The sequence below is a fragment of the Antechinus flavipes genome, chromosome 3 (genome assembly GCF_016432865.1).
Source record: "Antechinus flavipes isolate AdamAnt ecotype Samford, QLD, Australia chromosome 3, AdamAnt_v2, whole genome shotgun sequence".
Taxonomy (NCBI): Eukaryota; Metazoa; Chordata; class Mammalia; order Dasyuromorphia; family Dasyuridae; genus Antechinus; species Antechinus flavipes.
In genome coordinates, this window is record NC_067400.1 from 529,907,999 (window position 1) to 529,980,087 (window position 72,089).

The following is a 72,089-nucleotide window of genomic DNA, read 5'->3' on the forward strand; positions in this document are numbered from 1 at the left end:
TAGCTGATTAATTCATCAGTGGACATTTTCCAAGCACCTACTATGTGCCAGAGAGACTATCTCTTTGCATTTTTTAAGAATAAAAAGAAGTTAAGTAAGGATCAGAGAGACTCATAGGATTGCAGATTTTAGAGTTAAAATGGATCCGCAATAAGCCATCTAGTCCAAACCCTTCAGTTTGTAGATGATGGAACAATTCTGGAGAACCTCAATACCAAATATGATTAAGTGTCAGAAATGGGTAACCAGATTCCCAATACTCAGCTCTCTTTCCCTACATCAAATTATCTTTCTCATTAGAAAGGCTTCTAGTTTTCCCCCTCACACTACCTTTCTTACTGGATGCTTTAGATGGCATGGTAAATTTCATTGCTTCCATTTTGCTGCCTGGGAAAATGAAATTTTAAAAAGTAACTGTACTTAGGCTAGTGTTGCAAATCCTTGTGGCCTTGGAGGCAGGCTGTTGAATTCAGGAAATGTGAGTTCAAATCTTGTCTCAGATTTGGTTTGTTTATTTGTTTATTTTTTAGATGTGTGAATATGAGCAAATAATGTATTTGAAATACAGTTCCCTTTTTCATAAAATGGGAATGATACCACCAATATCACCTATATATAGATAGTTAGAGAGGGAGGGAAGTCATTAAGTCAGTCAATAAGTATTTATTAAACACTAAGTGCCAGTCACTGATACTTACTAAGCATTGGAGATACAAAGAAAGGGAAAACCTTGGCCTCTGTACTCACAGAGCTTTCATTATAATGGGGGGAAAATATACAACTAACTAAATATATGCAAGGTATATATGATGTAAATGGGAGGTAATCTCAAAGGAAAGGCAAAATACTGGAAGAAATTTAGGATGGAGGAGCTAAGAAAGTTCTCTTGTAAAAGATGTGCTTGGAGGTGAATTTTAAGGAAGTCAGGGAAGTCAGTAGACAAGGATGAGAGCATTTTACCATTTCACTGAGGTAGCATAAGACATTTCTTGTGCCACAGGGACTCTCCCTCTCCAAGGAGGAAAACCAGAAGGGTATATCCTTTATCTGGATCTCTTTCCTTTCAGAATATCTTGTGGGTCTGCTGTTGCTAAACTCCTTTGTAGTCCAGGTACAAGAAGGAGTGTCATCCTCTGATTAATTTCTTTTGAGATGCAGTAACAACTTCGTAAGTATAATCCTTTGTAAGGGCACCTCCATTCATTAAAGAGTATTAATAGAACATTCTAATGTGATAGTATATTTGAAGAAATCATAGGATTTAGTGATGGACTGGACTTGAGGGGTCACTTGATCTAGCCACTTCATTTTAGAGATAAAGAAAATGAGAACAAATATACCTAAGGTCTGATAAGCAATGAGCCTCTGGGGTGAGATTCAAATCCAGATCTTTTGAGTCACAATAATGTTCTTTCCACTAGGTATGCTCAAGCTTATGTGTACCCCATGGAAAGAGGGCAAAAAAAAATCATAGCCAGAGTGGGCATTGTAGCTCATCAACAACAGCTCCTGTTTTTAAGAGGAAGCCCAAAAGGTAAAGTGAATGTCCCAAAAGTCACAGAGATAGTTAGTGCTAGAATTGGAGTCTGACCCACAGATGATGACCTTCAAAGTTGGCCATTCTTTCCCCAACCACACATTGCCTACTGAGTGCCCATCAGTGGATTAATGCATGGAACATAAAATTTTATAAAAATGGAATCTGTACAGAATGAAGTACAAACCAGAAATGAATACTTGGCAGAGAGAGACCATTTAATTAATAGCAGGGTTACTAAGCATTTCATGCTCATAGATGCAATCAATTCCTTTCATAAGTACTCAATTGAAGGAGTTTCACATGAAAATGTTACATTTCCTCATTCAAAAATTGACTTTGAAATTTATTTTTAAGACATTGTGAAATATTTTAGCAATAAATAATGTTTCCTCTCCTAGAACCCATATTTCTGTCTCACCTATTTCTCTTAAATTCTCCATCTGCTTATCTGAATGCTCTGGTAAAATTTTAAATATAGGAGGTTGTTTGAGGTAAAATTGTGAAGCAAAATACAGTATTATTATCCCAAAGAAGATCTTCTATACTAAGAATAGCCTATTATTTTGTGTGGCATTGCTGTAAATAAAAATTAAGACAAAACAAAACAAAATCATTAAGGGGCAATTCTGATATTTTTCCTCATCCTTTACTTTAATATTAGATTTGAATTCTGAGACCTGACACCACTAGAGAGGACTATTGAAAACAGTCTGGAAAGCCAATTTTCTTTCCTTCCCTCTGAAACAAAGATTCCCAACTACTTTTTCAGAATTAGCAAAGACAATTTAATCCATGAGATCTGAGAAACCAGCACATGTCCATCTTTCTGAGATGAACTGTTACATTCCCTTGCTCTTTGAGGGTCTCCTCTGTTCTCTCCCTCCCATCTTTGACAAGAAACTGGATATATACGATCTAGCTGTTCCTTCAAGATTCTGACCTAGATAAAACTTGGAAGAAGGTGCTCATGAACTTTTAACTTATCTATAATATATTCAGAGCACATTAAGGATCTCTGATTGTCTTGGGAAAACTCTCCACTGATACAGAGTGAAACTGATATCTGAGATTTATAAACTTAGAAAATTTGCAGAAGATCCAAAGGGTTACAGTCACATTACCAAAAAATGTCCAAGATTGGGCTTGAACTTAAATCATTCTAATTCTGAGTGTTTTGCTATCCATTAAATTATGTTGCCTATCAATATTTCAAATCAAAACAACAAATAACTTTGACATGACTTTCAGTATTCCCCTGCCTTCTGTGTTTACTTAATTCAGAGAATTATAAGATCACAGATGTGAAAAACACTCCCAAAAGTGATCTAGCCCAATCCATTCCCCAAAGTATGACTTTCCTCTAAGTTTCCAAAAGAATGGCCATCTATTCTCTATAAACAAACAGGTAACTCATTACTTTCTAATTGATCCCATTCCACTTTCGGACAGTTCTGATTTTTTAAGTTATTTTTTATATTAAGCTGAATAGTTATTTGTATATATGTTATATCAGCTCCTGCCACTTCCTAGAATTATACCATGAGAAAGGGGGAAATAACGTAGTTATAGTTGTCTTTTTCACTATCCACCAGGTTGTGCACAGGTGAGTATCATTATTCCTGAGTGGCTAGTTTGTTTAAGTAGAAATGTATAAGAAGGGATTCAAGACCTAAGATGATAAGCAAGGGGAGTATTATTTCCCTTCTATGAGATTATCCTTAGGACTCTGAGGCAATTTGAACACAATTGTGTGATAGTCTTTCTTTTGAAGTCTAGACCTGCCTTTATGAGTATTTGTTAAAGCAAGTCAAACTGAATAGTAAATTTATATGTACATGTCCAGTGTAAAAAGTGAAATTGTGAAGTGGATGTCAAAGGCTACCCTAGGAACTCCATACACTATATTATGGGGATTACCATGTCACTGTTGTTACACTTAAAATTGTAAAGCTGAAAAAGATCCAAGAAGTCTTCTAACACAAAACTCTCATTTTATAGATAAAGAAATCAATTTCTAAAGAGGTTATTACTTGCCCATTGTCATAAAGTGATTTAGGAAAAGAGCCAAGACCCAATCCAATTTTTTTAACTTTAAATCCAATGTTATTTCCACTATACTAATGGTCTTTGGTTACAAATGGAACTCTCCCAACAGGCATGTCTATCCCTACAACCTGAAGACAGGAGGACTACTCACCAAAAAAAAAAAAAAAAAAAAAAAAAAAACAACCCTCTTCTTTATCCCATGGCATTTGTCCCACAGCTTCTGCAGAAGAAAACTTGTGGACTCTAAATGGATTCATTTGCAAAAATCAATCATTACTTTATTTGGATTGTCAGGTAGAGACTTTTTCATCTTTAGGTATCTTGTAACTTTATAAACATCATAAACATATTTTATCACAAACAATTCCTCCTTAATTTGCTCATTTTGTTCAAGAATGTCCATATTCCACAAGACTCATAGGTAAAGGAATGGATATATTTTCTATCAGTAACTCCTTCATTCACATGATTTCTGCCTGAAATACCAATACAGCCCAACTGTCCCATTTCCAATGATCCACATCACGACTGGGTAACATTCCACCTGCCATCTGTCATTTTTTTTTATGTCTGGCTTCTGCTGCTAAAAAGAAAACGGATTGTGTTTTCACATGTAAATTAAATTGATGCCTATAATAAAACACCTCACTGAGTTGTGTGATTTTGCAAATGCAGCCTTTTCAGCATAGTCATGTCATATGGGATGGAATCATAACAATATATCACCCAAACTTGTCTACATGATCATAATTCAGAATGAATGTAAATGAGATATGGAGTGATGTAGGAGAAAACATACTGGAATGGGAGTCAAGAGATCTGGATTCTAGTCCTGAAATACTTGTGAATTAGCTATATGCTCAATCTTGGGAAAGTCACTTCTTTAATCCTTGGTTTATTCAATGTATGAAACTAGATGGGGACTAGATAGGCAATCTCTAAGATCCCTTCCAGCTTAACCTTCCATAAAATGTTAAACTTTTGTAATATTCTGCTTTATTTACGTTAGTTAATAAGTAGAGTCACAGAGGAGGAAACATCTCTAACAACTGTTTTTTTCTAAAAATGGAACTATCAGATCCCCAAGTAGGCAGATAATGAATGACTCGGTTAGATCAGTCTATAGTGAGTATCCCATCACTAGAGACATTCAGTGCAAGAATAAATCTTCACTTCTTAGGACATTCACTTCAAAGGCATTCTTGCTTAGGCAAAGGTTGGAGTAAATGTATCCAAGTTTCATTCTAACCTTTAGCTTCAATGATTTTATTCCCAAATGATCCTGATATTTCAAAGCTATAGGCTGAAATCTAATTTCCAACTTAGTATTTCACAAATAAATATCCAGAGTGCCTATGGAATATGAAATGACTGATCAGAGATGGTATAATGTAAATCCATCCCCCCTTCTAGAATTTTAGTCAATTCTACAAACATTTGCTAACCATCAATAGAAAGACACTAAAAATGTGATTTTTCTAATCTCCCCTCTATCCTCTAAGCAAACTGTTCTCCTTAATATTCAGCCTACTGTATCTTTCCATCTTCCCTACTACTGATCTTCCTATATCTCTCTCTATTAAAAAGTATACTCCTTGAAAGCAGGGACTATCTCATTTTTCTTTTCATATCCATAATCCTTAGCATAAGGCTTTACACATAAGTAGATAATATTTGGATTACTGGCCATTTAGAGGAGGGGCTGGGAGAAAGGGAGGGAAAAAATTTAGAGCACAAGATTTTGTAAGGATGATGTTGAAATTTATCCATGTTCATATTTTGAAAATAAAAAGCTTTAATTTAAAAATAGGTAATATTTATATGCATTTTTTAATTTACAAAGTACTTTATAAATATCATTTGATCCTCACAACAAGCCTGGGAGTAAATACCATTATCACCATTTTATAGATGAGGATACTGAGGTAAACAAGATTAAATGACTTCTCCAGAGTCATACAACTAGCAGACATTGGAAATAGGATTTGCATTGAGGGCTTCCTAACTCCTAGTTTAGCACTCTATGTACCATGCCACCTAACTAACTTTAATTTAAATAATAAGTGCTTAATAGTCTTTTTTTTTCTTCCCACTAATTAATTCATACATCCAGTTTATACAAGTCATTATGCTAGGGTGATAACAAAGCCAATTGTGAAGCCTACCCTCAAAGACCTTTCAATCTATTGGGAAGCATATTCACTGTATTGAGTGTGATACATTGGGAAATACTGTGGTAAAAAGGAGACCCAGACTAAGTACCTCAGGAAAATACGACAGAGGAACTCTCAGCTGGAAGGCAGAAGGCAGACCACCTACAAGAGTAGGTTCCAGAGATGAGTATTCTGTGCCTAATTTCACAAGGCTCTCTTTCATACATGTCACTTCCAGCCAAACAGAAGAGATAATCTTGAAAGACAAAGATGAAGGGGAATTACATTCCTGGCATGAAGGACAGGTTAAGAGAATTTTGGAGAGGAGAGATGGCATACTAAGTTCAGAAAATATTCCAATTTGTCTGGAATGTTAAGTACAGGATGTTAAATTCAATAATATAAAATATATCAGGAGGATATAGGTTTGAAACATTACTGAGGGTCTTGAATACCTGCCCAAGGTGTTTATAATGTTATTCTAGAAGCAATAAGCAATCACTGAGGGTTAGAGAGTAAGAAAGTAGCATTTTTTAGTCATTTTTCAGTCATATTTGATTCTTTGTGGCCCCATTTGGGGTTTCTTGGCAGAGACACTACTGGTTTGCCTTTTATTTCTCCAGCTCATTTTACAGTTGACGAAACTGAGATAAATGGAGTTAAATGACTTGCCCTGAGTCACATAACTAGTGAGTATTTGCAGCTGGATTTGAACTTGTGAAGTTCAGTTTTCCAGACTCCAAGTCAGATACTCTAAACACAGTACCAACTGGCCAGCCAGAAAGTTAACTGTTATAATATTAAAAAAAAAAAAAAAGGATAAGTTGTTAAGTGACAATTTTGTTTCTGAGGACTGAGGGAATTCAAGTGCATCTTCCAAAGTTTCCTTTACAAAAGATTCTGTATCCAAAAAAATAATGTGGTTCAGTTATAAAAGATTTTGTATCCAAAGGAATAGTGTGATTCAATTATAAAAGTGGATCCAGTGGACATGGATTTGAACTTTGAATATACTACCGATGAGACTTAGAACAATTTATTTCCTATCTCTGGGAAAGTTACTTCCCTTAACTTGTGCGATAAGGAAATTGGACTAGAGAAGTGGTATTAAACTAAAATAGCTAAAGCCACCAAACCATACATAAGGATCCCTGAGGGGAAGGGATGGGGGGGAGGGGTATGCTTTTAACTAGAAAATTCACATTAATATTATCCATATTCTATTGTAATTTTATTTAGTTTGCAATCCATATGTTTGAGTTATCTTCAGAATCTAGGACTTTCAAAGACCTTTCTAGTTCTAAGTCTATGATGCTGTGATAACTGAGAAATAGTCATTAGTGGAGATACTCTGATTATAGGTAATGAGAAGACACACATGAGTCCAACTTTATAATGTGAATGAATTCAGAATTCATAATATATCTAAGTATTAATAGGAAGAATAGTGACCAAGATTGTAAATCCCCCCCCCCAAAAAAAATCACAGAACAAAAAGATGAACTCTCATCTATAAATTAGAAGATCTCTAATATTTCAACCAGTTCTAAATAGCAGGATCCTATAATTTTTTAAAGGTAATACAAATTGTTATTGGCAGAAATAGAACTAGAATTAAAGTAGCCCCTATTGCTGAGTTCTTTCTTCCTAAATAATCTGCAAATTTTAGGTTTTAGAAACCTAATCGAATGAGATCTTCAAAAAGCTCATGGACTCTCAAACCAATTAGTATTTCACCCACTGTAGTGGGTCAGAAGACCCAAATTCTCATCCTCACATTCTATATTACTTATTTGAGCTTGGACAAAATTCTGAGCCTCATTTCCCCCATCTGATGAATGAAAACAGCTTGCATTTCATCCTTTATAGGAAGACATTTTATAAACTTTAGAGACTGTAGACATGTATATTACTATGTAAAACTTTTTGAAGAGTTTAAATGGATAAAGACAAAAAAGGTATATAGACTTAAACTAAATAATCTTTTTATCATGATATATTGAGTTTAACATACTTTGAATCAAGATTATAGATGAAGGATTGTTGTGGCATTGTGGATAGTATGCTGAGTCTGGAATGAGGAAGACTCACCTTCCTGAGTTCAAATCTGGGCAAGTCACTTAACCTTGTTTGCCTCAATTGTTCATTTATAAAATGACCTAGAGAAGGAAATTATAACCTATTCCAGTATCTTTGCCAAGAAAACCAAAATGGGGTCACTGAGAATTAGCCATGACTAAAATGACTGTACACAACAAAAATGTAGACTTGTTAGGGTTTGGGAAATACTTCATTTTCCCCTCAAATTCTACTTGTTTGGATATTTTTAATCACTTGTTCTTATGAAAACAATTCAGATTCTTTCCCCCAGAAGTAGATGAAGTTGGGGCAGTATCATACAATCTACCCTGGTTTAGATGTCATTTTTTCTGATCTAGAAATGGGGACACTGAAACATAGATCTTTCCAATGATTTGTCTTAATTTGGAAACATAGAAATGGAAAGATTGAGGTTGGAACTGTTAGGCCAATACTTCCCAATCATCCTGGACTTGTGCGACACAAGTAAATCACTGCTTCCCATCAATATTTCTATTTCATCATGCATAGAGGTGTACCCACATACCCAGCTCATGTTCTACAAATATCGATAGCTCCCACTCCCAATTTCCTCTGCACATAATGGGTAGCAATCATCTACCTCTGTCTTTGTTCTCCACATCCCCTGTTTATTGTCACTCAGATTCCATGCTACTTGGTTACTATCCATAGTGTGGCTCTACTCTCATAGAAAATGTTTATTTCTTTTCCTAGTGGACCAGTTGTCAATATGATCTTTACTGAGCAATTGAGCAAATATTTCCATTTTTTTTTTTACTTTTAACAAAAACACTGTCAATGTTTTAAATCCATCCTATAATTATGTGCCCTAAATATCACATAAGAGTAGAAATTATCTGGGGTGTCTGAAGAACCTCTTGATTTCTCAAGTGAGCCTTCAAATATATGTAGAATATGGTGAGTTCATTTCATTTTCCTTTCTTTATTCCCTGAACCAAGGTATTCCCTCACTCATGTCATTCATGCACCTTTCTCTCTAATCAAGCTTTCATCCTCCATCTCCCCACTCTCCACCCAAATAAAAAGACCACAGAACTAGCTTATTCAAATTTCCTAAGCTTCTTCTAGAAGGAGGAGGCCTGGTACCAGTTCTTCCCAGAGGAGAGAGATCCTTACTCTGTGAAACACTCTAAGGAGCTTGGCAGAGTCAGAATACCATGATTCACACCATCTCTCTAATAAACAACTGCCTGTATGAGAAAATTTCTCTTAACCTCTCAAGGCTCCCAGGCAATTCTTTGAAAACTTAAGTTATAGGTCAATTATTGATTTGCATTGGTAGGTTTCCTCATTAAGAGTTCTTTATGCCAATGAAATCATCAATCTGGACTCAAAAAGCATGTCCTTTTAAAATTCTAATATTTAATGTTCAAGCCCTTCTAGCTGTAATAGATTCTTCAAGTTGAAAGAAATTTTAAAGGACAAATCATTCTACTTACTACATTCATAAAATAATCCCCACTACAAAATCTCCAGAAATCATTTGCTCAATTCATTTTTTTCTTGACAATTTCTGCTTACTAAGAACCCACTACTTTTTTGAACAGATTGAACCAGGATAGCCTTCTTCTAATGTCCCAATTCTAATAATCCTATGTTCTTTGACTCAGTCTTCATTTCTGTCCCTATGCAGTCCCAATTTTCTCAAGGGAGGCACAGACCTATTATCATCTCAATTTAAAAATGAAAATCATCATGTTTGTTTTCATGTATATCCCAAGGGAGACAACCTCTCAGGATATGAACAGTCTTGACTGACGACTGTTAATATATATAACACAAACTGACAAGATGACTGGAAAATCATGCAATGGAAAACTGGAAATTGTGTAATGACCTCTAGAAGATGAGAGATTTCAAGAGTTCCTTTAAAAGAAAACTCAAAAAAAAAAGATTAAAAATAAAATAGAACTTTTCTTTCCTTCTCATCAGCATTCTCTTTATAACCCCAAAACTCAGCAAAGTTCTGACAGCCTGCTTTTTTTGCATTCAATATCTCTTTCCTTGGGCCCTCCCTTCCACAAGCCACCTTACTCCCCATTCCTTTAGAAAGTTGATGATGACACATGCATCTGAGAACTGTATTTTTATAAGCATCCCAACAGTCAGCAGGAGGTGAGATCATAGCCTGGGCCTGCTCAAGGTTCCAGAGAAGTCAAACTCCAGGAGGGTTTTGATGTTAATCTTTATAGTTCACCATTCTTGGCTGACTCGGGATAAAACATCATGGGGAGAAAGGATAGACACTGCAGGCTACACAGGGAAGCTTTTCTTCTTGAGTGCTGAGCCAGAGGGAGAAGCCAATTTCAGAGATTTTCAGTCTTATCTTGGAATTAGTAATAGCCCCAAACCAAAGAATAGAAAGAGTTGATATAGGTATTGTCTTTCTCCCTTATTATTGTATACCTCTCTGCTCTGCTGAAGCCTCATCATGTCTTGAATGATGTGATCCTATAGTGCTGGGACCTTGGATTCCAAAAAGCTGGGCAGAGGCAGAGTTTTAACAGGTCTTTTAATTGTCATTTCAATTGAGTCTCACTCTGCATTACCTCATTTGGGATTTTCTTGGCAGAGATACTGGTATGGTTTGCCATTTTCTTCTTCAGCTCATTTCACAGATGAGAAAACTGAGGCAAAGAGTGTTAGATGTCTGAGTCTAGATTTGAACTCAGGTCCTCCTTAATCCAGGATCATTGATTTATCTACTGTACTACCTAACCTACTCTGAGCAGGGCTTATCCAGCTAGAAAAGCTTCAAATCTAGGCCTGGAGACAGTCTTTATACCTAGGGAATAATGGAACTATTTCAATCACCCAAAAAGTGCGAACATAGTAAGCACTATATAAATATTAGACATTATGTAATATGATAATAATCAATGACTAACATTTATATAGTGCTTACTATGTGCCAGGCACTATGCTAAGTGCTTTATAAATATTATTTCATTTGATTCTTATAGCAACTCTGAGAGATAGATATTATTATTATCTCCATTGTACAAAGGCAAACAGCACTAAAGTGATTTGTCTAGAATCACAAATTTAATTGTTGTCTAAGGATGCATTTGAACTCAGGTCTTCCTGATTCCAGGCTCAGGGCTCTATCTCCTCTGTCCTCTAGTCAACTCCCCTTCATCCCTTTTCTCTACTTATCGCTAGGAGCTTGGCAAAAAGATGATGAATTTCTTTGGCCAGAATAATTTAGGAAGACCATGGTTTAAGGGATTGTCAACCTTTCTGTGTATGTATACTATAAACCACCTTGGCAGTTTTGTGAAGCTTATCAGGACTCCTCAGAACAATGCTTCAAAATGCATCAAACAAAATACATAGATTTAAAGAAAACAATCATAGTGAAATACGTTTATCAAAATGTTTCCTTTAAATGTTCACAGAACCCAGCTTACAAACCCTTCTGTGAGGAAGGAGGGATGTTGAGCACATGGGTCGAAGTATTATTGACATTTCTATACATATCTATATCTTAGTTTTGCTCTGCATGTGTGGTTTTATCAGGGGCCTCTTGGGGTAGGAACAATAATATTCATTGCATTATATACATATGTGTGTGTGTATATATATATATATATGTATATATATATGTTTAATATCTTGCATCTAAACAGTATTGTATGGTTTTTAAAGTATTAGTAAATAGAATGTTGGACTTAGAATCAGGAAACCTGCATTTGACTCCCAAACCAAGCACTTATTAATAACAACACTAAGCAAATCACTTAAATTCTTTTAGCTCAGTTTCTTCATCTGCAAAATGGGATAATGGCACCAATGTCTGAGTGTTGACACAAGGAACAAATAAAATCATGTATGTAAATTATTTTTTTTCCTTAAAGAACCAAATAATTTCTAGCAAGTATTATCAAATACATTATTTCATTCAAGTAATATAAAATATCCTTAAGAGGTGAAACAGATACTATTATTCTAAATATATATACCATTTGATACTTTATATACATGATTTTATTTGATACGACCATCCAGTAAACTAACACAAGGCAGCTAAGTAGCATCATACTGCACAGGCATTGTGCCTGGAGTCAGGAAGACAATTAATTCCAATATTTAATGTTTATTAGACACTGAACAAGTGACTTAACCTTTATTTGCCTCAGTTTCCTCAACTGTAAAATAGAGACAATAGCACCTAATTCCAAAGGTTTTTGCAAGGATCAATTGAGGTAATATTTGCAAAGTATTGGGCACATAGCCTGGCACAAATGCTGGTTATTATTATTGAGTCTTGATAGTATTATTATTAGATCTTGATGATATTATTTTATTATTACTATTAGGTCTTGACAATATTACTAATAGTATGTTTGAGAGTTGAAAGTGTGAAGATTGAAAGTAGAAGTGGTTAAGTCCAAGGTCATCACACCTCACAAAAGACAAGAGAACAGGTCTTCTGATTTCTAATACAATTCTCTTCCAGCTCTACCAGTCTGAATACTTATAAATCATATCCCAATATGGGTCTAACAAGTTGTCTGACAATCCAAATTCTCTGAACAAAAGAGGATGATTTCAAGGCACCAGGGATTTCTTCTAACACATTTGGAAAATCAAAAACAAAGACATTTCATTCATTTTTTAAGGATGCTTTTGTTAACACTTTAAATGGTTTAAATCCAGATGGAAATCCTATCCCAGGCTCCATCTGGAGAAAGAAATAGAATCAGGTGTGTGATGCTAGAAAAATTTGGTTAAGCAGTAAGTGCTCTGCAGTAATTAATGCATAATTAATGCTTGTTGTTCTTACTCCTTATTTTTCACCAGCTATTCTTGAGTCCTGTGACACAGGCAAGACTCTTAGCCCCTGACATTCTCTCTGGCTGTGACCCATACCTGGAACATTTTTCCATCTCTTCTCTGACTACTGACATCTCTGACTTCCTTATAAGATACTTCACATTCTCTTCCATTTTTTTCATTCTTTATATTTTGTTCTGTTATTTCTTGACCTCTTACAGCTTCACTGGCTTCCCCTCGTCCAATTTTAATTTTCAAAGAATTATTTTCTTCTTTAAGACTTTGTATCTCAGACAACTTTGAGGTATCACTTCACACCTCTCAGATTGGCTATAAGATGACAGGAGAAGATAATGATAAAGTTTGGAAGGGATGTGGGAAAAGGAGAGCGGAGAGGGAAGGAGAGGAGAAGAGGGAGAAAAAGGAATCTCTGGCCATTAACTTTTCTCATCTGAAAACTTAAACACAAAATCCTATGACTCCTACATTTACCTACCTAGTTAAATGATGCAATTGGAAAAACTATCAGTCTGATGAAGATTGAGGTTTGAGTGGCAAAGACCTCTACAATTCTTTCCAACTCCACAGTGTTAATCCTTGAGTCAAAAAGACCTGAATTCAAATCCAGCCTCAGTCACTTACTAGCACTAACACTCTCAGCCTCAGTTTCCTTATATGTAAGAATGAGAATAATAATAATAATAACACTTACCTTCCAGGGTTGTTGTGAGGAACAAATGAGATAAAATGTGTAAATCTCAAAGTAGTATGTAAATAATAGCTATTATTAGTGCATCATGAACAGACTGCAAGTTTCCACAGCAGACATTCTCATCACTAACTGAATCACAAATTAACTTCATCATTAGGTATTTATTTAAGAGTTTAAAAAAATTTTAAAGCAACAAAAGTTATATCCTTTACATCAAATATTATTATATACTTTTATTATAAATGCCTATAACACGGTTATTATGGAAACTAGGGATATTCTATGAAGGTACCACCTCCTGAGCAAATCAAGCACTTGTGGAATCCAGTACTTCCCTATGGAATTTCTGATCTCCATGTTTCAGAAACCATGTTTAGAAATAATTAGCTCCATCAGATGATTCTAAATGCCTTGGTGCTTCCTGAGCTCCAGATGGAGAGCCAGCCAGTCCTTGTGGCTTCTGTGTTTGTCTCTCAGAGAAACTAATGTGATGATGGATTCATTATACAGAGAGAAATACCAGAATTATTAAGTTCTAAGGCACCTGGAATAGCACATTGCAGAGAATTCATGCCAAATTGCCAAGAGCTGATGTTTCTTTGACAGCTCAGACAGGGAACACATTTCCCTCATTTGATTCTCTGATGGGAAATTTCTCATAACTTCTGAAGATTCTGAATGGCTCCCTAGGATAATTCAGGTATCTACCTGCTCTTCTTCCTTCTTCCATCTCAAAAGAAAATGGCAAACTGGCCCAGATTAGTGTTAGGCCTAAGAATGGGATAATCATTTTGTTTTTCTATTTCTTGAGTCAATAAATTCTGAAATGGATATAGCCCCTAGGTAGCTAGCAAATCTAGAGCAGAATTCCATTCTGATGCACTCAATAGTCATAGCTCACATTTCTATAGTACCCTAAGGTTTACAAAAAGCTTTCTTCACAATAACTACAGAAAACAAAGGATTTCAGAATTGGAAAGAATCTCAGTGGCCTTAGAGTCCAACCTATATCTGAAAAAATATCACCACTATAAATAAAATATCCAAGTGGTCACTGAAACTTGTTTGAAGACAAGAGTACTAATAGCAAAAGGTCCAACAAGAGGGCCCATCACTTCCCAAAGCAAATCATTCCATTTATAGGTATTCTTCAATTATTAAGAAATTTTTCTTGACATTAACTATAAATAGTCCAAAGTTTATTATTCCCATTTCATAGATGAGCAAAACTAAGCCTCAAGATAGCTTTTTTGAAAGCAAATCTTTCCCTTTGCCTGGCTTTGTTTACCTCTTGCTTCATATATCTAATCTACCAATCAACACAAATATTTCTAGATAGAAATAGGATTGGCCAAATCAATTTAACTTTCTCAAGATTACCCCCAATAGTGAAGATATGTGTGGGGTATAATCTCCTCAAAGGCAGAAACTGTATTGCTTGCATTTTTATCCCTAGTATTTAATAATACCTGGCACATAGCATTTAATAAATGCTTTTTTTCCATCACACACACACATCCACAATACAAAACAGAATGTGGTCAGCATATAAAAAAAGTACAAAGTATTCAGTGAAATTCAAAGTGAAGTGGTTATTTTTAACTGATAAAATTTTAAAAGAACATGTAAAAGAGAGGTGCCTTTAAAATCTTTTTTTTTCTTTTTGTCAAGGCAAACAGGATTAAGTGACTGCCTAGAATCACACAGGTAGTAAGTGTCAAGTGTGTAGGGCTGAATTTGAACTCAGATCTCTTGACTCTATGGCCAGTGCCATATCTATTGTGCCACCTACTTACCCTAAACAGTCTTTTGAAGGATAAGCAGGGCTTCAAAAGGTGGAGATGGGGGCACACTGTGTATAACGTGAACAGATACCATGAAAAAATGAAGACTTTTTAGAGAGACATGAAGGGAATAGATTAAGATAAGGATAGAAGGACAAAGAGTTAGATTTTGAAGGGCCTTGAATGCAAAGTTAAAGAGTCTAGCCTTGATCCTGTAGGCAAAGAAAAGACATTATAGAATTTTGAGCTTAGGAGGGATTTAATTAGATCTGTGCTGTCTGGGCAGCACGAGAAGGACAAATTTGAAGGGAGAGAAAGAAGAGGCAGAACCTTTTCCATTTTTCTAATGATAAATATATAATGTATGTATATATACACATATACTATATACATGTTCATTTTCTCCTTCATCCTCAAGGCAATTTGGTTTTAGACCAAAAATTTCTTAGCTATTTGCAAGTATTTTATTCTGCATGTCGGCCCCTTTGTGAATCATCAAGGGAATACAGGAGGCAGAACCCCAGGTTGAATCAAACCACATTTTAATAACTGTCATTTATATAAAAAAGTATTTTATCTACTGTCATGTGCAATCCATTCTGGAAATATGATTAAGTTCTGGGTATAATATTTGTTTACTCTAGCCATGGTAGAACAACAGTCATTTTTATTTGGTAGAGATTTAATTGATTTGCCATTCTTATTTCAAACTCAAAACCTCGGCGACATCCTGACCTGCCAGAATCCAGGCTAATATATTAGATGTTTTCACATGTGTCAGATGGTCTGTCTTTGCCTGGCAGGATCTTGCCAGTAGTTTCTACCCTGCTATTTTTCAATTACTGCACTGAGAGAGAAACCAAGGATGTCTCCCAAAGCTTGTACATTAATGTCATTGCCTTTCAGCTCTAAAGATTTGGATTAAAATCTTTCTGACATGAACTTGATGGGAAAGATTTTGTTTCAAAGAAGAAAGTTCTTATTTTAAAATGATTCTTTCCTCATTTTTTAATGTCTGGAAACCTGATCAAATAATATAGCAATAATACCACTTAGCAGTTATATAGGGCTTTAAGGTTGGCAGAATGTTTCAATGTACTTTATCTCCCTTGATCTTCAAGACAACCACAATTGGGTAAATAATACATATATTATTATTGCCATTTACAAATGGGAAAATCGGGGCTCAGAAGGTTAGATAATTTTCAAATAGTCACAGAGAGTGTAATTAATTGAGATATAATAGACACATTATGATAAACATTTATTGGGCACCTACTATGTGCCAGACACTATGCTATGAGAATCAAAACCAGGTTACTCCTGAATTCACAGGCAAAATTCTTTCCCCTGGCTTGAACCTCATCTCAGTCAAAGAACCAGGATTCAAATTCTGACTGCTATTTATAACTAAACCTGCTCATACTGACTCTCAATGACTGTTAAAGTTTCAGCATTAGTATATGTCATTTCAGAAATCAGAACACTACGTGTTCTTAATTTTTTGTTATTGTTGCTTATCTAGACTTGATAAAATAATAAATTTTTAACAATGCAGACAAAATTTAAAATTGTGTGACCCATACATTTTTCCTATCCTACTGCATGTGAAACATTTACTAGCATCCCTCTATTGATGGCCTTTATAACCTTAAACAGAACATTTAACTTCTGTGGACCTCAGTTTCCTCCACTGTACAAAGAGAGAAGTGAACTGGACAATCTCTAATGGTTCTGTCAACTTTAGTACTGGCATTCTATGTTTAACATTTCCTTGTTTTCCTGTTGTTTTGTGAGTACTAATCCTGTCTTTCCAACTAAGCTGTAAGCCACTCTGTACCATGGACATTCTCTAATACTACCTAATGCCCAGCAAGCATCCACATCACTGTCAGAGCTATCTTCCCAGTACACAGATCTCATCATACAGTGCATTCCAACTCACATTGATATAGAGTTTTAAGGCATACAGTATGCAGGGATTCATTTTTACTTCCTAATCCAAGTCCAAATAACTTTGCATTAAAAGTTTTTAAGGCATTGAAGGTTCTCCAAAGCCAGGTTCCACTTGCCTTTTATCTCTGTTTACTTCCTATAAGGATGCCTGTTGGCCTCCAGCTTCTTAAATTGTGGGACATGATTCCATATCTCATATCTGAATGTGGGGGATTTTGAAATTATGATTTACCAGTAAATGTTTGATTTATATGCCTACTTTATATATATCTATATATGTATAGGTCATGTAAAAATTCATTGGGTGAAAAGGGTTCATAAGTAGAAAGGGTTTAAGAAGTCGTTAAATATTTGAAGAATGAAATAATAGAGGACATAATTTTACACTGCCTTTTGTACTATTACTCTGGCTAAGGGTAACTTGGGCCTCTGTTTCCTCATCTGTAAAACAAAAGGATTAAGTCTACAAGATTCCTTGCTGATAAAGATCTATGATTCCCTCAATTTATTCCTTATTTTCTTGCTCCTTAGCTTTGCTTTGGTTTTCCCTTTGCCCAGAATGAACTCCCTCTAATCTCTACCCAATAATCATCTTTTAAGGACCCCTTAAGAAAATTAATTGAAAGAATGAAGAAAGCATTACATTTGGAATCAAGAAGATTAAAGTTTAAATCTCATTTTTGACATTCACTGCATGACCCTAGATGAGGGAGTGAACCACTCAGTCTCAGTTTCTTCATCTGTAAAATAGGGACAAACATAACACCAATTTGGTAAAGACAAAATGAGATAACATGTGTAAAATGTTTTGCCAACTTAAAAGTAATAAATAAGTGCTAGTTATCATTATTGTTTATTATTATTATTATTTAAATGTAACATTCTTCATAAAACCTTGCCAAAGGATCCCCAAAGGAGGAAAGTTGTTTTTGTTTTGTTTGATCATTCACTGAAGTCCTCCTTCAAAGTTTCATTCTGACAGGGATGTCACCTTGAATTCTTGAAGGATGTGCAGATGCTCTAGTCAACTTCATCCAGCTATAAGAGCTTTAAGAACACGCCTAGTAATGGACAAATGACTAACAACATAACAGAAAAAGGGCTGCTAGCCATGTGTTAGGATGACCAGGATTCAGGTCTTGTCTCTGGCACATAGTGTGTGATCCTAGGCAAGTCACTTAATCTCAGTACACCCCTGTACCCTCTCTAAGACTACAGATTATAGGATAGCTGCATATTCTGTATTAGTGAAAGCTGTGCTCTCTGGTAGATAAGAGATTACTCACTGGGAGCTGCCTGCAACCTGTAAAATCAAAGATCTAAACCTAAAAATAAATAAATACATAACCTCTCCAGTTACTCATATTTCCCTATCAAAATAATAATTGTAAAGAGAGCTGCCTTCTAGGAGGGGTCTGATATATCCAAATAAAAATGGAATAATCTGAAAGAAGAGCAGAAACTAACACCAAATGATTTTTTTTGGTAACTTCAGTTCAACAAGTATTTTTATTAAGTAGCTTTTATATGTGTGATATAATGTTAAAGATTCAAAATTGTAATTTTGGACAATACCTCCTCCCAAGAATCTTATGATCCCCATTATGAAGATAGACATGTACATCTTAGATTTTAGATAAATCTATGCTGATGGTAAACAATAAATAGAATGTCATCTATTGATGCAAAGCTTGACCCCTTCCCATTTAATACACATTATTGCATTTCTTATCTGTCTTTCTGAAAACATTTTGTAAATACCAAATTTCTTCTGGTTCATTTACCATTTAGGGAGTAGCATAGCTGCACTTAAGTGTATTCAAATAGTCCCTGACAACAACAACAAAAATAGCTCCACATAATTATTATCAAACACAAATATATTTATATAGCAGAATTCAAGTAGCCTATGCCAAAAGAAAGCAATCTCCACAGGTTCCAGGGACAAAATGACATAATGATGTCCTTCTTTGGTGTATAGTCACTCTGTAGAACCCCACTCCTCTGTTCTCTTCAGCCCCAGTTCTTTTTATTTCCTTTTAATTATTTTTAATTATGGAACAAAACAAACATTTCTAAAACATAATATATTAAAAAATGCACATCAAACTGCAAATTTATTTTGTAGCACTTACTATTCCTTTTAAATATATAAATTTCTTAAAACATTTTTTTCTTCCTTCTTTCTCCCCTCCCACATTCTGAAAGTAACTGTTATTAGACACAAATAAGTATACAGACACACACACACACACACACATATACATATATATGTTACTGTTAGAGACAAATAGGTATATATATACCTATTTGTGTCTAAAAGTAATATATACACATACATACATGTATATATGTATATGTAAATTGTGCATATTTAAATGTATATATGCAAATATAAATGTGTCTGCATATAAATATATGCATATATATTAAATTATTCTATATTACATGTAGGTTCAAACCTTTATTCATTTTGGCCTGTGTTCCCAACAATCTGCACAGCCAAAATAGCCTCTCCCTTTTTATCCCTTGGTGTAAACAGCCCCCATAGAAGGTAAAAAAATAAATTAAAATACCTAAAATCCCTACTAGACACCCTCTCCTCTTATTATACAACATGTGACAGACATCAATCACTTCCAAATAAGCAGAACTTTGTTACCCACCCTAAGCATCCTCAGGCATCTTTCCCCTTTTCCAGCCATATATGTCCTCAAAAATGTCTTTTACAGTACTCTCATACACAAACCATTGTTGGTCGGATGCTTCTGCCTGCTTCTGCCCACCATGCAATTTGTATCCCCCATGTACACAAATAATACAAACTAGACTTTGATAAGGAAGTCTCAAGCTGAGAGGAATAAAAGATTCAGAGAGGGAGGGACCACATGCCAAGGAACACTGGGTATGTAAACATAATTCTTCCTAACATTGCTGGCTTCCTTGGGAGAAATTCATTGGTATTTTCATTTCCCCTTATATTTCCAGACAGCTGTCACTTTCTACACTGAGATGCATAAAGGCCTTGTCATAGCCCCAAGCAAACATCAGAGTTACACAGCCAAGTAACAAAGCTGAGCAAACAGGGCAAATTCTCTAACCTTCCCTGGCTCACGGGAAGCAGGGTTTCATCATGTGGACATCTTCCACGGCCTCTCACACCAAAGGAGGTACTGAATGAGGGCAAATGATGATTTGCATGTCACACCCTACCTCTTTACAATCTCCCCATGAACTTGCAGCAAATTGAGGCCAAAAAGGTCTCCAGGCTTTGCGGATGAGGGAGAAACACTCTGTCTAGCGATTCCCCATCTGTCCCAGCTCATCCATTTCAATAAATGCACCTGGTCGATGTTCAATTGGGAAAGTGCAGCTAGGACTTAATCCTGCAATGAATGAAACTGAGAGACACACTCTCTGATTCAGATGCCATTATCTCTAATAGTCTGAAAGGCTCCTGCGTCCAAAAGAAGGTTCTGCAGCAGAGCTCGGTGCCAATGCTCGGGAGAATCTTAGAAATGACAAGGGCAGATGGATCCTGAAATTCAAAATGCTAAAAAAAAATAATCCAATAGAGCCATGAGAAGGTCTCAGGAAATGTAATTTTGATTGACTGAGCAATCAGAGCTAGTTCTATACACAGGAACATTTGGAGACAGTTTGCAAGGTACAGTTTGAAGGAGCCAGAAAAGTCCATTTGCTCTCCGAAAGAATTTCTATCATTGGGTTGTCACAGTGCCTAGAATACCACCATCAGCATTTCATTCCATTGACCTAAGGCACTGTGTTTCTAGTTTGTGGTGTTTTTTCTTTCTATCTGATTCTTTAGGACCCCATTTGGGATTTTCTTGGCAAAGATACTAGAGTTGTTTGAATTTCCTTCTCCAGCTTATTTAACAAATGAGGAAATTGAGGCAGACAGAACTAAGTGACTTGCCCAAGGTCAGACACTAGTAAGTGTCTGAAGTCAGATTTAAACACGGAAAGATGAGTTTTCCTGACTTCAGGACACGCACTCTATCCATGTACTACCTTGCTGCCAGTGTTCCTAGTAATCCCTTGTTAAAATGGAAATGTTAGCCAAGAAGGATCATACACTTACCCTTATATCCATTAATACCTTAATGTGAATTAAATTATACAATTAATATGAGTGAAACAGTTGATCACTTAGCAGAACACTGTGAAAAAAGAATATGGGATTGACAGATGTTGAAAGAGAAAGGGAGAAGAAAAGTGTAGTATAATAAAGCAAATTTGAACAGTGGGAACCCTTGGTCAATTAAGAGAAAGAATAAGTCTGAGTATTATGGTGGAAGAAACAAGAAGGGGATCTAAGGCTATGGAGGGGCTTTGAAAACAAACTGTCTCTGTCACAGTTTTGTCTATAATGACTCTACAAATAATTGTCAGGATAGAAATAAAATGTTACATAAGCACCACTAGAATAAAAGCACCTGTTGGCGTAAATCAATTCCTCTCCATTATCTATTAGGATTAAATTATCAATAGGAAAGAAATAGAAAAGGACCTGGTAAGTCACTGACTTCTATGCAGACCCTACTGAGCTAATGCCTGTCCTCACAAGGAACTTGAAATAAGTGAGAGTACAATTGATAGAGCATTGCAGTTGTAGTCAGAGAAATCTGAGTTCAAATCCCACCTCATTTACTGACTGTATAACTCTAGGCAAGTCACTTAATCTATCTACTTCAATTTCCTCAGCTGTAAAATGGGTATAAAAATACCTCACAGGGTTGTTATGAAGATCAGATGAGATAATACATATAAATTGATTGGCACATAATAGGCACTGTATAAATGTTTGTTCCCTTCCAGAAATGGTCATAAATCAGTATTTTGAAGTCCGACAAATGATGGTGATCAAGGTTTACGAGTAATGGAGGGAGGATAACCTATGGAACCCACATATTAATAATGTGATATAAAAATAACGATCTTACTTACAAAAACTTTATACCATGGTGAATGATTAGTCTCATTCACAAGTGGTATAGACTCTGGCCAACTTAGACACTATTCAGAAGGGTTATATAAATAATAGGACTAAATTTCCCAATTTCCCTAAATTTCATTTCACCTCCTTGTTAAAAAAAAAACTTTTCATGACTGGCCACTGCCTATCAAAGAATTTCCAAGTTACTAAACCTGATATCCAAGAATCTCAACAATTATGGCACCTTTCTCCTTTCTGCCCATGTCTCATACATGTTCTAGTCAAATTGTGTTACCCACTTTCCTTTAACTACTTGTCTTTGCTCACACTCTTCTCTCTACTTAAAATGCCTTACCCCTATTACTATCTGTTCAAATCCCTTAAAAAAAAAAAAAAGTGGTACAAGTGTTATCACTTCACAAAACCTTCCACAATCATTCCAGTTGAAAACTTTATCTTTAGCTGATCTCACAAGTCTTTATACTATTCACATGTACTAATGAAATTTGTACTCTTCAACATGTAGTACAAATCAGTGCAAGTTCAGATACCTTTTTGAAGAGAAGCAGACTATCTCCTTCTCTTGCAGAGTTGTGTGAATTAGGTGCATCCTAGGAACTTGTGTTCTCCCTTGCTAGAGAAGATCCTTTTTCCTGGATGAAAACTCTCTAAATAGCAGAGGAAAACTACTAGAATGGATCACTATTTCTTGAGGCACCCAAGCCATCCATACTCAGTTTTCTTTCAACTCCATTACTGACTCTTCAATCTCTTTCATCTCCATACCAATAGCCTTCTCATCTTGATAGCTACAATCTTAGCTCAGCTTGATGAGTTACTACCTAGGACCATTGTTTCATGAAGGTCATCCATATTCACTCTCCTATCTCTCTTCTTGATTCTCTGGACTGCTCTATCTAGGTTCCCTCCCTTCTCTATCCCAATTCCCTTCTAGTTTGTGCTGTTTTCTCTCATTTGAATATAAAATCTTTAAAGTAGGGACTGTCTTTTTTATGTTTGTATTTATATTCCCAGTTCTTAACATAGTGCCTTACCCAGAGTAAGAGTTTCATAAATGCTTTATCAATCTCTACTCCTATACTACAACACATCTATGATCTCAATGATGTAATTACTACTTCTAAAGATGCAGGTTTCAACCCATTCTGCTTCTTTAATTCTGTGACACTCCCAGCCATGCTCTCCCATTCGTTTTGCCACAATGGCCTCACTTAAATGTTGGGAGACCTTACCATTAATATACCCATGACATGAGTATAAGTTAAGTCAAAGATTTATGCAGGAGCCCCTCTTGGATTCCTCTACTGATACAGAGTCTTTATCCTCACCCTTCACAGTAGAGGAGACACACATTACCCACATTTAGGTAAAGTAAAGGGGGAATGAAAGAGGTTTGAAAATATATGCTTTTTCAAAGTGCCAAAATTGCAGACAAAAAGCAGAATATCTACCTTCTCCTTTAAAAAAAAAAAAGTGACAAACTGTTTCAGCTCAGCTGTGAAAAAGGAAAGTCTAACCAAGGGAGGAATTGGAGCAGAGAAACAAATGCTAATGTCCAGTCTGAAGAAACAAATTCAGAAATCTAGCTGAGAACAGGCCTAATAAGCTCTATAACCCCTAATATGAGGATGAAGTCAAAGCCTTGGATCCCTATCTTTGTGGTATAGCTATCAACAAAATGAGAAAGGCCAGAAAGTGAGGGATGGGAGAATATGAAAAAAGCTGACACACTAAATATTTCAAAAGAGAAAATCTCAGGAAAAGCTCAAAGACACACATACACACACATACACACACACACACACACACACACACACACACACACACACACACACGACCCTAAAATGAAAAAGAAAGATGAATAATGAAGTGTGAAGTAGAAAACAAAACCCTCATTAGATATTATAAGAAAAAAAAGTCCCCAATACCTAATGAATATAGAATACTAAGACTCCTAAGAGAACTTGGGACAACAAGAAATTATTGAATAGTTTTTAAAAATGAAAGCCAGAAAAAGAAATTAAATTAAGGATAATTTTGTCAGACTATAGAGCTTTCAATCAATAAATAATCTAAAATTTCATTTAACAGATTAGGAAAAAATATGATGAATAATCTCTCTTTTAAAAATGACTAACATATTTGAAGCATAAAAATGCTAAAGAGAAGAAAAATCTAGCAGAAAAAAGCAAAAGTCAAAATTAAAAGAACTCATGAATTTTACATGTGTTCTCCAAGAGACTAATCTTGAAGACAGAATTAACTGAAACAACTTAAGAATTATGTCTTCAAGAACATGATGATTTAAGGAAAAAATTTTGGAAATAACAAGAAATTTTGCTAATAAATTCCGAAAATAGGCAATAAGACAATCAATTTAGAGAGTCCAAATTTCTTACAAGAACAAACACACATGTACCCAAACTCTCAAACTTTCAGGCATATAATGACAAACAATAAATTATGCAAGAAGCCTAAAACAATACCTTCAAACAAAAGGCAAATGAAATCAGAATAGCCCAAGTTTATTTTACAGCCATAAGAAATAACATAAGGAATAGAATAAAATATTTTGAAAAATTACAATCTAAAATTATATTCCTACATGGACTAGAGAGGAACATTGTGAGCTTTGAGGGGTCAAAGAATTTAGGGACTTCGACTGATGCCCTAGTCCTAGCAAGGAACTTTAAGCAGCTGGGAAATGAAGACAAACTCGACATCCTGAGGAAAAACAACTTCAAAATTCAAAATTCATAGAAGCTATAACATGCTTTTAAGGGGATCTAAGTCTTCCCATGAAAGGGAAGAGGGAAGAAGGTGAGACTTCTAACAACCAGAATCTCTGAAGTATTTCTTTGTCACATGTGTTTTCTAAGCTTGAGCCCATGTTTCCCTGGACATTGTATATATCCTGTTAAAAAGGTACATTTGAAACTTTTAGTTGATGTTTTTGATACCAACTCTTCTAAAATTGATTTTAAAAAAACTAAAAATAGTAAATTCCCCCAACAAAACTAAATTCTAATTAAGCCTAGCTAACTAATTGATATTATTGGTAATCAATAGAGGAAGCACACTAGTCAGAGAGGTCATATGCTATAGCATTAGAAAACTACCCTCTAAAAAAAAAGAAAAGAAAAAGAAAACTATTCTCAGACCTTTAGGCCCATGTCGAGACCTTAATGAAAGATAAAGTAACTGCCTTCTAGAGGCCTGACTTTTCAGTGCCAAGTGACCAATAGGGAAAAATAGTTCCAGTACATGAGCTACACTTTTAAAGGACAATCAACTCCCATACTGAAAAGTTATTCTAAAAGATTAATATGACAATTAGTGTCTTCTAGGTCACCTTAGAGGAGTTGGGGAGAAGATGTTCAAGTGTTTTTTTTTCCCTTTTCAGATTATATTTTTTGAAAAAATGAAAATGGTGTTGAAGAGAAGATGGTAGACCAAGTACAGAGAATATCTTTGTGCTGGAAGTGACACAGTTTTTAGGGCACTGAAAGATCAGTTCTTAATTTTATCTGAAAAGTCTCAATAGAATGGCTCTACCAAATAAAGATTATAATAATCATGCTTACAGCATGTGAAACTTTATAAAAATGTTTTCCTCTTATAAAATCTAAATGAAATATGCAATTCAAGTACTATTATCCATTTTTTCTGAGGATAAAATAAACTTAGAGATGGTAAAATGACTTGCTCAAGACAAGTGGGAAAAGCAAAGTTTGAGCTCAGTTCTGACTTGAGTTCAATGCTCTTTCTGTCATAGCACACTGGGAAATTAATTAGAAGTGAACAGGAAGCTTTTCTGATCATCTATAAGAGACCCAGATATGCCCCAGATCCACTCTCAAGGCTAAACAGACTTGCTTGTGTATGTCCACAGAAATTAATATAACATTTGGAAGTCATAATCCTTTTTTTAAGACACAGAAGTAGTTTTTCAGAAGCTAGTGTCTGGTTTAAATAATTCCTTTTCAGGTCATTCCTCCTTTGATTCTGATGGACATTATAAATGGTTTGCTGATACTTTAAGGAAAGATCTTTACTGAGGTGATTTGCCAGAACAACGTATTCTAACACAATCATACTAATCATTTCTAACAGTCATCAAATCAAATTTGCTTTGGAAAAAAAACTGAATCAATACCCTGCCTTATATTTTCTAGTTCTGCTTTGAATTTTAATTTTCCTGCTGATCATACCATAAGTGCATAAGATTTTATATGAAGATATTAAGACTCTTTACTTTAGTCATATCACAGGCAGGAAATAAAATATAATAGTAAAATAGGTGAAATCAAGTCAAGTCTGGTACATTTACATTAGACAGAAGAAGAGAAACAGAGCTGATATTACAATTCAAGAAAAGAAAGATCTTTCTTCCTTCCTATTTATACAGGATATGTTTGAAGAGAAACCTGGTTGATAGGATAGAGAATAAATAAATAACAGAAGTAGAGAGTAGATTCTGGGAAGGAACAGATATGCAGAGGAGCCAGTGTCTCAACATGTCCTTGAATTCTCTAGATAATTTGAAGAATTTCCCCTTGGATGAAATTAGACCCTCTTTTTCTCTTGGTTGAGAGGAGTTATCTCATTCCCAGTAAGAGAGGAATATTATCTAATAGGTATAATTTCTCTGAACTCTATCTACAATGTACTTGGATAAAGGGATATATTCCCTTTTTACTAGTTGTGATGGTGGGGGTTTTTTGTATCTAGTATTTAATGAGAAAAACTTGGCCTTCAGATATTAGCAGTATTCCTTCTCCTTGAAGGGACATCAACCAAATGAAATAGCTGAAACTTCAAAATTATTTCCCTTGGACTCAAAATATTGGGAGGGGGGAGGATGACAGAGAGGACAACTAGATATCATACTGCTCTGGTACCTCCAATGGAAAGCAGAATGGTGAACCTTACAGCATCTTCTCTGGCTCCTCTCCAGACAAGAAATCAAAGTCTTACTTAGATAGAAACAGGCCAGATTCTTGAGAGAAACCATTTAAGTCTCCCTACAAGGTGAATTTAGACAATCCAAATGTACATCCAAATAACCTATACACATACAGTTTACACAAATACCCCAGGGACCTCTTTTGAACAAAATGAATAATGATTTGCAGAATCTCAGACTTGAGTGCATGGTTTAGCAGACAATCCTTTTTCATTCTATCCATCCATTTTTTTCCATATAATATTTCTTCTTTAATCTGTTCCTAGCAATATAGACTACGAGACCTTAAGGAGGTCTGGGAATCTTAGCCTTGCCTTTCTATAGTATCCCATCACTTCATGAGCTTACTGGTTGGGCTTCGTTGCACAGAAGTCAAAAAATTAACTCAACAGTACCATTTTATTAACTAGATTAAAATCATGTCTCCCTGACTTTAGACCAAGCACTCCATCCACTAAACTATCAGTTGATCAGACTCAGCAGCGAGTATTCAGTTTAATCCAATATATGGTAGGCATTGTCCAGTATGTTAGTTAACACAGGAGATAGAACTGTAGACCTGAAATCAGGAAGATTTGATTTAAAATCTTGCCTGTGACACTATCTATGTCAAATCAATTAACCTCTCTTTGTCCCTGTTTCTTCATGTATTAAAGAATGGTAATAAGATCACCTATCTCCCTGCTACACCTATAAAGATCAAATGACATAATATTTGTACTTTGCAAACTTAAGGTATCATAAATACTAGCTATTACTAGTGTAATATATGAAAGACAATAATATATGAAGACAATAAATAACAAAATAGCCCTGCCTTCAAGATGTTTACATTCTTATCAGGAGTGTGTGTAAACTTGGCAAGTATTCAGGGGATTGGATAAGAGTGAGAGCAGGCTCAAGGTAGGGACACAAATTTAAATGCTATTGCAGTCATCCAGCCAATAAATTATAAGGGCCTGAACAGTGTGTTGGCCATGATAGTGAAGAGAAGGAAGTGAGAGAGAACTGATAGGACCTGGCAACCACATGAATGCAAAACATGAGGGAGATGGAAGTTTAGAGGATTACTGAGGGAGAGGGGAATATAAAACTAGGTAACCAAAAAGATGGTGATGTCCTCTATAGAAATATAGGCGTTTAAAAAAAAAAAAAAAAAGAAAGAGGTTTGCAGGGAAAATAATGATTTTTGCTTAGGACATGTGTCCTAAATTCTGATTAACTAAAGTGATGCAGAAGTATGAGAAGAGTTTAGATCTGAGAGCTAAATTCAGCCTTGGATGCCATGCAAATACAAAATTTCCAAATCCAGCCAAAACAAATTAAAATGCAATTTGGAAATACTTAGTAAAGTAAATAAAACTACAATAAAACAATGTAACGACTACACTAGCACTCAGGATACCTCAGAATCAGCTGGAGTCAGGATAAGCAAAAGTCCTTAGTCTTTATTCTTGATCTTTAGATGCAGGATTGAACAGGATGAAAGCAGAATCTCCACAACTACCTTCTTCCTCGTCTACCGCAAAAGTGACTCTGGCTCATCTTACTCCACCCCCTAGTCCCTCCTACAATCCTCTGTATATACCAATCATTGAGCCTGCACAGGATAGTGGGAAGGACTATTTTCCAAGCATATGCGCATAGAATATTGTCCAATCAATAATTAGTCCTAAGTGCTTGAACCGACCTCAGTGCAACGACTCAAGAGTTTCAGCCCTCTACAAAACAAAGAGAGTTATGTTTTAAAACTAAGTTAATAAGGGCCACCAGGTTCCTTAAGTATGCATTAGTGATCTTTTTGAGTTTGACACCACTGGTCTACATAGAAGTGACAGATAGATCCAAGGGAATTTTGATGAGTTCATCAAGAGAATGTCTAGTGAGACAATTTGTATAATATTATTATTATCACCTCTATTTTTCAGATAAAGAATTTGACCTTCAGAAAGGTTAAATGACTGGCTCAGAGTCAATTATATAAACAACAAGTAAGAATCAGAGTCATTGTATGAATCTAGACTCCCGAGTCCAATGATCCTAACATCCTTTGAAATGCTAAAGAGACTTCCAAGCCCCAATAGCTCTTTCTGAAAAAATAGTACTTTTAATAGTTTCCATTTAATCATTTGAAGACAAGTAGAGAGTGAAGATGAATTCACCCTTTCTCTGGGAGAACTCTTTATTATTTTGTTCTGCTTGCATTGCAAATTAGAAACAATTATTTGGGGTGAAATCCTGAGGAAAGAAATGTGGTTGCCAAAGAAATGTGATTTTAATCGGAAGGCCTTCAAAGCAAGTAATCTTTATCTTGCTGGAGTTATATTTCTTAAAAGAAGGAAATCACTCAGCCAGCCTCACTTGTCAGCTTTGCATTTCTCAGCCCTCAAGAGCACTGACTTTCTGAGAGGATTTTGTCAGGCTTGTTAAAATGTCTCCATGTCCTCCAGGGTGGCCCTGGGGGGATTATCTCAGGAAGGGAGGGAGCCAAGCAATTGACCCTGTCTCTAAACACCATTTATACAACACAGGCCAGGCTGGATTTGTGCATGATTGTACAGCATATCAGGAAGGACAAGTCTAAGGCAGAATACAGGAGCAAGAGTTTTTGTCTTTGGGGTTCTCCATCTGCCTTGCTCACTTCAAACACTTTTTCATGATCCTTCCTCTCTAGATCCACCAAGATCTCTTGTGTTTAACTATTGTGATGCTGCCTTCTCTCTATCAATCAATCAATCATTAAATTTTTGTTATGTGCCTATAATGTGTCAGGCACTGTCCTAAATGCTAGGAATAGAAAAAGAAGCAAAAATCTATCTGCAAGGAGACTTCTGTAATATAAGCCAGCAATTCTCTGTCATTCATAAAATTAGAAACCTGTAAAAGATCTTGGGAATCACAGGATTATCGATTTTTACTTAAAACAAGGCATGTCAGACTAACCATATTTTCTTTTTTGACACAGAAGTAAAGAAAACACTGTATATATAATTTATCTAGACTTTAGCCAAGTTTTTGATAAAATATTTCATATAATTCTTGTGGAGAAGACAGAAAGATATGAATTAAATGATAATACAATTAGTCAACCAACAAACATTCACACAGCACTTACTCTGCACCTGACCCTAGGCTGAGGTCTGGATATACAAATAGTCACTTCCCTCAACGAGTCCATAGAATAGTGAAAGATAATATATATATAAAGGAGCTGAAAGATGAGGGGACATAGGGAGGAGAGAATTATCCAGTACTAGAATTTGGAATAGAAAGAAAGGATCCACAGGATGATTTCAGAGAAGCCTGGAGAAACTTACATGAACTGATGCTAAGTGCAATGAGCAGAACCAGGAGATCACTGTACACAGCAACAACAAAATTATTCAATGATCAGTTCTAATAGACATGGTTCTTTTCAACAATGAGATGATCCAGGTCAGTTCCAATGATCTTGTGATAAAGAGAGCCATCTACACACAGAGAGAGGATGGTGGGAACTGAGTGTTGATCACAGCATAGCATTTTCACTCTTTTTGTTGTTGACATTTTGCTTTCTTTCTCATTTTTTTTCCTTTTTGAGCTAATTTTTCTTGTGCAGCAAGATAATTGTATAAATATGTCTGCATATATTAGAATTAATCTTTTTTTTTTACCATGTTTAACATATATTGTATTACTTGGCATCTAGGGGAGGGGTGGGGGAAAGGGGAGAAAAAATGGAACACAAGATTTTGCAAGGGTTAATGTTGAAAAATTATCCATGCATATGTTTTCAAAATTAAAAAGCTTTAATTTAAAAAAGAGGGGCAGCTAGATGATACAGTGGATAGAGTGCTAGCTCTGAAATCAGGAGGACTCAGTTCAAATCCAGCCTCAGATACTTAATACTTCCTAACTGTGTGACCCTGGGCAAGTCACTTAACCCCAATTGTCTCAGCAAAAAGAAAGAAAGAAAAAGAAAGAAAGGAAGGAAGGAAGGAAGGAAGGAAGGAAGGAAGGAAGGAAGGAAGGAAGGAAGGAAGGAAGGAAGGAAGAAAAGAAAAGAAATTCCTATAGATATTTCAGTAGTGAGACTTGGAGAAGGATGAATACATTTTTGACCTGGGCCTCCTTATATTGAAAGTTCTAAGATATCTTTTTTTAAAAAAACAAAAAATATCCCTATCTTCAAAGAGCTTATAATCTAAAAGAGGTGATAAGATACAACCAATTATATATGAAGAAGATATATACAGAATAAGTTGAAGATAATCAACTGAGGGATGGAACAAGCATTAAGAGGAATCAGAAGGGCTTCTTGTGGAAGATGGAATTTTGGCTGGGCCTTGAAGAAAGTCAAGGTAGTTAGGAGAGAAGAGAAAGAGGATTATGTCTCTCAGGTAAGGAACAGCAAAGAGCAAAATCAGTGTCACTAGATAGGGAATTGAGAAGTGAAATAAGTAGGCTGTATTGAAGTGCCACCCCAACATCTAAACTACCCCTTATCTAATCCTGGAAGTTCAGGTAACTTAATGTACAGCAAAACCCCTAAACTGCTATTCCACCATAGCCCATATGACATAATCCACTTGTCCTTAAGGATAACCTGAGACATCCTCTTGGCCCCTATGCAAAAACCTCTGATAGGGCTTTACCTTTTGTGCACCCCTTGTGCACAACGGATAAGAACAAATTTGGCATCCTGTACTCAATCTCCCTGAGGGCACATCCTGTAGGCCCCATGACAGAAAAATTGCAGTAAGCTTCCCCTTCTCATAGGCCTCTAGGGATTGTTTTTCAATCAGTCCCTTGTTCTGTTAACTCCCTGGAAATCTTGGGCAGCATGAGGTCTAAGGACATTCTGGTAATTCCCAGAGAAGGAGCTAAAAACAGGCTTTTTGGTTCTATATAACTATTGTTTTTGGTGATAAGGACCCTCCCTCTCTTCATTTTTACTCCTTATGAGCTGATCCTTTCTTTCATTATGACCTACTTGGTTTTGGGACATTTCCCCCTTGCAACCACATATTTCAATAAATCTCCACATCAAATCCCTGTCACGTCTATTTCGGCATAATAGTAAGAACACAAAAAAGTTAGAAAGGGTCCAGATGATAAAGTGTCTGGAATGTGAAAAGGTCTAATATTTAATCCCAAAGGTTATAAGGAGCCACTGAAACATATTCAATATGTTTTATTGGAAATGCAAAATCAGACATTGTAAAGAGATTAGGACTGATAAGCAAGTCTAGGAGTCTTCAACATAGAGATGCTAATTGAATCCATGAGAGCTGATATCATAAATGAATATTGTAGAAAGAGAAGAGGGCATAAGAAAGAGCCTTAGGGGACCCCACAATTTATGGGCATGATCCCTACTTTGAAGATGAAAGAAACTGAGGCTCAAATAAAGTGACTTGATCAATATCTCACAAGTAACAAGTGCCATAGAACCAGGATGAACAGGTGATCATTTCCAAGCCCATTTTCTTTTCTGCTTTTTGTGATTAGACCTAGAGCCCCAGAGCTACCTGGGTTCTTTGGGATTATCCAGTTCATTGCCCTCCTTTAACAGATGAGGAGTCTTAGGTCCCAATGTAGTTCAGTTACTGCCTAAGGTTATATAGCTACTTGATTGGAATCCCATTACCAATTAGTTTACTACAATTTCCCTAAGAGGCAAGTTAACACAAATTCATTCATACCTGGCAGCTGAAAGCACAAGAGAATTCCATGTTGTCCCCACTATCCCTTCCCTCCTGAGCTATATTTCCAAGGTGGCAGAAAACATGTTGCAATGACTTTTATTTAGTCCAAGTGTTCTTGAATTATTCAGAGCATTATTAAAAGAAGAGCTTCACAATTCACAGGGCAAATTAATTTTAATTTTTAAACAGGCAACATTTTATACATTTCCTGTCCCTGAAATGTATCAGTCCTTGTGCGTTTGTCACCAGCAACAGTAACTACCTCTGAGGGTGGCAGGGGACAGGAAGTGGCAAGCTCTGCCAAGGAAGCTCATCCTTGGGGAATAATGGTATAAGTCCTAAGGAATTTGGAATGTTATCATTTATTCATTAGAGTTTGTTTGGCACAATAAAAGTTAACTTGAAAAGCCGATGCAGACATAAGGAGCCCAGCACTAGGAAATTAATTGTCAGCCAATCTTGTGTTAGTGGTACATGGTCAGTAGTCTGAAAGGCAGGAATACTTAGTCAGAATTCAAGATGCAGTCTTAATATCTTTACCATCTCAGGCTACTTCTAAACCAAGAAAAGTGTTTGCAAACTAAAGCAAAAGCCTAGCTCACTGTGTGACCTTTGGCAATATATTAATTTGTCTGAGCCTCAGTTTCCTTGACTGCAAATAGGGGTTTGGACTAGTTAATCACTAAAAGTGTAGGAAGCAAGGGTTTATGAGCTAGAAAATACTGAGAAGAGAGTGGTAGAGTTTAAAAATCTGATCCAAACCTTTCATTTTACATTTGAGGAACTGAGGCTGAGAAAGGGGGAAATGAGTTGTCTAAAGTCATTTAGGTCCAAGAACCTGGTAACTAGCAACTCTGGGTAAATTCTAAATCCAAAAATCTTGATCCTTCTGCATGCTACCAATATTAGAATTCTGATGTCCATCTGAGAGATATTCAAGAATCACATGCTCTTGAAGCTGGAAAGAACATCAATGGTTACCTCTTCCTCTGTGCAAAATTCTTGACAGGGAACTTGCAAAATTAACCATGGCAAAGTTGTCAACCAAAAGTAGCAGAAAAGAGCAAATGGGGATATTTCTTTAAGGGATTTACCAACAAACCTTGTACTAAGAATAGATATGGGACAGAAACAAGTGACAGTTTTAGGCCAACTGCAGGCTCAAAATTGGGATACTCATTGTTTGGTGTGTTATTATTTTTTATAACAATAATTTTTATTTTTCAAAATACATGCAAAGCTAGTTTTTAACATTCACTCTTGCAAAACCTAGTATTCCAAATTTTTCTCTCTCCCTTCATCCCCCCTTCCCCTAGATTGAGTAATCCAATATAGGTTAAACATGCAATTCTTCTAAGGATATTTCCACATTTATCATGCTGCACAAGAAAAATCCAATCAAAATGGGGAAAAAATGAGAAAGAAAAAAAAAGTAAGCCTTGCAGCCCCAACAAAAAGAGTAAAAATACTATGTTATGATTCACATTCAGTCTCCATAGTCTCTGGATGTGGATGGCTCTCTCCATCCCAAGACTACTGGAATTGCCCTGAATCACCTCATTGTTGAAAGGAGACAAGTACATCACAATTAATCTTGGTGTTGCTGTGTACAATGATTTCTTGGTTCTACTCACTTCACCCAGCATCAGTTCATGTAAGTCTCTCCAGGTCTTTCTAAAATCATCCTACTTATCATTTCTTATAGAATAATAATATTCAACTACATTCATATACCATAACTAATTCATCCATTCTCTGACTGATGGGCATCCATTCAGTTTCCAATTCCTTGTCACTATAAAACAGGCTACTACATGTGTAGAGAGCCACAGATAGTGAGGAACTCTGGGTAAGATACAGGAGCCTTTAGTCTAGTAAAAGGAGCCCTGCTTACAGTATCTGGTTCAGCTCCCCATCCAAGGGCTCTCGGTCTTCTGAGAAGTTGGGGGATGATGACAACCCATGTTGTTATTAAAGGAGAATTATGACAAGTGGTAAAAAGATATCTACACACAATAGCAAGTTATTTATATGGTGCCACATGCACAGTATATAGTTAGCATGTGTGCAGTATGCTATAATTATGTAAGGCTGGAGAATTTGGAATAAATGGACTCCATGTTTGACCATCTACATGAGTCCCACCTCTTCACACTTCTCCTAAGATCAAAGACTCAAGCTGATATCAAGATCCTATACTGAGCTAGTCCGGACATTACACATATAAGTCCTTTTCCCTTTTTAATTATCTTTTAGGGATAAAAACCCAGTAGAAACACTCCTGGTTCAAAGAGTATCCACAGTATGATAGTCCTTTGGGCATGATTTATGGCAAGAAAGAGAATACAGAGACCCTCTTTGTCTGCCACCATATTATCACATCTGATTCTTTTCTTCTTTTTCAGTGGAGTTTAAGCAGAAAAGATCCCTGGATATGTTGCTTTCCTTCAATCACTCCTTTTTATTTAATATTCTATTAGCTATTGCCCAAGTTGATAAAATAGCTCCTTTTTCAAGTCAAACAAATATATTATAATGTAAGCTCTTCCTATATAGGCCTCTGAAAAGCATCCTTGGGACTATTCTAGTAACAGCCAGGGCAACAGGGATGACAAGGACCTTATCTGGTTCTCCCATGATTTTGCTCTCTTCTGCTAGGTCTCTCTATATATTTTAAAAGCTTTTTATTCCATATAGCTTGGAAATTGTGAGCATTTGACATTGCAATATCTACAGAAGTGTTTACTTTAAGTTTCTATGGATCCATGTCATGCCTTGGTTATCATGGGTAACAGTTCACAATATAATAATGGTCTGGTTAATAATGGTCTAGTAACAGGCAATTTATTGGTAGAATTCTACAGGATATTGTGAGGTCTAAATTCTTTATTTTATTCTGAACTTTAAGAAATAAAACAAACATTTTCAGAACATAATAGAATAGAGGGGAAAGATGATTGCACATGAAAATACAAGTCTATTATTCACAACTTATTATTCCTATTAATTATATATTAACATTATCATGTAACTCTTTTTGTTCCTTTTTTTTAATCTCCCTTCCTCTCAATTAGAAATAGCTACCATTAGAAACAAGTGTGTGTGTATTCATAAATAAAATCATTCTATACTTACTTCTATTTATCAGTTTTTTTCTGGATGCAAGTAACATCTTCCTTTATAGCTCCTTTATAGTTGATTTGGGTATTTACAATAGTCAAAATGACTTAGTTGCTCAAAATTGTTATTAAAATATTTTTGCTATTACTGCATACATCATTGTCTTGGTTCTGCTTCGTTCACTCTTCATAATTTTGTGCAAATCTATCCATGTTTAGCTAAAATCATTGAACTCATAATTTTTATAATGATATTATAATTATAATCCTATACTACAGCTTACTTAGCCATTTTTCCACTGACAGATATCCCCACAATTTCCAGTTCTTTGCCACCACAAAAAGAGATGCTATATGTGAAGTTTATATTTGTAACTCTTTTCTGTTATAATTGGTCTGGTAGTTTAGAATCATACCATCAACTCAAAAAAAAGTGTATGAAATTCCAGCCTAACTATACACATCTCCTTTTCAGAATAACTAGATTTATTTTTTGGTTTTGTTATTTACTTCATTATATTTATTTTTATAATTTGCATGAAGCAAAGATTTTCAATGATCTCGGAGTCTTCAAAGTTTTGCTCTTCAGATATCAAGAGACCAATTCTATCTCTTATTTTATGTAATTTAGACTTAGAACAGAAGATAATTTTTATGATTTTCTTTCACTGGTCAGGAGTATATTGTTTTACTTGCTGCTAAGAGTAGAGATGGCAAAAAGCAATATAGAGCCTTTCCTATAATGATAAGCTCTATTTGCAGTTTTGTTATGATCCTACAATATATGTGTGTTTATGTGTTTGTGTATGTGTGTGTGTGTGTGTGTGTGTGTCTTTAGTACATTTCATACACATTCATGGTTTGCTTGATTTTGTGATGGAAAGTATATCCAGCAACTGGAGCTTCGAATTTCTGATTTGTTTTGGTATGTCTCATCACCACTAATGCTCAACATTAACTATCAAGCTCAACAACATAATAGTTTCTAACAGGGCCAACTTACAAAGCAAACCTATACAATCCTGTATATCTTAAGATTCATGGAAACCATTTCATCTATACTGACTGGAATGCTCAATAACGTCTTTAGAACCCATTTTTCTAGTGGTTTAGGATTCTAAGTCAAATCAACAAGAATTTGTTAAGTATCTATGATGGCCAATCACTGTGCTAATTATCTTAATTGTATGGTTTAGGACAAGTCAGACCACTTGTTTTATACATATTTGTTTTCATGCTGTCTCTCCAATTGGATTGCAAGCTCCTGGAGGACAGGGACTATCTTTTGCCTCTTTTTGTATTCCAAGTACTTAGCACAATTCTTGGCACATAATAAGTGCTTAATAAACACTGATTGATTTATCTCATCTAAGAAAAGTTGGACTCAACTAAGAGAAGTGGATTAAATGACTTAAAGAGTTGGGTTTCTTTCAGGTACAAACTAATTTCCTGTCTTCCTCTTTAACTCCCAGCCTACTAGAAAGAAAAATTAAGAACAAAAGTGATGAAAACTCAATAATAATAACTATTTCCTAATTCGTAAGTTATCAAATGATGTAAATAAGCAATTTTCTAAAGAAGAAATCCAATATGAACAGACTTTTCAAATGAAGAAATTAAAATCATTTCTAGTCATATAAAAAATGTTCTAAATCACTATTGATCTCAAAAATGCAAATTAAGACAACTCTGAGGTTTCTCTCAGATGACAGGAAAAGATAATGATGAATGTTGGAGGGAATATGGGAAAACTGGAACATACACATTTTTGATGGAGTTGTGAACTCATGCAACCATTCTGGAGAGCAACCTGGAACTATGCTCAAAGGGCTATCAAACTGTGCATATTCTTTGATCCAGCAATGTGTTTACTGGGCTTATATCCCAAAGAGATCATAAAAAAGGGAAAAGACCCCATATGTACAAAAATGTTTGTAGCAGCCCTTTTTGCAGTGATAAGGAATTGAAAAATGAATGGATGCCCATCAGTTGGAGAGTAGTTATGGGTATATGAATATAATGGAATATTATTGAGATTTTCTTGTGATCTGATAATTGTGGAAATATGTATAGAAGAATTGCACATGCTTTGCATATATTGGATTGCTTAATGGGAAAGAGGGTGGGAAGAAGGGAAAGAGAAAAAACATTTGGAACACAAGGTTTTGGAGGGATGAATGTTGAAAATTATCTATGTTTATGTTTTGAAAATAAAAATCTTTAGAAAAATTTTACTGAAAAAAAGAAATCCAAGCTGCTAACAACCATACAAAAGAAAATGCAGCAATATTTAAAGAATCACTAATACTTAGAGAAATGCAAGTTAAAACAATTCTTAGTTTCTACCTCACACTTCCTCAATTGGCAAAGTTTGCAAAAAGAGGAAAATGAAAGATGCTCAAAAGTATTGCAAGAAAATGAGCATATTAACTGGTGGGGTGGGCTGTAAATTGGTCAAGGAAATTCTGGAAAATCATTTGGAACTATTTATTATTGGAATTATTTATTAAATTGATCCTTTGACCCAACCATTGTTAGATTTATATTTTTAAAAGACTAAAGAAAAAGGAGAAAATATCCATTTGTGTAAAAATGTTTATTGAAGCTCTTTTTGCAGTGACAAAGAACTGGAATCTAAGGGGATACCCATCAATTGGATAAAGGCTAAATAAATTATGGTATATGAAACAATGTAATACTATAGTGCTATAATAAAAGAAACCTCCAAAAAAGTGTATGAGCTATGCAGAGTAAAGTGAGAACCAGAAAACAATTTATACAACAATAACAATTATAAAAACAACAACTTTGAAAAACTAAAAATGGTTATCAACACAATGCTCAACTATAATTTCAAAGCCAACAATGAAGTAAGTTACTCTCAAGGTTCAGATAGCGATATCTATTTCTTGGACATGGCCAATGTGTCATTTTTTTTATTTTTATTTAATAATTACTTTATATTGACAGAATCCATGCCAGGGTAATTTTTTTACAACATTATCCCTTGCACTTGTTTCTGTTCCGATTTTTCCCCTCCCTCCCTCCACCCCCTCCCCTAGATGGCAAGCAGTTTTATATATGTTAGATATGTTGCAGTACATTTTTTTATTTAAATTTTTTTTAACTTTTATTATATATATTTGCTTACAAGAGGTTTTTTTTCTTTTTTTTCCCGTGTGGAGTTGGAAGAAATAAGGGAAAGAAAATAGATTTTTATTAATTAAGAAATTAACTAAAACTTATAAAGGCCTTAAAGTTTCTAAAGCATCTTCACATCTATTAATTCATTTGATCTTAATGACTTTATGAGCAAGAATTTTAATAAGATAAAACAGGATCAATTCAATGGTGTGATCAGGATCAAATGATTAATAAGTAATAAGTAATGGAATCAGAACTTAAAACTAGATTTTTCTGATCCCCCAAGTCTAGTGATCAAGGGAAAAAAGGCAAAAAAATAAGCAGTTCTTCTTTATAGCCCTCCAGAAACAGATCCAGATTCCGTGTGGGTCTTTGTGGTTGCTACACTGTCCTTCCCCTCCCTCATCCCTATATGGGAAGGCTTTCTTATTTCATGCACCATTTATAACTGACTGCAATGATACCTCAAAGTCATCACCAAGCAGCCCAAGTGTAATGACAAAGACAAATACTTATTGTTATTTTGGAAAGGGCCAGGCTGTTACATCCAGCACGAGGTCCGCTGGGCCCTGCCACTCATTCTATTTTCCCTCTGTGACATTGACGGCAATGTTATTTATGTCTGGGTGAGCAGACAAGAGAAGAAAACTGGAAGGAAAAAAATGTTACCGCTACAGAGTTCCGTGGGGCCTAGAAATGGGTCCATTAAGTACCTGGGCTCACAGAGCACTCCTTGCTCAGGATTTCATTTCTATCATGCTATCGGCTGACAGCAAAGTCATTTACTTTCCTCCTACCACCCAGATTTTTCCTTTTTATCTTCTCTCCTTATGGCGAAGTCATTTTCTTGCTCCTCTGTCATCCTCAAATAGTGTTTGGTGTTGAATGGGTAATGTGTATGGCCAAGATAAAAGCCTTGCAACTAACTTCACAGTGGCAAGAAATGGGCAAGGAGTCAGAAGAACTGAGTTCTAGTTCAGACTTTGCAACCAGCTAATTGTGTGACCTTGGGTCAACAACTTTTAACAACTTATACTTATGTTACACTTTATCTGCATTGTTGCATTTCAATTTTACACCAGTCCTGTAAGCAGAAAGGACAGGGATTATCCACTTTGTAGCACAGAAGAGGAAACTAAAGGTGGGAAAAGTGACTTGAATAGCTAGTAGGTGATAGACGCGGGACAGAAGCATATAACTTCAGATTTTAATTCTTGGATTATTTAAAATCTATTCTGATTTGTGGAAGCAGGTGAGGGGAGAGAGAGGGGGTTCGGCCAGGGGCTGGTGGGGGAGAGGGGGAAAGAGAGGGATGTGGAGGGAGGAGGGGGTATCCACGCAGCGGTGCTTCTAGGAGTTACACCCATGTGGTCCAAGGACTTGTCCGGACTCACAATATTATGGGGACAGAAGGTAGAATTCGAAAGAGGGTTATTATATCCCCTCTCCCCCGCCCCTAAATTGGTAAGCTCTTATATGTCCTTGGGGTAAAGAGCACAGGATTGGGACTGAGGAAGACCTGCGATGAAATCTATCCACAAAGCCAGCATGTGGCTGACCCTGTAGATAAGTCACTGACCTGAGATAATAACTGCAAAGCGCTTAGCAGACTCCCTGACACATGGTAAGCATCATGTAAGTGTTAGTTGTCCATAACCCAAGTGTCTGCCTCAGTTTCCCCATCTGTAAAATGGAGATGAAAATAACAGCATTTGCCTTTCAGGGTTAAGAGGATGAAGTGAAGTAATAATTGTAAAAGACTCAACACAGTGCTTGGAGCTGTTATTCACTATCAACCTTCCAGCCTCAGTTTTCTCATCTGTAAAATGGAAATAATAGCTCTCAGGAGTATTGTGAAAATTAAATGAGATCACCTCTGTAAAACGCTTTGGACACCTTAAAAGTGCTATGTAATATATTGGATTACTTGCTGTCTAGGGAAGAGGACGGGGACAAGTCAGGGGAGGAAATTGGACCGTAAGGTTTTGCAAGGGTGAATATTGAAAATTATCTATGCATGTGTTTTAAAAATAAAAACTTTTATATTATAAAAAGAAATCTATTCTGATTCTCTATAAAATGAAAAGGCTGGACTAATGGTCACTAAGGGGCTATCTAGCACTAACATTTTATTATAGATACATAAAGGGTGATGAAGGTTAAGTTTGAAGTGATTAGGGCACATCCCCAACTTTTTTAGTTCCTAGTAAAAGCAAAGCATTATGGTAGGTTTGTGGATTAGAAAGAAGAAAAGTGATGGTCCTTGCCTGCAAAGAACTTGCATTCTATTTTTTTTCTTTTTTTTCTTTTTTTTGGCAAAAGGTAGGGTTTTTTTTCTTTTTTTCTTTTTTTTTTTTTATTATAGCTTTTTATTGGCAAAACATATGCACGGGTAATTTTTCAACACTGACCCTTGCTACAACTTCTGTTTCAACTTTTCCCCTCCTTCCTTCCCTTCTATTTCAAAGGATATAATGAATACGGAAGTAAATATTTGGACCAAGTATTCTTAGGAAATTGAAGGAAGAGTGAAGGGAGGAAAACTGCTTTCAATTTAGGTAGAATCAGGGACTTCTTTACTGCTCATTCCCTGAGAAGGTAAAATGACTAAAGGAAGCAGCTAGTGGGAAAATGGAGTCAGGAACACCTGAGTTCAAATGTGATCTTGGCCACTTATTATGTGTGACCCTAAGTCACTTAAATGCTGTTTGCCTAAGTTTCCTCAATTACAAAATGGGAGTACCAATATCATAAGATTGTTTTATTAAAGGAGATAGTATTTATGAAGAATGTTTAGTCCTGTGCCTATCACATAGTAGATACCATAAAATGCTTATTCCCTTCTCTTTGCTTTCTCCCCACCTCCTCTCATGTCCCTAAGTGTTTGGACACTGTTTTTCCGCCAGTTATGATGTATATAAACATTAGGCCTTCTGGATTGGGAGTTACGGCTGTCAGTTTCTCCTTAGTTCCTGACACTAAGGCTAGACAGGCTCTGGCATTCTGTATTCTGTCATAACTCACTACATTTAACCATGTAAAGAATCAGAAATATGTATGAAAGGGAAATTTCTATCTACTGACAAAAAGCTTCAAATGCTATTACAGAGATGCTGGCCCACAAGCTAGGAAAACAATATCCAGGGATAGTACAGAGTCATAGAAAAAACTTCGGACCAGGAATCCAGAGATTCTAGTTTAGTCTAATTTCACTCTGTGACCTTGATCAAGTGACAATTTCTGTGAGTTTCTTCTTCAGTAAAATGGAAGAATTGGATTAAATGATTTGCAAAATTTCTTCTAGTCTTGATCATCTATATATTATTCTATAAATTCTCTAAATATCCCAGGTCATACTCTCCTTCACAAGAGGCTGGCTCTTGATTTAATTCGCACTTCATCATGTTTATTATTTATAATGACAAGAAGATATTTTGGTTTGATTTATCTCTTTTAAAAAATTATATCCAAATGAAGCATAGAAAACAAAATCCAGCCACAGATACAGAATTACAACATTTACAAAAATTCTACATGCAATCCATGCTATGGATAATTCAGGTACTCAATTAACAATTATTAAGCATTTAGCATGTGCTAAGCACTATTGGTGATATTTAGCTTGAAGGAAAGAGGTACTGGAGGTGGAATACTATATGGAAATCATTTTTGTCCTGATTCATGATTTCGTCAGGGTAAGGAATTCCTGATGTGAAGCTCCCATACACCAATGAAGATCAGCAACTATGGGTCCCTAGAAAGCCCAGAGTTAGAGTAAGCATTTATCAGAAGCAAAATTTGAACCCAAGGCTTCCTACCTCCAAGGATGATCTTCCATCCCTACATCATGCTGTCTTTCATCATAGACATGATGACTTCTTGTTTGTTGTTCAGTCATTTTCAGTTATGTTCAATTCTTCATGACCCCATTTGGGGTTTTCTTGGCAAAGATACTAGAGTGGTTTGCCATTCCTGAGGAAACTGAGGCAAACAGGATTAAGTGACCTGCCTAGGATCACACTGCCAGTAAGTGTCTGAGGGCAAATTTGAATTCAGAAAAATGAGATTTCCTGACTCCAGGCCCAGCATTCTTATCACTGCACTGTACTACCCAGTTGCCCATATGATGGCTACCTTCAAATATTTGAAGGATATGTGGAAGAGAACTTAGACATATTCTTCCTGTGCAGAAACTAGTCCTACCCATCCTTATATATCAAAAATTCACAGCAGGGACTGTTAGATCATAAGAGAACAGAAAAATCCTCTCCTAGTAGATTCTGGAATCAGATTTTATTGCTATTTCCCCCATAAGGTGACTATGCTAGCCCACAGTGTCTTCTCCTTTCCCTAAATATACTGTGTCTCTTCCCTTGTGCTTCTACAAGAAACCTTGCCCAGTGCTCCCTAATGAGTATGCCTTTCTGAGATAATCCGCAATTTATCCAATATCTTATGTTGTTTGGATATAGCTGTTTGCCTGTTGTCTCCCCTATTACACTGTGAGAGAAAGAACTATCCTTTGTCTTTTTTTTATTCCTAGCACTTAGCAGAGTGCCTGATACAAAGTACATTTAATAAATGCTTGTTGATATATGCATTGTTACCCCCACTACTCTTTTGGCATCTAACCATATGTGATCTTGTGTCTTCTGTTTTATCACTATTTTTTCACTTCAACAATATCTCAGGAACCTATCTCATAGTTTGCAACCCATCAATGAATGGTTTGACAGGCTTTATGTTGACATCAAAACATTAGTAACTCTGTTTTGCACCTGACCATTCCATCAGCTTCAAATGTACCCAACTGTATTATCATCTTACCATATTCCTCCATTTTTCCCCATAAGCATAGAATGAGCAAGGGTCAGCTAGCTATCACCAGGCCTGGAGTCAGGAAGTTTCATCTTGAGTTCAATTTTGTCCTCAGATGCTGAGCAAGTCAATTAGCTCTGTTTGTCACTATTTCTTCATCTATATATTGAGCTACAGAAGGAAATGGAAAACCACTCAAGCATCTATGTCAAATAAAACCCAAATGTAGTCATGAAGAGTACAACATGACTGAACAATTGAACAAGAGACCTGGGATCAGAGGAATGGAGAGTAGGTTAATTCAGAGACAAGTTGTCCAATGACAATTAGAAATTCATGGTCATAACTCCATGGGCTGAGTACTTGCCACTTATCCTGAATGTCTAAGTTTACACAGAAATAACTATTAAAGCAACATATCTGAGTTATGAAAGATTTACTTTTCTTACAGGCTAAAGACTAGTAAGTTCAAATATATTGATTATTTTAAAGGTCTCATGTTTTTATTATCTGTATTTGTTATATAATGTCTAGTGCACCAACTTTTCCTGCATCATCTAGAAAATAGAAGAACCATCAATAAAATATGTGTTTATAAATAGTAAAATTAAGTTTTACGCTATTTGACTTTTCAAAGCAATTTGAACAATCCAATTTTTCTCCGCTTTCCAAGAAATTGAAAAACCCCATTAAACTTCTGAAAAGTGAAAGGCAGATTCTGAAAACTATTGCATGTGATAATGAAATGCTATGTTTCTTCAGCACAAAACAGGCCATGCCTATTTGGAGAGAACAATTATCTCAAAGTGAATAAGAACTACTGTTGCTTTTAAGAAATAGGAGGCAGCATTTACTGAACTCAGGCTGGAAAATGAGAGCAAAAAGACTATTTCAAGTTTCACTTAAATGACTCTGCTTAGAAACTTCTGGTTTCAGTTTGTATAGTCATTGGCAAATTGAAGCACAAAAAGAACTTTTCAGAATAAAAAGGAATGAAATTAAAGAGAGCATGTTTGCATAAAATACATTTACATTTTAGTAACAGATTAATTTCATAGAATCACAGCTTCTCAGAACTGAGAATTTAGAGGTCAATTAGTCTGACCTCTACCAAAAGGTAGAGATACTTCTTATAGTGTAACAGCTTTAGAAGGTCCAACAATGAACAAACCTCTTTTACAGATGTTTTCTTATTGGGCGTTTAGAACCCCTCACAGATTTCCCCATACTGACAAAAATCAAAGATCCTATGGTATTCCTATAATCCTTTATCTACCTTACATGGTTCTTATCTACTATATGCCAGACACTGTCATTCCCTGAGTATACAAATAAACAAACAAACAAAAAAAAAAAAAAAAACAATCCTTGTCCTCAAGAAGCTTACAATCTAATGGAGGAAGGCAATACACAAAACAAAGTTGAAAAATTTGGGAGGATGGATTGGGGGAAAGGCACATGGCACAGGAGCATGACAATATTGGAGTCTAAAAACAGCAGGATAGCTGGTGGAGGATGATGAGACTGTGAACCCTTTGAGCCCTCTCTAAATATAGGCTTTGGAAGGAATTTTCTGCTCCACATTCCTGCCCTCTAATCAGAGGGGCAGAGGCTAGTGAAGGTACCCATGAGATGAGATTATCCAAGCTACATTCTCTGAAGTAATGAGTTTTCAGAAGATGAGCTTTTCCTGAAGGCACAATAATGGTACAGTCAATCTAAGGACTGTGGCTGATGGGAAATTTTATCAGGATTGAATCTTCATTCAACAACTTCTGTCCACACCTATCATAAAATGTAAACAGAAACAGAAAAAAAGGCAAAATCTACAAATATCTACATGATGAAAAAGGGCAGGTTTTTCCTAAAGCTCTTTCAAATTTTACAGGGATGGTCATATTCAACTGAATCTTCTGACCCTGCAGTCATAGTTCATATTTCTTGAAAATGTTTGCTGGTAGTATCATTCATAAAGCTAGAGAAGAAGAATGAAGATGACCCTGAATCCACTGCACCTATTCTATTTACTTTTTGATGTAGCTCCAATTGGAGCAAATACATTAGGTATACTGCCTTCAGGCATTCCTCTTCCAGCTGGAACAGCTCCTATACTGGTAACAGGTAGATTACCAGGAAGGGTTTCTTCACAGGCTTCAAAATACTCCCATCTGAGAAGGTTAGCTTGAGCTTCCCACACTAAACCCTGAAGTAGAAAGACGTGATATGGAATACTGACTGCTTCAGATAATTATCTCTGTAATCTAACTATGTGACTCTGGGCAAGTCATAATCCTGATTGTCTCATTTTTCTCATCTGTAAAATGAGCTGAAGAAGGAAATGGAAAAGTGCTCCAGTGTCTTTGCCAAGAAAATATGGTCACATATGGTCACAAAGCCTTGTACAACTGAAACAACTGAACAACAACAACAAAATCTGAACGAGTTATTAAAATCCTCTAAGCCTCAGTTTTTTCATCTGTAAAGTGAGAAGAAAATTGCATCTACCTCATAAGGTAATTGAATAGCTCAAATAGGATAATGTATACTAAACACTTTGTAAACCATAAAGGGTTTTATAAATATCGGCTATCATTACTGACTTCTAAAAATAATCATCTTACCTATATTTGAATACCTTCAGTAATAGGAAGACCACTTACCTATTGATTCAAACAATTCCTTTTTTCTCTCAATAGACACTATAGTTTTTGTGTCATATCAGACTCTTTGTGATACGATGGGGATTTTCCTGGCAAAGATACTGAAGTGGTTTGTCACTTCCTTCTCCAGCCCATTTTACAGAAGCTGAGGCAAATAGGGTGAAGTAATTTGCCTATGGCCACCTAGCTAATAAGTGTTTAAGGCTAGTTTAAACTCAGGTCTTCCTGATTCCAGGCTCAGTCCTCTATCCACTAAGCCACCTAACTGCCCCTTCAGTGAGCACAATATGGCAATCATTTGTAATAAAAAAAATTAGTGTTAAGATATTGTGCACATGTCAGAAAGAATATTTTAAATATTTATTAGCTTCCACTCTTTTATGAGAAAGGCTTAATTAAATAAGCATACATATTTCCACACTTTCAACTATTCATCATGACCATATTTGTAAATTTAAAAACAATAATCACCCTATATGGCAAATAAGAAACATGCCTTTCTATTCTAAAGAACTGGTAAATGTGATTACATTAAGCAGAATAATTTAAGTGAAACTTGAAATCCTCTTTTTCCTCTCATTTCCAGACTTTATTAACTTTTTTCTTTGATACAAAGATCAGTTCAATTTCTTTAGATAAGGGGTTGGTTGTTATTACCAAAAATTATGGATATAAAAATGAAAGGCTATAATTAAATTTATTTTTTAAGATCTTAAGTATTTTTCAGGTTAAAATATTCAAATTGTTTCTGCCTAGATTTATTCCATAACTTTGAAGTGGTAATTTGTTGAGTTGGGAGAGTGGGTCCATTTCAAAATCACATCTCTTCTATCTCTATACCACAGAAGGGTTTTCTGTCTCCTAATAGCCCTCTAAAATCGACTTATGTTATCCAAAGGTCCAATGTCATTCCACCATTGTGAATTGTGATTTTTTCACTCATGTTTTAATTAGTATGATCACTCTACACATCCATAATGTCACTTAATGATTTTATATGAGATTAGGAGAAAAGAATACCTTTCTTCCTCCATTTATAAAGTCTTATCAACATTCACACTGCACATCAAATACATTGAACCTCTCTGAGATATGCATGTATATATCTCTCCTAATAATAGAAGAAAAAACATATAGCCAGAGCAGCTTTTCCTGGAGTAGGCAAAACAAATTAAAACTATATATTTCAATTATCACCTCTCTCTCTCTCTCTCTCTCTCTCTCTCTCTCTCTCTCTCTCTCTCTCTCTGTTTTTGTCTCTCTCTCTCTCTCTCTCTCTCTCTCTCTCTCACCTTGTCTCTTTCTGTTTGTCTGTTTCTGTCTCTATTATGTGTGTGTCTTTTTGTCTGTTTCTGTCTCTGTATCTCTCTCTCTCTCTCTCTCTCTCTCTGTTTCTCTCTCTCTCTCTCTCTCTCTCTCTCTCTCTTCTCTCTCTCTCTCTCTCACCTTGTCTCTTTCTGTTTGTCTGTTTCTGTCTCTATTATGTGTGTGTCTTTTTGTCTGTTTCTGTCTCTGTATCTCTCTCTCTCTCTCTCTTCTCTCTCTCTCTCTCTTTCTCTCTCTTTCTCTCTCTCCCTTTGTCTCTCTCTGTGTTTGTCTGTTTCTGTCACTATAGTGTGTCTTTTTGTCTGTTTCTGTCTCTCTATATCTCTGTCTATCATCTCTCTCTCTGTCTCTCTCTCTCTCTCTTTCTCTCTCTCTCTCTCTCTCTGTCTCTCTGTCTGTCTGTGTGTGTGTGTGTTCAGCTTTTACCTCAACCCTATTAAACATGCCGATTTGGATTAGCTTAGATGGTCTTGGAAATTGAAGGGTGAAAGCCAGACTCCCTACTGTCACATCTAAGCTGATGTGAAAACCTCCAGCTGTGATGTAGAGTGAACTATCTATCTCCTAAGTATCCCATATACTCTCTATGCCATTTAACCTGGGATGTGAGATTATCTGTTTTTCTGCCTGAAATCACCTTTCATTTCCCCTCTCTATGAGGGATATCTTATCTATTTCGATAACAACAGGCATCAGTTCTCTTCACTTCAGCTTACAAACCATTGTTGGACATTTCTCTGTTAATTATTGAGCACTTAGAAAAGTACTATCTCTCAAAATTCTTTTCACTTAAATCTTTTGGATTTTTTAAGTGTATGAATGGGAGGAAGACAGAGAAGGAAGGGTGATTATAAAAAATTCACTCCTGTAGATTTTCAGACTTTCAGCATGCTAAATCTGAGACAGCTTCCTGGATGATCTGGCATAGGTTTTATTCTCTATCCATTCAATACATTTCATTGGAAACCTCTAATTGATGATTACAAGGTTAGGTAAGCAATAAACACTGTCAGCCAAAATGAAATTTATCATCTATGTGAAAGTGGATGCTTCAAAAATTAAAAGAAAGCAAATACCTTTCCTTGGGTCTATTCCAGTATTTTTTTTCTTTTCAAATGCTATACCAACCCAGTATAGAACTGTATAGTATAGAACTGAGTTTCAGAGTCATGATAACTTTGTTCACTTTGATCACTCTGTGATCTTGGTTAAGTCACTTCCTTTTTCTGGAATTTCATTTTATGAAAAGAGGAGAGAAGAAAACCAGGAAAAGAAGAATGAGTGAGAGTCAGAAAGACAGAGACAGACTGACAGAAGGGAAGTCGGAAAGGGAAAGGAAGAGAAGCAAAGAGGAAGACATAGAAAAAAGGGATGGAAGAATGGAGGAATGGAAGAAGGTTGGAGGGAAAGAATATGAAGAAGCATTATTTAACATCTCAGACTTAGTATCCTTATGTGAAAAGTAGGTTGGGCACTATAGTTTCTAGTTCAGATCCAAAAAGCTATGATTCCCAATTTTAGTTATACAGACCTTTACTTGGGTGGCTTTCTGTTGACTTTTATTAATGCTGATTTGTCTAGCCTCCTGGACCTTGTTATTTCATCAGTTCCCGGTTTTTTTATGTTATAGTTCCCCACTCTAGATTATTCTATAGCTTAAGAATTAAGCTATTCTGTGCCATCCTGTTCTCCCCACAGTACCAAAGTAGGGATCCCAGCAGTCCTCTATGATATGTCGATCTTAGTTGTGAAAGGGATAAAGGAATAAAGGCAGGCAACAGCACTATTAACAGGAAGTTGCAAGTACAAGAAGGCATAAGTCAAAAGTGAGAGTCCAATCAGTGTCACAAGTCTGAGTGAAAAGCTTAGATATAGCAGTAGATTCAAATAGGAAATGGCAAACATCATGTGAAAAAAAGTTGGGCTGGAAGAATGGTCCAGGTGTATGTATACATAACTCAAGATATAGTATAAAATCAAAGACAGCAAATGATAATTTTTAAAATAACATGAGTTAATATTTAAATGTCATTTTAAAGTTTACAAAGTGCTTTACAAGTTATCTCATTAAATTCTCAAGGTAACCATAGGAGAATGTGCTATTATTATCTTATATTTTTACAGATGAGGAAATTGAGGCCAAAACAAATAAGATAGATGACTTGCCCAGAATCACACAGTTATTCAAACTCAGTCTAACACTAGTTAAAGAACTATATAACTGTTCAGACTTTAGTGATAATTTGAACTGATTCAGAGTCTAGTCTGGAAGCAATAGGCAATGTATTCAATAAATATTCTACACATAGAAGCCATTTAATAAAGATTATTGATTGTGATCAATGATGATAAATTTTATTGATAAAGATCAATTTTATATAAATGGACATTTATTTTATATCTACATATATGTCTATCTACATTTATGTATGAATTCTGGTATCCTGGATGAGGTCCATAATTATTCAGAAGGCTTTAGCCTAACTATATAAGAAAAAAGTTGTTTAGATGATATTTTCTCTACCCTTTTCCAGTTATGTCAGATCCCTTTGTCAGTCTGATGAAACCTGTAGACTTTTTCACAAAAGAATGCTTTTAAATATATAAAATAAACTTCATAGAAACACAAAAGAAACCAATTATAACTAAACAGTTGTCAAAATCCTTTTTTTTGCTAGGGTCACACAGCTAGGAAATGTTAAGTGTCTGAGGACAGATTTAAACTCAGGTCTTCCTAACTTCAGGGCTGGTACTCTATCCACTGCACCACCTAGCTGCACTGTCAAAATATTTTTTTAAATCACATTCTCCCTACTAAGAATCTCTAGACTTTAGGTTATGATATGTAATTGGATAGAAAGTACATAAAGTTTATCTATAGAGAAACAGATGATAGATATAAAGATAGCTAATAGTAGTGAATAATCAGTCTTGAAGATCATTATCTGTTCCTCCACAAAACCATTGTTAAATCTAGGATAGTAACTGCAAATGGACAATGTGTTACAGCCCAGGATTGAATAGGAGAAAAAAATGGCTTAATAACCTTTGAAAAACTGCATACTTCTTCTAATAATCTGAGACTTCTCTCTGGAGCAAAGGTTCATCTTTATAACATCATTATTCTTCTGGTATGACTGCAAGTTATGGAACACTAAGGATCCAAGAAATTGAAAACGAGTGTCATTCATGCAGCAACCCAATCATTTTTCTCTGCCCCTTCCCAGTTCTGCTTTTTGGTGCAGCAGGAGATGGTGTCAGGAAATGAGAAGAAAAGACAGAAGAGGAGACAAAATTTAAGAAGAGTGATACTGGGCAAAGAGAAGAGAAATTATCAAAAAATTTTGTTGACAGAGTTTTTGTTGGTGCTGGCAACCCAACATACTGTACCATGTTCCATGATGGGTTAGCTATGGCCAAAAGAGATCCCCTCCAGTGACAAGACACATGTATATAGGAATGCACACATAAGTGTATATATGCATGTGAACATATATGCATTGTGTATTATACATGTGTGTGTGGTATGTATTCCGGTATCTCTTTGGACAGGAATGTATGTAACATATATGCATATGTGTGTATGTTATACATTTATATATATGTTATATATTTATGTGCATTGTTACATTCCTTTAAGAACAGGGTTATTTCTCTTTTGTCTCTACATCCTCTCATGTTTAGCTTAGTTCCTAGAAAACAGGAGATTCTTAACAAATGCTTGCTGATTGGTTAATCTCTCCTAAATTGCATATTCTGTAGGAATTATGTTCTTACATTTCTTTACATGTTCAGTGGAGGACTTGAACTTGAATTCTTCAGTTCAAAGCAATCCCATGTCTAAGGGTTTCTTAGGATAGCAACATGTATGCGGCCACTTAGTAGATGCTTTACTGTTGTATCATGTTCTGGTTGTTCTGTACTTTTTGTTTATTAAATCTATAGGGGGAAAGATGTATGCAGCATTCAAGCAGGCTTAGTCAATTCTTTATATATCTGACCTCATTATGCCATGATGAGTGTTCACTTAAATACAATTTTTTTTAAAAGGGGGAGTAGGGGATCATGTGGGTGGGGGGCTCAGAGCTAAGTTTTAATTAAGTATATCCCAAAATCAATAGCTGCAACTTGACAATGAGTTGTTGTCACAATAAAAAGGAATGAATAAAAGTCTTACAAAATTATAGAGAATCAGTATTTATTTGTAGGATAATATGATACAGTGAATATTGGTTCTCGAACCAGAGAACTGGAGTTCACATCTCACCTCTGATGTTTATTACTTTTGTGACCTTAAGCAATTTATTTAAGTTGTGTGGGTTTCAGTTTCCTCATCTGTTAAAAAAAAAAAAAAAAAGAAAAAAATGTGTTGGGCTGGTTGGCCTCTAGCTCAAGATCCTATAATCGGACTTTATTGGAGAGAGTATGTATATCAATCAGATAAAAACTGGAGTCCTTATCATCAATAGAGAAAGGAAAAGTAATTATATTTCAGGAGGGAAGTTTCCATTGATGTTGTACAGTTATTTTTCAGTCATGTGCCCCATTTGGGATTTTCTTAGCAGAGATACTGAACTATTTTCACATTTCTTTCTCCAGTTCATTTAACAAATGAGAAAACTGAGTCAAACAAGGTGAAGTGATTTTCCCAGGAGTAAAACATTAGTGTCTAAGGCCAGATTTGAACTGAAGATGAATCTTCTTGACTCCAGGCCTCTCACTCTATTCAATATACTATCTACCTGCCCCCAAGAAACCATATATAGATAGATATTCACTAAGGAAGTGCCCCCTTAGATTTGCTTGAATTCTAAAGAGAAAAGGTCTCTAAAGGCTGACTTCACAAGAATGCCAAAGGTCATTTTCTGTATTTTCCATTTATTGACTGAAGGATTTTCATTAGGACCAAGAAACTTTAAAGGTCTTTTTATTTACGTGTCTGTTTGTTTTGAAGGACACTCGGCAAAGATAGATTTTTCTATTTTGTATGACTCTGGCCTGAGAACAATTCTGTCCTCTTGAGGTTTTTTTTTTTTCCCAGATGCTTTTTAATACGTCAGTTATCACCTCCCCAGCATCACATAAGTGAGGATCCCTTTAAAGCAAGAAAAATGAAAAAGATAATTTCAGAAAAGTAGAGAATTAATTTCAGGTATCAGCCTGTCAACATATTTCAACTGTTCCCAGGGAAAACCAAGCAGGAAAACAAATCCTGCTCCATTGCTGGATGTTTTATCTCTAAATAATCATATGATCTAAACCTTAATAATCCAATTTGACTTCTACCTGTATAATAATATGCATCAGTATATTTATATAACAAGTACTGGTATATTCTAACTCTGAGGCTATTCATAAGTTTCTTGAAAGCATTTTATTAGGTATGAAGCAATGGTATAGAAAAAGAGGAAAAGTTAGTTCCAGGGAAAAGATATTCTGTAAACCCAATAATATGGTGACAAAGAACCATGGAAGATGATGCAAATAAGCTTGAAATTCTAACTCAGATTGATACCTTATTTAATCTGCAGCTCGTGACATTAGACAAATCAGGGGCAAAGTAGGACTATCTGGGATCCCCATGATATCAAGACTTTGATGCATGGGACAAGAATAATATCCTAACAATCATAGATACAGATCTATGCAGGACATCAAAAGCCTTCCAATCCAACTTCCTCATTTAAAAAATAAGGAAACTTTGACCTAATGAAGGTTAGTGATTTTCCCAAAGCCTATATAGGTTAATATTGTTCATCTTTCATTTTCTCAGAAGACCAATGATTTCACAATGATGAGGTAAAATAGTAGATGATGGATGATATTTTGACTTGATGGTGAATTGGATTTAAGTAAGGCAGAGTTGCACAGAGTTGTTAGCCTCACTATCTCTTCCAGAATCATCAAATTCCAGTAGTAAGACAAAAGTCAAAATGACTGGTGATGGGCTGGGATGCAATGCATGACCATGGCATCTTTAGTGTCTGACCAACATCTGAGCACTCCACAGTATCTGCTTCAGTTGTCTTCATAATCACTGAAACAAATTGTTTTCATTTGCCCATTCTACCCAGGGAAGCCTTCACATGCTAGATGTAAACATCTTCTTAATTCATCAAGAAGCATGAGCCCACTGATTATCCTCAACATGATTTAGTCATATGGCAAGTAGACCATATAGGTAGTAAGAATAAGAAATATATTTTAAGTCCAGATTCTCTTTTTTGGGAGTCAAGGCTATGTTTTTTTTATATTAAGTTGTATATATCTTCTACATTTTAATTTAAAATATTTTTTAAAAACTAGTATTCTATTGAAAAATATGGTTTCTTAAAAATTTTCCAGTGTATTAAATATGAAAAACACATTTAATTGTCCTATTCTTTTAAATTATATTTTTACATTTTAATGTTTATTTCTAGGTTGAAATATTAACATAAACTATAATGAAAATTACTGAAATGTTTAAGGAAAAATTAAATTCAGAAGACAAAAATTAAATCAATTGTGAATTAAGCAAAACTTTAACACATATGAAATCAAAGAAAAGGAATATGAGAAAAACTCACAATCACTAAATAACATATTTTTCAAAATAGTGTGATAATCCAATTTCACATAGTATTTTCACCTTTTTAATTGTTCTCTGCTTTTTTCTTGCTTTTTCTTTTCATTTTTTCCCTTTTAATCTGATTGTTCTTGTGCAGCATGGAAACTGTGGAAACATGTTTAAACTATATTGGATTACTTGCTGTCTAGGGGAGGAGGGAGAAAGGGAGAAACATTTGGAACACAAGTGTGAATATTAAAAACTATCTTTGTGAACTCTGGGAAATGAGTGTGAACCACTACATAGCATTTCCAATCCCTCTGTTTTTGTCTGCTTGCATTTTTTATTTCCTTCACAGGTTAATTTTACAATATTTCAAAGTCCAATTCTTCTTGTGCAGCAAAATCTATGTACACGTATACTGTATTTAACAAATACTTTAACATATCTAACCTGTATTGGTCTACCTGCCATCTGAGGGAGGGGGTGGGGGGAAGAAGGGGAAAAATTGGAACAGAGGGTTTTACAAGGGTCAATGCTGAAAAATTACCCATGCATATATCTTGTAAATAAAAAGCTATAAGAAAAAAACTATCTTTGCATATATTTTGAAAATAAAAAGCTATTATTAAAAATGTGATAATTGCAGCCTTGTAAAATAACTATAAAAACACAGAGACCCACCCCCCACTGAAAAGCATAGTTTAAAGCATTGAGAGTCAAAGAAAGATGTCATCAAAGAGATATGGGTCAGAAAATGGGATGCATCAACAATATAGCAGACTCCCATGTGTGCAGTCTTGGTCTTTTATTAGATAAGATCCTTTTGCTTGATTATACTTGAGTTCTTCAATAGATCTGTAATCTTTTCAATGTGATCACTCCCTTCAGTGGCACAGATCATAATCCATTCATAATACTTCATTACATGTGACTTTTGTTCCCATTGTTACATGAATTCTCCAAAGGGAAGCACCTCACATGCTGGGGTCGCCATTCTGTATCTCTTAACAAAGTACAATACATCAATTATTCCAAACTTTTATTCCATGACCAACCCATGTCCTTTTCTAATTACATTATATTGATGGTTTTCTTCACATCTTCAGCACAATTCTTTCTTGGCAAGGTGTTGCAGCTTATCCATGCCTCCCATGAACTTCTACTTTGACTTTTGGGTGAATTGCCTCTTCAATTCTTTGGGCAACTGTGATATTACATGACTTTCAGTTAAGGAATGTGGATGTTAAACTTCTTATACCATGATTAAGCATAGACATAAATAAATGGATACTATGAATCAGACACAATGCGAAAGGCTGTCCTCAAAATGTATATATATAATTTTAATACAGCTTTTAAAGATGAAAGAATAGGCATTGTGAATCAATAGTTATTGATAATCTCTGTTTTCAGTAATAATAAAGTCCATGATTTTTCTTGCAATCATCTGGTATCCTTCCCTCATTCAGAAAATTTTAAATTGTAATCTTCATTCCCCACAAAAAAAAAAAAAAAAAACCTTCAGCAGGATATCCTTTGTGTATACTTGTCTAATCCCCATTTTATTTTCTTTACTTATATTTTCTCCTTCCTCATTTTTCATTTCTGAGACTAAGATGTTAGAGTCTAAATGTGATGCCTCCACAATAACTTATAGAGAAAAGTTCATCACAAAACTCTATACAGATCATTTCCATTTTCCTACATCCTCTGCTTTCTTACTTTTATGTCTTTATTTTGCCTGAAATGCTCCATCCCTAGTGTTAAAATCTTATCCATCCTTCAAGTACAAGTTCAAATCTGTTGCTTTTTATAAATTTTCTCCTAATATTCTCAACCCAAAATTACCTTTACTCTCTTAAAGTATGCCTGACATTTTATTTATATAGTTCTTTTAGTTTAAACATGTTATATCTTGTAATATACTAAATGATCACCTAATCTTTCTTCTCCTCTATCACATACACTTCTTACACTTCAAAATGCTTAGCTGGTTCTCTTATTGAACCAGATTATAAACTCTTTATACTTTAGATAATAAGGAAGCTAAAGTAGAGATTTTAAAGCATTGAGGGAAATTGAGCTTCAGAAGTATCACTGAAAGTTAATGGGTGGGATGCATGCTGGGTATAATGTTTTGGAAGGTTACATCTTATTTAAAAGAAATAAAATAGATAGAAGGTAGTATTGTGTATTTTAAAGATATGCTCATAGGAAGAAATCCCAGAATCAAAAGAAAAGCATAAAGAAAATAATTTGACTGAAAATCAATACAAGGAGAAAAATAATGAAGATTATTTTAAAAGCATACTGCAGATCACTTGGAAAGAAGGAAGAAATAGATTGGGAATTCAGGGATAGATAATAAACCAGCTGCAGAGGCATGATAAAATAGTGCTTGGGAATTTCAATTATCCAAATTCTTATTGGAGCTCTTTTTCTATTGATATCAGAACAGTTAATAAATTATTGATTTCCTTAAAGAAAATTTCATTTATCAAATAATAAAGGAAGAAACATGTAGAGGTAATTCTACACCTGATTCAGACCAGCAAGAAGAAACGTATTGCTAAAACAGAAATAACAAGTAACGATAATAGCAATAGCTAACATTAAATAGTGCTTACTATCTGCCAGGCACTATTCTAATTTTACAGTTATTATCTCATGTGATCCTCTAAATAATCTTAAGAGACAGGTGTTATTATTATCCCCATTTTCAGATGAGGAAACAGGCAAACAGAGATTAAAGTGATTTGCCAATGATTACACAGCAAGCAAGTGTCTGAGACCAACCTTGAATTCAGGTATTACTGGCTTCAAACCCAGCTCTCTACTTATTGTACCATGTAGGGTGGGAGGAGAACAAAAAAAAAAGCTTTATCATAAATTTACTTAGAAAAAATATAGTAATCAGGAGAAGAAGGTTGTCAGAGAAAACAAAAATTATGAGGATTAAGGGGGGGGAAAGTAATTAGATTTAGAAATTAAAATCTTAAGTAACTTTGGAGAGAGTCGTTTCAGTAGAATGATGAAATCAAAAATCAAAAGTTAGTTGAAATAACTAGATGTGTTTAGACATGAAAAAGATAAATATTAGGGAAAACATGGTACTTGTCATCACATTTATGAAAAGTTATTATATGGAACATGGGTTAGATTCATTTTGCTTTTCTAAGGATGTTTATTACAAGGATTCTGTTCAATTTTTTTCCAAATAGGGGGAAGAAAAGAAATAAAATACATCTATTTCTTTTTTCAAGTAATAGATTTTTTTAATCTATTTTTTTAATTTTTAAAAATTTTTTAAATTTTTAAAAAGAGCTTAATTCTAATTGGACTCAAAGGCTAGAAGAGGGGACAATTAGAGAAAGTGGGAGTTACAAGCAAGACAAATTAAAGATCTTAATACAAGAAGGCATATCTGAGCCCCAAGTATCATGGAAATTTGTTAGTATGAGATTTATGTCAAAATATAATTCTAGAAAGGTATACCTAATTCAAAAAAAAGTGAGTAGAAGTAAAGAAAGTAAGAATTGCCTTAATTATTAAGGGGAAAATAGTCATGTGAGGACATGCAAAAACTATAAGGAAAGAAACATAGGCAATGGAAATTATTGGATAACAATTAGTATAGGCAATAACAAAAATTATACAATCACTGAACTATACGCAAATGACTAGGGAAAAAAGCATACATGAGAACTTTAGAAAACAATTCACAAACATAATATAGCCATGATAGGAGTCTTTGATCATCCAAACATCTATTGAAAATCTTTCTTTCCCCTCCCCCATAAAAAAGAAAAGCAGGTTTTCTTAATTGCCTTAATTTTTTGATTCAGTTTTTAATTTAATTCTTCATAAAGAAAAGCAAGTATAAAAGGGATTTTAGTAAATGATATCAAATTCTCACCAAAAGAAGTCAGTTTGCTGAGAATGAGAGTGATGGGAACTTTGGGAGGAAATGTTCATTCTTCATAGAATTTAAAAGATAAGGAAAAGAAACTTGGGAATGGCACCTAAATTTTGGAAAAGTCAACTTCCAAACGTTCAGAGAAGGGGTAAGTATGATTCCATGACCTAAAATTCTACAAAAAAAAAGTCAGTTCAGAAAGGATGTTCTCAAAAATTGTATTCTGAAGACACAAGGAGAAACAATTCTGAGGAAGAAAAAGGAAGTTCTCTAAAAAGATGAATATGAATACACAGAGAATTTGTCGATCAACTCTGATAAAAGACAAAGAGAGTGACAGACAGAGAGAACAAAACAGAAACAAGGGTAGCTAATAGAATAGCATGTGAAATCATGTTATGGACCTGCAAATATACAACTGGGGATCCTATTTTTCTTATCATTCTTAGAGAATACTGGCAATTTCATTACTCACCATGTGTAGTGAAAGACCACATGGTAAGGGAAAAAGTTGCAGCTTTCTCCTCACTCAACTCATATTGCCCTGAAGAAACAAGTTTCTCCTTATTCTGTTCATTTTTTTTCTGTTTTAGGTAAAGAGAATGGAGCCTCCAAGACTATGTAGGTTTTGAATGGTTGTGAGGTGCTCTAGCATCCTGATATTCAAAACCTGGATGAGTTCTAGATTTGATAGTGGCCAGCCTAACACTGATAACCCAAAAAAGCAGTATGTAGCCTTCTGGATTCAAACCAGCTTCAACTGGTACAAGGATTCATCCAGTCTCATGTAACATGAACATGAACTTAGAGAGATCCATGCTGTGTAGGAAGTGAGCTAATATTTGAACCAATACTCCCAAACTCCAAAATGTAGAGGAAATTGGGAGGTATTAGGAGAAATGATTCTTTATTCTTACTAAACTTTTAACATAGAAATCCCTCTGCAAATGCTATAAAATGAAAAGTGTGCTAGAGAGCATTGTATTTCTATTGACTGCAAGCTCTGAACAGAGTATGATAAGGCAGTCAAATTTTCTAATGCTATCTTGGTCTATATTGAGGGAGGTACAATCAGTCAATCAGTGACTGAACATTTATTAAGTACTTACTACATGCCAGACAGTAAACTAAAAGCTGAGAATATAAACACAAATAGAATACAAAGACAATCCCAAGCCTCAAGAAGTTAGCATTTAATGGAGAACATAATATATAAAAGAAAACTGAAAAGACAAGGAAAAGGTGGGGGGGGAGAATGTATGATGGAAGAATATAGAAAAATATCATCTGAGGGGAAATGAAGAGATGGTTTGGGTACCTTCCTTAAATGAAGGAGGAGGAGGAGGAGGAATCCCAGGGTCAGAGAGTATTTTCAAGGTATGGATTCCAGGACTGAAGTCTTCCAGAATGAAGAGCTTTTTAAAGCATGAAAGAACAGTCCAGAATAGTTCAGTCTGATGGGAAATGAAGAAAATTCAGGAATAAAGACATGACATTCCAGCCATACTCTTCTCCTGAGAAGAGCAGATCTGGAGTACTGTGTTCAGTTCTAAAATCAATATTTAATGAGTAAATTCTATGTAGAAAGAAAGGAAACCAGAATGGTGAAGTACCTTGAATATATGCCTTATAAGGATCAGTTAAAGGAACTAGAGATACCTCAACAAGGAAAGAAAATATTTAAAGAAAACAAGATTCATTTTCTTAAACATTTAAAGGATTGTCATCAAAAGAGGAATTACATTCATTCATCGTAGACCCAGTCAGCAAACTAGGAGCAATGTGTGGAGGTCATCAAGGGGCCAAATTTAGGTTTTATCTACATTTCCTAATAACTATACCTAACTGGAAATGGAAATAGCTGTCTTTTTTAATTTATGAAATAAAACAAGCATTACCATAACAGTATTATTTTTAAAAGATTTCACATGAAACTGCAAATCCATTCTGTACAACTTGCTATTCCTTTTAAATATATAACAAAGTATAATGTAATTTTTTTGTCCTTTTTTCTTCTCCCTCACCCTAGAGATAGTTATCATTAGACACAAAAAAAGTGTATACATACATACATATAGACATAATTCTAAAATCATTTTATGTATATTTGTATTTATCAATTCTTTCTCTAGATGCAGATAGCATTTTTCTTTATATGCCCTTTGTATTTAGTTTGGCAATTATAATACTAATTTATAATATAACAGATATTTATAATAAAATAGAACTGAACACAGTGCTCCACGTCTAACCTACTCAGGGGGAGAGTATGGCTGAAGTATCATGTCTTTATTCTGAATTTTTTTTCAATTCCCACAAGTTGAACTATTCTGGACTGTTCTTTCATGCCCCTACAAGCCTTTTATTCTGGAAGATCACTTCATTCCTGGAACGCATACCTTGAAAGCACTTTCTAACCCTCTGGTTCCTACATAAATGTCTTATTTGCTCAACATTGTGCTTAAAACAATATTACTGTTGCTATAAAAAAAGTTCTCTTGCTTCTGCTCATTTCATTCTCCATTTTTTTAAGATCACCAAGCTTATCATTTCTTATAGTATAGTAGTATTCCATCATAATCATATATCACATCTTCAGCCATTCCCCAAATGACAGGCATTCCCACAATGTCCAGTTCTTTGCCATCACAAAGAGAACTACTAGAAATATTATAGAATATACAGTTTTTTTTTCTCTAATCATCTTTGGAAACAGACTTAGGAGTAGAATTGCTGCTTCAAAGGGTAAAAGCAGTTTAATAATTCTTTGGGTCTATGGAATAGTCAGTCTTGTGAAGTGGTAGACATCCCCTCACTGAAGAACACAAGAAAAGTTTAAATAATTTTTCCATTGTAGAGGTATTTATGCTTAGGTTCGACTAGAGGGCTTCTGAATTCTCTTATATCTCTAAGCTTCTGTGACTCTGTAAAGTTGTACATGGGATGATCTGGGAACAATTTTAACTTTCTCAAAGTAGATTGGGTAGTTTTAATAAGTAACAGATTCTTTATTCCTAAAAGTCTTCAATAGGAGTTTGAAAGAATGCATTTCAGGAATTTCTGTCTAAATACAGAGTCAACTAGGCATCTAAAGTCTCTCCAAGTTCAAAGACTTTTTGACTCTTTAAAGCTGTAATATCCAATATCTCTGACCTTTCATAATATTTAACCCCTGCAATTTGTGTTAGTAATCTACTCCTATATAGACTTCTTTATTTCAAGTAAACTTGTTTATTTATTGGTGCCACCCCAAATATATATATATCATTCTTTAGGGTCAATAAGTCACATTATTTGTTTTTTCTTTCTTCATCATTACCTAACCCAGAATGTAGCAATATTTCAATACTCTGAATTGAATTGAACCAAATTGACTTCAAAGATCTATGAAGATAATAGATAAATTCCAAAGGTTCTGAATTTTCTAAGTATACCTCAGTTAGGTGGTGACTTTAAGCTGCAATGGAAAAATTAGATTAGAAAATTTATACAAAGTACTTTGTAATCATAAAGTTCTATGTAAAAAATGTGTCCTGCATCAGTGGCAATAGTTCTGGCCACTCATTTATATTCATATTTGCTTAAATAAGTAGCTCAAGTCTGTCAATTTAAATTGGTCCCAGAATGTGCCCAAGGAACTCCAAGGACAAAAACCTGATGTTAAACACTTTTTTTTAACCTTAAATCCTCATTTGGATTACTTATGGCAAAAAAAAAAGCTATTTTTATGCATGCTCACTAAATAAAACTATTCACATATTATAACATATGTGGCTGCCCTTCTGACATCTGTATCTTCCTACAACCGGGTTGAGATAGTACTTCATAGAATCCAGGATCCATTTCAAATTACTCGAGAATGGCTAGGTAAAACATTTATTCCATTGAATTCATAGCAAAACAGCTTTTGTCCTCCATGTTCAGCATAATGCAAATGATTCCTAGCCGGTAATTTATTGTGGTTAATTTACCTCACCAATATTTTATGAATATGTATTGACTAATCTTAAGTCAACAGTTTTCTCTAAATAAATAGGTGATTTATATTCAGCAAAGTCACCCAATCAATGTTCGATCAACTCCTTCAAATACAATGTCATTGTATGACAGGTTTATTTGCATTGGCATTAAATGTCATAGTTTTGTGAATTGCTAAAGTGATGAATGCAGATCTGAGAATTTATTGAATAGCCTGCAGTTTGTTGTACAGCCAGCAATACTCAGTGATCATAAAATGTCCAGTGCTGGCCTTTCTTGCCATACTAGAAGATAGTGAAAAGAGTTGGTTTAGATTTTGAGTTGTATTAATGTATGCAAATTTGGATGTTCAGAAACCTCTAAGGTCCCTTCCAGTTCTATCATTCTCTATTCTAGCATTCCCTCCAGGTCTAATGTTTTGTGATTTGTGCTATAACGTTCTAAATTATAAAGTCCCTTCCAGATCTAATTTTTGCTCTAAAATCCTTTCTGAAAGTAACATTCTTTTTCCTAAAATTCTTTCAAGTTCCAATGTTCTTTGCTCATAGTATCAGAGTTCTCCTCAAGGAAGGGATCTTGGGCATTTTCTAATCTAAAGGTATCAAACTCAAGGAAAAATTGGAGATCTCAAATTGGCTTAGAAAATTTATACTTAGATTATATTATTGTTTTTATTTTATGAAACATTTCCCAGTTGCATTTTGATCTAGTTTAACAGTACTCAGAAGTGTTTATTAATTGATATCTCTGTGTTTTCATTTTCTAGATTTGGAAACAGAGATATGGAATGAAACAATTTGTCTAATTCCTGGAGCCCTAAAGTTAGCATTTATCTCATTGTCCATATTGTTTCCTTTCTAAGGTACCATTCAGCTCTAAAAATTTCTCAAATAAGGGATGTACTTAAAATAAGAGAAATAGTCAAATAAAGGGTGTTCTCTACCCTTACAATCCACATTTTATGTTCCAAATTGCCTTCTAGATCTAGAATTCTGTGTTATCAGATTTCTTTCTGTTCTATGATTCCATAATTCAGCTTTTAGGAAGCAGGAGAGGGGAGGTTATATATAAATAATAAAAGGGTACAACTCCTTGTTCCTTAGAAAAGTTGTTCTCAAAATTTTTAGTCTCAGGACTCCTTTGTACTCTAAATTTTAAGGAGGACCTCAAAGAGTTTTTCTTTGGGTTATGTCTATTAATCTTTACTATTACATAATAGCTTTATATTGTTATGAAAATAGTTTTGACCTCATGGACCCCATGGAAAAAGCTCAAGATTCCTGGACCACACTTTGAGAACCACTACTTTAGAACAATGTCTCCATCATGCTAGAATTGTAAGACCTAGGACAGCATGTCAGGTTTATGTCATTAAAGGTACCTCCTTGAGGATTGCAAAGGGAAGAATCCCCATTCAAACCCTTTTAGAGAGATATTAATCTAGTTCTTTCTGGCCACACTGGGATCTAATTTTAAAATTCTCTGTGTCTCCATCAGGACCAAAAGTGTTTCATTTGATAGTTATTTTCTTTACATGTAGTTCTTTTTTTCTCTCTGAGACTGCAATATATAAAATTACTATCTGGTCTTCTAACAATTTGGGATATTTTATGAATTTGAAGATGTATTTCTATTTTTGCTGTGTCCTCACAGTTTTATTAGTATATAAACATATAATAAGTTATGATTATTCTTTTTTATTTCTTCTGGTTTTATTGCAACATTACCTTGCTCATTTGCTATTTTATTGATTTGATTTTCCCCCTTTTTTAAATAAAATTAGCTAAAAGTTTATTGATTTTATTAAGTCATTTCAAAGAACCAACTTTTATTGTTATTTCTTTGAAGATTTTTTTAACCATTTGATCTATTTCTTCTCTAATTTTGATGTCAATTTGTGCCTATTATACTTTTGTTTATTTGTTGGATTTCTAATTTAAGTGCATATTCAGTTCATTCATTGTTATTCTTTAGTCTTTTTGATCATGTTTGACTCTTTGTGACTCCATTTAGGGATTTCTTGACAAAAATATTGGAGTGGTTTGACCTTTTCTTCCCCATCTCATTTTACAGATGAGGAACTTATACAAACAAGATTATTAAATAACTTGCCCAGGGTCACACAATTATTGTTTCTAAGACCAGATTTGAACTCAGGAAGTCTTCCTGACTTCATCTGACACTATATCCACTGAGACACCTTACTGCCCCCATTTAATTCATTAATTCATTCTTTTTCTATTTTGTTAATATAAGATTATATATTAGGGCAGCTAGATGGTACAGTGGTTAGAGAATCAGCCCTAAAGTCTGGAGGACCTGAGTTCAAATCTGGCCCCGGACATTTAACACTTCCTAGCTTTGTGACACTGGGCAAGTCACTTAACCCCAATTGCCTCAGCAAAATATATAGATATATAGATATATGGCTGTATATGGTTTTTTTCCCCTGAACACTACCTTTACTACATTCCAGAAATTTTGTTATGTTGTTTCATCATTATTATTTTCTTTCACATGATGGTTAATTATTCGATTATTTATTCTCTGACTTCCTCATTATTTATGATTGCACTGTTAAGTCTACATTGGATTTGTGTCTTTTGCTTATAGTTCCTGAATCAATGACTATTGAACAAATTGATGGAGAAACCATAGATAAATGACTATGTTGTCTTCCAAATGGGATTACAAAAGAATAAACATATTTTCAGTAATATATGGAATTTTTACAAAAATCGACCATGTATTATGATATGATATTGAAAGCAAATATAAAAAGGCAGAAATAGTAAATACATCCTTCACAGGCCATAACATGGTCATAACAATAGTCATCCAGAACTGAGAAAGGGACAATAAAATTTCCTGTCACTATTGCGTTACTATGTACTATATATACTAAATCAGTGTTTTCTTTATGAATTTGGAGAGTAATGCATTTGTAGCATGTAAGTTTAAAACTTATAGTGGTTATTGTTTATAGTTCCTTTAGATACAATAGTTTCCTTTTGTATCCCTTTTTATTTTTTGAACATTTTGCTTTGTCAAATAACATGATTGCAATTCATGATTTTTTGGATTCACTTGATACATAGGATTCAGAGCACAGAATGAGTCATAGACTTTTTTTGACATGGTCAATGCAGAAATTTGTTCTGCTTGATTATAAAGGTTATTGTGATAGAAATTTAATAAAAGGGTAAACTGAGGCAATTCTTTGAGCATAATATCTTTTATTAACAGGTACATGCTACAAAATAGTAAATATCATGTGTGTCATGATAGAAATTTTGAGATAAAGTTCTGAGCACAATCAACTTATTAATTAAACTAGCAATAACCAATAAATTGGTTCATTGGCCTCTCTCAGTCTCCAAAGACCAGGAGTGAGGGCCAACAGGGCCCTTTAAACCTAGGTATGCCTTCCTTCTTTCCATCACTGCTTCTGCTTCACTGAAAGTTGCAGAAATACAAGAAATTTCACAAGAGCTTGTTCAGGATATCGGAAAGCAGAACATCTAGGGAGAATGGTCAGTTTGAAAGTGTATTATTTATACTTCAGAGAATTAGAACACATTCAGCAATGAGCTAGTGTCCTAGAAGTAATGAATGTGAAGCATCCATAGGCTTTTCTATTTCTATTCAATATCTACACTATCTTTCAGAATAGATTTTTATGTTTATGTCAGCAGTTAGATTTCCCAAATGTTTCATTGCTGGACTTTTTGAGTTATAATTCACACTCAGTTAAAAGTTAGGTCTTTCTGTGTCAAAATTCTCCAAGTTTTCCTTTACATTTAGTTGTCTTTTTTTATGAAGGAAAAATATTTTATGTATGTATACATCTATAGACACATATATACAACACACACCTCAGACACTTATTAGTATCACAAGTTTTGCCTCAGTTTCCTCATCTGTAAAATGAGCTGGAGAGTGACATCACAAACCCCTCCAGCATCTTTGTCAAGAAAATTCCAAATGGAGTCGCAAAGAATCACACATGACTTTAGATAATTGACAAAACAATCTGCCCTGTATCATGTTGTTGTTTTGTTTCATTTATGTATATGACTCCATTTGGGATTTTCTTGGCAAAGATATTGAAGAAGATTGTCATTTCCTTCTATAATTCATTTTCCAAATGAGGAAGATTGAAGTGAAGATAAGTAAGTAGCCCCAGAATCAGCTAGTATGTGGCTAGATTTGAACTCAGGACAATGAGTCTCCAGGCTTGACAACTGGATTTGAACTCCTGAAGATGGGTGTTCCTAATTCTAGATCAGCACTTAATCAACTGCACCTATACCATCAGCGCATATACCTAGCTGACTATACCACACTTCATCAATTCTTTTGAAACAACTCATGTTGACCCTACTTCAAATTGTTATTATTATTAGCCACCATGCTACCCTTTATGAGTCCATATTAGAGATTGACTCCCCAGAGATCCCAAGTTTCTCCACTGGGTCTATACTGCTACTCCAAGAGAAATTCATAAAATGGAAATGTTTGCATGATTGCACATGCATAATCTCTTCCAAATTACTAGTCCTTTCAAGGAGGGAGAACAGAATGAAGGCAGAGAGAGAATCTAGATCAAATCAAAATTTAGGAAAAAAGTTAAAAATTTCTTGTTTTCATGTGTTTGAGATTTTTTTTTAATTTTTAAAAAGAATAGAGCAGTTTATAGTCACATTTTCCCACTATGTACCCACTATGAATTCCAAACCAAAGACTGAAATTTCAAATCACTTCAACTGTAACATTCATAAAGTTTGCTTAGTCACTAGCACGGTCTCTCTGTCTCTGTCTCTGTCTCTGTCTCTTTCTCTGTGTCTGGCTGTCTCTCTCTCTCTCTCTCTCTCTCTCTCTCTCTCTCTCTCTCTCTCTCTCTCTCTCTCTCCTTCTCTCTCCTTCTCTCTCCTTTTGCTGTCCTTGCTTATTGTTTTATCTGATCTTAGGACTTAACAGAACAAGATATATTGCCTAAAGTACGCATATTTAATTCCTCTCTCCTCTACAGTAAGTTCTCCAGGTCATTAAAGACGATACTCAACCCCTTTGTGATAAGCTTTTGTGCAATTATTTAACTGGCACTGACAGAAATGTTTGCAGAGCTTAAGTGATTCAGAAAAAGAGGTGTTAGAACAAAGAATACTTCTAAAAGATGCCTACAAGGGGAATTCAAAGCAATGTGAAGTCTTTACTCCCAAAGTCACAGCTATGCTAAACCTTGTGTTAAATATTATTAGTCTATGCTGTATTTCATAAGGTCATAGATCCAGAGTGAAAGCAACCTTAAAAGTCATTGAGTCCAACCTACCTATTTTGTGGGTAAGGAAATTAAGAACCTAAGTAGTTAGCAGCATCTAGGGCAGGTTTAAATGGCCGAGTGCAGTGGTTCTCAAAGTGAGAACCTAGGGATTTCTAAAACCTTTTCCAAGCATCTACTGATTCAAAATTAGTTTTTATTTCTATTATGGTAAATGTCTATTAAATATAGCCCACATAAGCAAAAACTCTTTTGAAAGTTTTAATTTTTAAATTAAATAATTTTAATAGTATAAAACAGAGGTAAGGAACTTTTTCTGCCAAGGATAATGCAGATATTTATAACATCTTTCATGGCCATGCAAAATTATCAATTTATAGAACTCAAGCAGCGGCAGATTGTTGTACATAGATTTCAGCTTATCATCGCCTTCCATAGCCTTAGCAAATGATTTTGTGGGCTTTTTACAGCCACTGGCCAGATATTCCCCACTCCTGGTATAAAGATACTGAGAACAAAAGTTTGAGAACCACTAGACTAGTAAAGTATAGGGCTTATAATCATAATAGCTAATGTTTATATAGCACTTACTCTGTGGCAGGCACTGCACTAAGTGCTTTACAAACATTTTTTCATTTGATTTTTACAATGCCTATTATTATCCTCATTTTACTAATGAGGAAACTGAAGCAGAGGTTAAGTGACTTGCCAAGGATTAATATCTGAGGCTACATTTGAACTCAGGTCTTCCTAACTCTAGGCCACTGTTCCAACCACTCTTATCACCTAACTGTCTTCCTGATTATAAATCACAAAGATTCAGGTTTGAATCTTATCTCATACACTGTATAATTAAGCAAGTTACAAATCTCTCCATGCCCCAGTTACTTTATTTGTAAAATAAATAATAGTACCTATTTCCCAGGTTTGTTGTGGGTTCAATTAAATTACATAAAATATTTCAAAAACCTTAAAGTATAATAAAAATGTTTATTAGTATTATTACTATTTTTATTATGTGTCTTCTCTAAGTTAATAAATATCTGAGAAAGGATTTTTTTACAATTTTTTATTATAGTTTTTTATATACAAAGCATATGCATGGATAATTTTTCAACATTGACTCTTGCAAAAACTTCTGTTTCAGCTTTAGCCCTCCTTCCCTCCACCCCCTCCCCAGATTACAGGTAGTCCCATACATGTTAAATATGTTAAAGTATATGTTAAATACAATATATGTATACATATTTATACAGTTACCTTACTGCACAAGAACTGAGGAAAGATATTAACTTAAATGTCTCTAACTCCAAAGCTAGTACTTCAACTAAAAGCATGCAGGGGTCCTCAAACTTTTTAAATAGGGGGCCAGTTCACTGTCCCTCAGAGTGTTGGAGGGCCGGACTATAGTAAAAACAAAAACTTTGTTTTGTGGCCCTTTAGATAAAGAAACTTCATAGCCCCCTTTTGAGGGGGATAAACGTCCTCAGCTGCTGCATCTGGCCCAGAGGCCGTAGTTTGAGGACCCCTGAATTGCTGCTCTATTTTCTGATCACTATCTGAATTTGCTTTACCCATTCAGACATAGTCTTTCACTTTCAGCATGCACAATCCACTATCTTAAGACCATTCAGGCCTAGGATTGCTAAAACATTCATTGATGATTGTTTGTCCAGCCACAAACCAAGCAAATTAGAGCAATTTTGGAAGTAACCTATAAACAGTTACAGGGAGCTGGTTCTTTGTCCAAGAAGATTCTGGGAACTGGCCAGAATGGGTAGATTGTTACAGATATAGGGTCTCAAGGAAGCTGAAGAAAACACCCAGTACTGATCCACACTTGGAAAAACTATCGAACAGAACAACACTTAAGAGTTAAAGATGGGTGGTTCCTTTTGTGTATGATTCTTTGCCTAAAGATCCTATTTAAGACACAAGCACACCTGCCCTCTGTGCCAGGCAGGATACTAAGTACCAAGGATAAAAATGCAAACAAAAATAAAGGTGAGAAGGGAAACAATAAACTGGGAAAACATTTTTACAGTCAAAGGTTCTGATAAAGGCCTCATTTCCAAAATATATAGAGAATTGACTCTAATTTATAAGAAATCAAACTATTCTCCAATTGATAAATGGTCAAAGGATATGAACAGACAATTCTCAGACGAAGAAATTGAAACTATTTATAGCCATATGAAAACATGCTCCAAATCATTATTAATCAGAGAAATGCAAATTAAGACAACTCTGAGATACCACTACACACCTGTCAAATTGGCTAGAATGACAGGGAAAGATAATGCAGAATGTTGGAGGGGATGTGGGAAAACAGGGACACTGATACATTGTTGGTGGAATTGTGAACACATCCAGCCATTCTGGAGAGCAATTTGGAACTATGCTCAAAAAGTTATCAAACTGTGCATACCCTTTGATCCAGCAGTGTTCCTACTGGGCTTATACCCCAAAGAGATACTAAAGAAAGGGACCTGTATGTGCCAAAATGTTTGTGGCAGCCCTGTTTGTAGTGGCCAGAAGCTGGAAAATGAATGGATGCTCATCAACTGGAGAATGGTTGAATAAATTGTGGTATATGAATGTTATGGAATATTATTGTTCTGTAAGGAATGACCAGCAGGATGAATATAGAGAGGACTGGCAAGACTTACATGAACTGATGCTAAGTGAAATGAGCAGAACCAGGAGATCATTATATACCTCAACAATGATACTGTTTGAGGACGTATTCTGATGGAAGTGGATCTCTTCGATAAAGAGAGTCTTAATTGATCAAAGATGGACAGAAGCAGCTACACCCAAAGAAAGAACACTGGGAAATGAATATAAATTGCTTGCATTTTTGTTTTTCTTCCCTGGTTATTTATACCTTCTGAATTCAATTCTCCCTGTGCAACAAGAGAATTGTTCGGTTTTGCACACATATATTGTATCTAGGATATACTGTAACCTATTCAACATGTAATGGATTGCTTGCCATCTGGGGGAGAGAGTGGAGGGGAAAAATCGGAACGGAAGTGAATGCAAGGGATAATGCTGTAAAAAATTACCCTGGCATGGGTTCTGTCAATAAAAATTTACTTTAAAAAAAAGTAAAGGTGGTCTTTAACCTCAAAGGGTTTCTATTCTAATAGTGGAAGGGGTGAAAAGGGATCTGAATGATAGGGGAGAGTCTCTACGTGAGGGAGAGGAGTCATGACACTTAAATCAGAAATAATTGGTCTGTGTTCTTCCTCCAAAATCAAGGTTCAATGAAGAATTCACCAATGTGAAAAAGAATCCATAGAAGCATAGTGGAGAATATTGCAACATGAATGGAAAGTAGTCTCTCTATGGAGCAAATTCCTGGCAGTGACTGCCACATTGCTCAGGGTAGGATCTTTTCTGGGCCCAGGAAAATCATGCAGGAGAGATCTGAGTACTTAGGATCATCTAGAAGCTGTTGATTTTTCTAGATCTTTGTGTATCTTTCTGTAAAAGTTATTACAAGCAAACCAACTATGTCCAATATGATCGACCTCAGGAATTCTTTACAACCCAGGACAGATGGGATAAATAGAATGTCAAAAAGCAGAAATGAAAATGGGGCAAGGGGAGAGGAAGGAAGGTGAATAGGAGAGGAAGGGACCTAGTAGAAATATAGCAGTAAAAATATGACATGTTTTCCATCTAAACATGCCATTTCCAGACAGTGTTAGAAAGATTTACTGGGAGGAGCAGAAAAAGGAAGATTGAAATTGAATATGTAGCATAAGGACCATAGCTCATGCTCATCTTCCAGATGAGCATGAATATGCAGATTTTAGTCAAATGGCAATCAGAAGGCAGAGATGATCTTTTCTCACTTCCCCCAGACATTACCCCTATTTGAGTAATATATGCTAATGATCCTAATTAATTCTTCTTCACCCCCTTATTTAAGTCAGTATTTCCTTATTGTTGCCGCTGCTACTGCTGCTGCTGCCACTATTTGAATTTTCAGGCAGAAGGGAGACCTGCTGAGGACAATGTAATATAAAAATGGCTAGATTTGGGGTCAGAGAATCTGAGTTCAAGTGATGACTCTGTCTCTTATTATATATGTGACTTTGGGCAAATGGCTTAATTTCTTTTGAGGCAGAGATACTGAAGTGCTTTGCCATTTCCTTCTCCAGCTCATTTTACAGATGAGGAAACTGAGGCAAATAGGGTAAAATGACTTGCTCAGGGCACACAGCCAAGATGTATCTGCAGCCTAAGATTTTACCTCAGGAAAAGGAGTTTCCCTGACTCCAGGCCTGGCACTCTATCTACTGTGCCACCTAGTAACTATTTTAATTACTAATATATTATATATACACATATTATATATTTATGTGTATCCATATATACATTAATATATTTGTTATGTATATTATATATATAACATATGTACCATTATTTATACTATATTATTATAGCATATTATACTATATATTACTATTATATATATACAGGAATATACATGCATATTTAAATATATGTGTATATTTTTATTATAATTAAATCACTGAATTAATTATTTTTTTCAGAATGTAT